The following is a 72,089-nucleotide window of genomic DNA, read 5'->3' as shown; positions in this document are numbered from 1 at the left end:
AGAAAACGTTTGACAAGCGTAATGGTGACAAGACTAACGTTAAAGTAAGAAGGGTGCTTAGGAAAAAATCTTTGAAATCAAAGGGATACAGAAGGAAAATAAAGATTGCGCTGAACTAAAGTGGCCGGAACAAATAAGGAAACGGCACAGCGAAAGAATGGAGTATTGAAAAGTTAAAAAACTAGCCAGAAGTTAATTATTATATGTGTCCCTGCAGTGACTGGTGTCGAAAAAGCATTATTAATAACAAAGCAGTGTATTTACCTAAATATAATAAAATAATTACAGTTTTTATTTTTAATTTAATGTGTATATTAAAACACATTTAGTGTTGAAGCACATACTTTAATGAATTGAATTAATGAAATGTGAACTGTGAGTCTCTTGAGCTGGGTTTGAACTGAATGATTCGAATCAATGTTATAATATATCTACAAACAATAGTTCATATTTCAAAATTCAAATGCGGTATTTGTTAGTAGGTTGAAGGCTAATTTTTGCATCTAACAGATCACGGTTATTCGGAAATGTATATGTATGTAAGTGTATATGTATCACTTTCAAATTTACAGGATACATTTGTGTTATACCAGGGAAGGTTTTAAGCCATCGACCGAGGCCCTAGCTCCTTAAAGGTTAATATATTACAAATATTCACTATTACTTACCCCCCTAGGAGGATGAAGTTATGAATTAAAGAAATTCATTAAGGAAATAATAGATTAATCCTTTTACTTCATTATTATATTTCTGCCACCATGACAAAGAAATAAGTTTTGAATTTTTCGTGGTCGATGAGTGTGTACTTTAGTTACCATAGTTTCTATTATTCTATGTACTGCAATTTTTTTTCTGGTTTCTATAAAACCTGAATACTATAATAATTATTTACCAGTGTTATTCTCACAACCATGAACAATATACAGTGCGGTCCCCTTAGCTCCGGTAAGCCCCTGAGTTTGCTGTGGGATTCGCTTAGGCTGACCTGAGCCCCGAGGGTCCAGGTTCTGGCTAGACAGGCCGGCTAGCCAGATATTTATATAATATTTATATATTAATATTTATATACAGGTGTATATATATATATATATATATATATATATATATATATATATATAAAGTTCTGTATAATTTATTTAAAAATGTTTTATCTGCCTTTATTAAATATAGTTAGCAGTCCAATTGAATTTCATGTTTATAAAAAGTTTTTTTAAATAAAAAATAGAATTTTATTCTTAAAATATAATTAAGTAGAGTAAAGAATAAATTGAATAAAATTAATCAATATAGACAGAAGGCAGATTCCAGCTATGCTTAAAAAAAGATTAGGTTGTGAAAAATAATATTAAATTCCGAGCATCCTGAATAGATTAGCGGATGATTTCAGTTCAAAGTTATATATATTTTTTCACTTCCCTCTACTTCGTTTGTTTTAACATTTTGAAAATAAATTTTTAAAAAACGGAAACAACTAAATTAATTACATTTTGTATTAATAGCTTTATAATTAAATTATTACCTATTATGAAATCTGTAAATACACGCTAAAATATTTACCTGTTCATTCTCAGTGGAATATACAGGCTCGAACATTCATCATCAAAATCCCTAAAATATTATAATACGTTAAAATAATATATAATTATTTAACAATTTACGAAAATTGGAAGTTTTATGCTGGAAAATGGTTATGTTCTAATAACCGTTTATGAAAACTTTTACTTAAAATCTAAATCTAGATTCCTTCTAGGTTAACGATTTGTTTAACTAACCGTCATATTTAATTTAAATATTTCAGTATTTTTTCGAAATACTGAATAAAGGATTTCGCTGAATACAATATTCTTTTATCTATTAGTCTTTATGGAAGTTTTGAAACATTACTAAAAAAAAGTTGTTTCAATACGTATTTCCATTTATGTTTTTGATCCGGGAATTGTTTCTTTATTTTAGAAAAAAAAGAAGAAACATTTGCCATATTATAAATACAGGAGACCAGAGAAATCGGTGGTACCCTAACTTTGCCTGGAAACTGCTGGCAAAATTAGTTTTTTTAGAAGAATCATTGGTTTTGAAAATTCATGGAAACAAAAATTACATAACTGGAAAACTTAGTTTATGAAGCAATTACTTCATTATTGAACAACCGTAGGAGACAATTATTTAATGAGTGTTTGAACAGTGTAATAATTAAAAATCCTTTTGTAAAGGTTTTTAATAAAAAGAACATTAGATTGTTATTATATAGTGCGGAATATTCACTAAAATATACTCTTTCACTGATCTGTCTTAATATCTATTACCTATCTATTTAATATCTATATTAATTTTCTTGAGATACAAAGTGGCACAGGGAAACGGGAAATTTTGAAAATAGTATTGGCAGCCTTGAGGAGCGGATAGAAATGTGGGAGTGGAATCCTTACGTGCACAACTACCTGCCATTTAATAATCGTGAACCAAGGTTCGGTACACTACGTGTATTTGTCTGTAAGGCATTTTATAAGAATGATGACAATGTGATTGCTGCTCAACAAGAATTCCGATGTCATGGTCGCGTTCTATCTTGCCACACCATCAAGACATGGTTTAAAAATTTCGAGGAGACGGGTTCGGCTCTAAAAAATGAACCACCAGGAGGTCAACGAACCCCAGAAAACATTGAAGCAGTTCGGGCCTCAATTGGAAGTAGTCCACGACGATCGGCAAAGAAACACGAACCAGTATTGAATGTAAACCGAACAACCTTTCTTTCTTTCTTTTTCCTGTTTAGCCTCCGGTAACTACCGTTTAGATAATACTTCAGAGGATGATATGTATGAGTGTGAATGAAGTGTAGTCTTGTACATTCTCAGTTCGATCATACATGAGATGTGTGGTTAATTGAAACCCAACCACCAAAGAACACCGGTATCCACGATTTAGTATTCAAGTCCGTGTAAAAATAGCAGGCTTTACTAGGACTTGAACGCAAACCGAACAACCTGTTCGCCAAATACGCCACAGTGATTTGAAGTTTCACCCTTACAATTTTAAGTTGTGTAGGAACTGAAACCACCAGACTACATGGTGAGGCAACAATTCTGAGATAAAACGATTGAAAAGATTAATAATGACCCCAATTTTGTTGAAAAGCTTTTCATATTGGATGTGGCTCATTTCCATATGAGCGGGAAACAAGCAGAATTGCAAATATTGGGCAGGTGAAAACCCTTATCGATTGCACGAACAGCCATAGAAAAAGATTACAATTTTGAATGCCGTATCAACGCGAGATATGATTGAGCCTTACTTCTTTGAGGATGAGTGAAGGTATATAACGGCAGTAACGTCTGAACGATGTGCTGATATGCTCGAAACTTTTGTAGCAGAACAAATCCAAAACCTTCCTGATCTTCATAATTTTTGGTTTCAGCAAGATAGAACTATGGCCCGTAATGCCATAGGGTTAATGACAGCCGTTCGACAGGTAACCACATAATTTCACCGTTTGGCGACATTTATTGGCTCCCAAGATCAGATTTGTCGGTATGCGATTATTTCTTGCGGACCACTTCAAAATTAAACTGTACACCAACTCGCCCAATCAGTTGAAAACCAGGAATCGAGAAGAAATCGCTGCAATTCCCACGGAAGTGATTTAATTGTAATGCCAATATATCTTCTAGGAATCCATACGTTCAAATGACCATCATGTTATGAACATTGTTTTTAGAAATTGAAATTTTTTGTGTTGGCACACTTAATGGCATGTAATTTACGTTGTTTTCAACAGTAAAAATTGTAAATTCATTTTTTTTATTTTTGTGCGAGTTTAATATTTCCCGTTTCCTTGTGCCATACTGTAGATTTTATTTAGCCAACTTATAAAAGGCGTGCACTAAATCTGAGTGGGCAGACTGAATTGGAGGTTTAAATGGTTTAGATGTTATTAAACTAAATTTAAAATTTCTATTGGGTTACATGAAATGACCACAGTTATTTATATATTTTTTTAAAAATTTATTTTATTCAAAACTTCTAGTTAAATAATGGTTTTATAGCTTTCCGTGAGTATTGTTTGATTATCAATTAATATTGCTTATTATCATTTTTTTTTCTGATTTTTAAAATCTTAATTAGAAAAAATTAAAATATAACTATGTTCATGTAATGATAGCGAGAAAAATACAGAAGATTACCTAATTCGGGTGATGAAAGGTAATCGACTGAAGAGGTCTATCAAAATAAGATAGATGAGTGGGAATACAAAAATTCAATTACAACGGTAGTTGACGCGACATGCACAGAAAATTGATGCAGATGTACTGTATGTAGATGTGAAAAACGTGGTTGAAATATGTGTTAATAAAGGTTTATTCAAACTTGTAAAATTAAATTGATTTAAATGACATAAATTAAACCCTAGATTTTAAAAAAATGTAGGGTTCAAGCATAGAGATAAAAAAACAATTTACAAGAACCGAAATGCAACAGTAATAATCAAAGAGCATAAGAAAGAAGATGTAAAAAAGAGAGTCCGACATGGATGTTACCTATCCCCGTTACTTTTTAATCTTTACATACAACTAGGAGTTAATGATGTTAAGGAACAGTTTAGGTCCGTAGTAACAGTGCAAGGTTAAAAGATAAAGATGCTAGGATTGGTTGAGGATATAGCAATTTTAGCTGGGAGTAAAAAAAGATTTAGAAGAATCAATGAATGGCATGGATCAAGTTCTACGCAAGAACTACAGCATGAAAATAAACAAGTACGAAACGAAAGTAATGAAATGTAGTAGAAATAATGTAGATAGACCACGGAATATAAAGAGAAAAGATTAAGGATGGAGAAGAATTCTGTTATTTGGGAAGTAGAATTATTAAAGAGGCATGGCATCACACGATACAAATCATTCATTTCATCCTCTGAAGCATGTCTAACGGTGGACCCGACGGTTAAACAAGGAAAAAAGGTATCTATGTTGTAAGGTTAATGTGGCTTAGGTTCTGGTTATGAACCCACCGAGTTGGTCTAGTGGTGAACGTGTCTTCCCAAATCAACAGATTTGGAAATCAAGAGTTCCAGCGTTCAAGCCCTAGTAAAGGCAGTTACTTTTATACGGATTTGAATACTAGATCGTGGATACAGGTGTTCTTTGGTGGTTGGGTTTCAAATAAACCACACATCTCAGGGATGGTCAAACTGAGACTGTAATGGGAAAAATCTATTCTTTTCCATACAGAGAAGTCAGATGGTTATTGTAGGGAAAGTGTTAGCTCAGATATTGGAATTGCGAGATGAATTAATAATATTTTTTTGGGTTAAACAAACGCCATTCTCAATGTTTTTACAGTGTATTTACAATGTATTTACACTCACTCATACATATCATCCTCATTCATCATCTGAAGTAATAACTGACGGTGATTCCCGGAGGCTAAACAGAAAAAGAAAGGTCCTGACCCTATATCTCGCAGTTTTACAAAAGGCCAAGCTATATTAATTAATTACCTGTGGGGTAAAGCTCAAACGGCTAATACTTATGACATGTTTATAATTCATATAGAAATTAATTATATATAAATAAAATAAACAGGGGTTTGACATTTTGTTTGTAAACGAAGACTTTTTGCAAGTTGATTATAAATAAGCTTTAAAGCATGCTTGCTATTTTAAATTCGCTGAAATCTGTAAATTGTAATTATAAATTCTGTAAAGAGTAATTGTGATTTTATTCGTCAGTTATAAATTGAACTAATTTTAAGAATGTTGTTTATGAATCTGTATAAATTTAACTCATCAAAATCATATTAGGTATTATATATATATATAGTTACTTATATTGATTAGTTGAGAGTGAAATATGTTTATATTCTTCGTATTACTACTTTAAACCACATAACAAATCCATAATTCATTGCTTGTTACAATATTCTTGCTTTAAGCAATAAAATGATATTTCTGGAATATCGTTTTAAGTGTTTCTTCTGTAGCTTTAACATCTAACGAACATAAAATGGTGAGTAAGCACACATATATATGCCCGATGTATATTTACGCATTACGTTTTCTAATCGTTACGGTGGTTGTCAAAGCGCAAGAAACGCAATGTTAGAGTAACGTTAGTTCCACAATGCTTGTGCTATATCTGGATTCAATTTCATTCTACAACTGGGAAGTAGAATAACGAGTGGAAGTGATAAAAGACAGCCGGTGCCCGTTGGAATCTTTGTAGTTTCCATGTTAAAATACAGTGCGGGTAATTTTTTGTTTCTTGATGGTATCGCCACATAAGCTTGATCCTTTTGCTAGATAGGGGAATGGGATTTTGTAGCGTTTGAAAAATGCCATCCTGACCTATATTCGAACCCGGTACCTCCGGATGAAAGAGCGAGACGCTACCACTCTGCCACGGAGATCGGCAAATTGATTGTGTTGTAATCAGTCATCCTCAACTTGAGTAAGGGTCCAAGTTGAATGTTTTGGTACCATACATCGTAGTAAATTATATCTGAGCGTATTTCATTTTGCTTTATTTGAGTTGCCATTTTTAAATTAACTATAATTGAATTTTACTATTTTAAAAATGCGTTAACTGATCTTATTATGCAATATGTATGCAAAATTTATTTTATTATTTATAGTAAAGGAAAGTTTGTGACTTCCTGTTCTCATTTCAATTCATTTATTCTTCATATAAATTATAGATGTAAAATTTATTACGTGAGAAATATTAACTAAATTATTTTTTTGGACGGAAACACTAAGTCATTTAACATGATAAACACATACTACTTAAAAAAACATACTAAACAATATATACATCGTATATATAATTTTTTTTATCTATGTTTTCTTACCGATATAGGTAATCTGTTTAAAATAAGTAATACTAAATCCAAGATAAAAAAAAAAATTCTAGGAAATCATTTCATTGCTACCGATTTTATTCATTAGAGAGCGAACGCGTACGCGCACGCGCGCGAACACACACACATTGCTACATTCGATATCAGCTTCGGTATCGCCAGAATTATTAGGTACACTTTGTTAAATGCGATTTCTAAAATTGTTTTAAATTTATCTAAAATCGATTTTCAAAATCTAATACCTGTTTGAATTTCGTAATTTATGCGATGGATTTTAAGTAAAAATAACTAAGTTAAAATTTAAAAACTCAATAAGCTATTGACGATAAGACGATGCCGGGAATGCAATGGAACACTTTATCGGCTTTTTCTTAATTACTAATGGAAACTTCTCAGATATTTAAATATCCGAAATTATTATTTTGCTATTGAATTTGTTTTCACGTGACTGAGTTTAGATAAAAATATTCTTTGTACAAATATGGTGGCTAACCGTAACATGTTACAGATTCTCTCGTCACCAGTTCTCAGTACTACAGATAATAAAAAAAAGTCTCAAACTTTTATTTCTTTTTGCCAATTATTTTATACACAGCTCTATTTGTCTTCGTCGTTTTTTTTTTAATAATACAATCCACGCGCTCGTTCGTCCATGTTGATCTTCATCATAAAGTTCTGATGACCAAGTGAACTGCCCGCCTCAGTCTCGCTCAGACCTAGAGACGTTTTGATGGTGGGAACACTAATTGCTCAGACTCGGATCTAGACACAAATTTAGGATAGTCGTTTTAGCCTAAAAATTGCATTTCCTTGTGGAAACCCTATTTCAATACATGGATGTAAAATATTTTAGTATCTCAAAATAATAAATACTAAATACACGTAGTCTTCTCACTTTATTTATGTATTATATCCTAGCCGGTCAGGGCTTGCTTCGCTCTCCCGACAGTCTAGCCAGGGCTTCGCCCCCTGAACCCCCAATGCGTTCGTTATCCACATGGTTGTGATAATGTTGAATATTTTACAGATATTTATTAAAAAATAATTAATCGTGTTACGTCATTACATTTCTGTTGCCATGGTGACAGAAATATAATGAAGTAAAAGTATTAATTTTTGTTTCTTTAATGAATATCTTACCCCCCCCCCTAATATGGCTAGGGCTTCAATCTATAGCTTAAAATTTTCCCTGGGATAACACGAATGTATCCTGAAAAGTTGAAAGCAATCGGTTGGTTGGTTCTCGCGTGATGCTCTTGCAAACAAACAGATCCACAAACTTTCGATTTTATATTTAAGATACACACATTATCACAATATAACCTGATATTACTGTTCTTTCTTACTAAAAGTACTTTACATACTTCGTAGATTTACGCTAATATACAAAATTATTACTACATTCAGCAACTTCAGAGAAGTTTACTGGTCCTCCTATTGGTTGACAAATATATTTTTGTTTCATTTTTTAATTTTGAATTTGGATAAAGCACTTGATTTAATTATGATTGGGGTCTCCATTTCTGCTAATAGTAAACAAATAATTTAGAAAAATGCCGAATAATTCAATATTTTTGGAATCAATCTGTTCTGTGCAATTCTCTCCCACAGTAGATTGGCTACAATTGTTAGACTGCAACTCTTGATTTTATAGTAGTTTGTAAATTATTTAACGTTTTGATTATGTAAAAAGAAAATTCTCACTTTTATTAAATTGTAAGCAGATATTGACCATATATATATATATATTTATTAATTAGTAATATTTTTCTAAGGTAGTATATTTTTTATAATTGAAATTTAATTGGTCTGGCGGTTTTTAAATCTTTTTAGAGGAACCTGTAATTTAAATGATATTCCACGATTTTTTGCACCTGTTTTTTCTTGTATATCTCTGTCGTTGAGTGTAATGAAAATTTATTTTCTTTTTCTTTTTTAAAGATTTATGTTAGGTCAAGATGCAGGATGCAGTTATAATAAGGTTATTATGGGTTACATTAATTTTTGTTTCTTGATTTTTTAATTTGATTAAATTTGAATTTTGGATTTAATAGTAATTTTTTTAAATTAATTTTTTGAATTTTGCTCTTAATTATGTACATATCGCCCGTCACTCTCATAAATTGAGATAAGTCCCAACAAAGTAGATGTACTGGAAAGTGTATCTAGAATCAGATTTTGGGTTATTCTTATTTACAATTAGCTTGTTTACTGTTCAATTCAGTTGAGTCTGATTGGGTTTTTTTTAATTTTTATTTTTATTAATATATATATATATATATATATATTTATTGTGGGTGTATAGTGGAAGGATCCACTTTTGTTGCGTAATCAATTATTACTTCCATTACCGGTTGATATTCTTTTGTTGGATCACAACATTTTTGTAGTACTTGAAAAATGTCTTCCCACTACTTTTTTTATTCTTTAGATTACCTCTTACCAGGTCTTTTCATATCGATTTTGACTTCCTTAGACAACATAAAATAACTTTTCATGATCCCTCCTATTCCCTTTATTTTTCCAGTACGCTTTCATTCTATTACTCTGCAATTCCTTTTGTTCCTCAATCCATACTCTAGATGTTTTCTTACTCTCTGGAAGCCCTTAAAAATTTTAACATAATTTTAAAATTTATTTTTTATCTTTTATTAGAGCATTTGTAACTTTCATCTCATCTTCCTGACATTTTTAAGCCAGTTTTTATTGCATTGTCTTTACGTTATTATTGAAATATATCAAATATTTTCCTTGTTAGTCTCTTTTGATATTTTTGTTTATGCGGACCAGGTGTCCACAGAACATCATTTGTTTCTTTAAAATATCATCGGTTAGATTTTTTACGTGTAGATAGAATTCTCGTGCCGGCCTCCGTGGTGCGAGTGGTGCATCTCGGCCTTCCATCCGGAGGTCCTGTATTCGAGTCCCGGTCAAGTGTTGCGTTTGTGAAAATGCCATACTTCCAGGTAAAAAATGATATAATTCTCGGTTATGTTTTTTCTATATTCATTTTCTTCCTTCTTAGGACCCAATATTTTCCTTAAAAATATCCGTTCTTTTTTCCGTTTCTCCTAATTCCCCATTCTTGTTCAGTGTTAATCAGACGCTTACAGAACAGCATTCCGATGTCTTCTGATTTTAATGTTAATTGATATATTTTTATATTTTTTGTTATATATGTTATTTGTCATTTGTCTCTCCATTTTTTCACTCTTGTTCTGTTTCTTCTTTGTCCAAACAATTAGGCTGTAAACTTTCCTATAAATATTTAAATTTCTCACTTTTATTTATCCTACCAAAGTTTTGTTAAATCTTTTTGACGATATCTGCAAACGAGTTCTTTCCGAAATTTCCTTTAGTAAATTTTTTGCTCGTAATTAATTAGTATTTTTTAACTAACTTTACAAAAAGAAATAGAATCTCGATTCACCTCTCTATTTCTTTTTTATCTATAAGTTTAACTGGTTGAAGCAGACTTATTTCACTGTTTCTTTGCTTGTATTTTAGAGGAAGTTCGTTTTATGATCGTGTTGCAGGTTTTTCCAGGTAACGTAAGTGAAAGATTTGTTTTTATTAAAAAAATGACATTGTATACGTCGATCAAATTGAAATTTTCATCTTTTTCATCATTATTGCTTAATATTGAATTTATTTATGGTATACAATCAGATAAAGAGAAAATTATGTTTAAAAAACAATATTTAACTCCTGTTTACTGCAATCCATAGAACTTCAGCACACTTAATAATAATATGTTTTTGGACTTCTTCTGCATCATACTTATTTAAGATCCTTGGGAATGACATTTTTATCATACGACCTGCGTTTTTCAAGGCCGACTATTATTATTTTCTCGTGTGTATAGCAGCTATAGCTATATAGAAGAGAAAGTATGGTGATCGGTCAAAATTGGGCATATCTGGTTTTCACCGAATCTTGACGAATTGACCCTAAGGACCCCAGAAAACCGGAAAAGGCATGGAGAAAACCAAGAAGAAGATAGACGAAGTTCCCTGGCCGGCTCAACGTAGGACCTCCCGGCGGATGTCAACATCCCCACCGGAGCAGCAGACCTGGCCGGCCCGCCGAGGGAGTCGGTGGACGCTACCTTCCCGCTCTAGCTCCAGCTCGCCGGGCTTCAATCATTCTGGCCGGCGGACACTACATTAGGAGACGGCCCAGCGTGGGATGGTTCGGGGAGAACCGCCTCGGCCGCGCCGGCACTGCGGGGCTCTGGGAGCCACCACGGCCACGCTGTAGTGGGGACCCAACTGCCGCTGAGGGAAAGCCTGATTGTACTTCAATGGACGAGCCGCAACTCTCCAACTTCGCCGGAGACCAGCTTCGGGACCAGACAGCACTTCTTACAGCTAACGCAAGAAACGGTCCTTTTCAGGGCCACCATAAAGTAAGTAAGTGCCACGTGCCGTCGAAGCCATTCGATGACAGTATGTTGGCGTGTAAATCGCCTTATATCTCCAGAACTACTTGACCGAGTTTCACCAAACTTGGCTATAATATTTTGTATAGTAGGGGCGTTGAAGTTATTAAACTTTCAGTTCAAAAGGCCAGTAAGTGTGGGTACAGGGAGGAAAACGAAATCGTCTGCTGATTTTGCATAATTAAGGCTATATTTTAACCATATAATAGGAATTATAACCATACATTATAATTTTGTGAATATATAAAAACTTTTGTAAAAAAAAATTTGTTGCTAAATTTTACCCTCACCCCTAAAAATAGTTTTCGGTGTTGGCCTGTGAAACTACTCGACCGATTTTGACCAAACTTGTTTAGATTACTTCTATATATGGGGCATTGATGCTATTAAATTTTCAACTTAAAAGGTCAAGAGGGTGAGGCTGTAGAGCAAGATCACCCTCAGTATCTCGAGATTTCGCCTAATTAAGGTCATATTTTTCTTAGGCATATTTGTTAACAATTAAAAAATAAAAGTATTTGAAACACAGGAATTTTGCAAAATCGCATCCCCTCCACCCAAAAAAATGCTGTTGTAGTTGCCTGCTATGTTTTGACGTTACAGATGGTAGAATTATGTAATTGATTAATATTTAAGGTGTAAAAAAGTAACTCGGTCTGTCTGGGTATCTAACTCGATCGCCCCGGTCGACTCGGTACCTGGTGTGTTAAGCCTCGCGGCTACACCGGTCTGCCAATCGATAAGCGAAATTTGTTTTTTGTAAGTTGTGAAATTACATTAGTTTAGTTGGTGCCGACCGTCGTCGCTAGTAACGCCACACCCACGCGATTAAATACGGTATGCCCGCGCACTTTTAGTTAGAATCATTGAGTTAAATAAACGAAAAAATATTATATTTAAATAAAATGATATTTTAAAATAAGTTGTATGTAAGCCATGCATCAGAATAAACCAACTGTTTAGGACTTCCTCGGCACGGCTAATACCTCGTTCCGAGAAAGTCCTACAACTGTGTTGTCAGTTTTTTTTTTAATAAGACTAAAAATTCCGGCAATGAGTTCCGTAATTTTCCTTAATTTCAATAATCCTAATGAATTTTTTTAATACACAAACCTTAATGAATATTTACAATAAAAATTCGAAAAAATTAAAATGTCAAGAAAATATTTGAGTCAGATTTAATCCTGTTGACCAAATGACGTTTTTACCTTAAAAATTATGCAATATTAAAAGTATCATTAAAAAAAAAAATACAATTCTTTGTAAAAGATTTTGGGTCCCAATTGATCCCCTTGAGAAATGACCTTTTAATTATTAAAATTTTACTGTATAAGAGTGGATTGCTAAAATAACTTTTATTTTGCTGTAGACCAAAAATTTGCAATGGTTTCTCCAGAAGACACCGTAATTAAATAACATGTTAAAAATATTACATGAGAAAGGGTCACTCAATGATAACCCTCCAAGTAAATAAACAATAAAAAATTATAACAACAGAATCGTTCATGTTAATAAACTGCATATACAACATAAAAGTAAGACCCAATAAACGCTCCTTATGTCAAAAGTACTATCATTACTGGGTTCTATAATTTTTCCAATCTATGAACCAACATGTGCATAACACATTTAGTTGTAATGGCTTTTATCAAATAGAAGATAAACAGCAGTAACTTAAAAAAAGCAGATAAAGAATCAGAAATTAAATAAAATTCAAAAAACCGTCTTAAATCGGGTCTTCCTTTTTTTAAGAAAGTTTCTATATCATCTACACTAGTCTTAGATACAATTGGATTTTCAGTCTTGAACATTAAAGTTAAAAAAAAAAATTAATAGTTAAATCTATTTTTGGAACATAAATTTTATTTATTGAAAAAATATATAATACTTCAACAAATTTTATTTAGTTCATCAATACAATGGTCTAGTTTGGTGTACTGTTTTTTTAATAATGCTAAAAAAATGATAGTTTAATTAATAAAATAATGGATACGGTGCTGTCCCCTGATTCAATCGAGCCGAAAATCAGGCCAAACTTGCGGGATATATGTTTAGCCAAATATTTTTGCTATTCCAGTTTTCAAAATATAAAGCAAAGACTGTTCAGAAATAATGCTGAATATCCTCCACCGTTAAATCCGATCGACTTGAGAGTTCGGAATTTTTAATAATTTAATAAGTATTTTCATCGTACCGAATTTCAGTTTTATACTACGACCAATAAACATGTACGACCAACAAACAATAAACACATACGACCAATAAAAATTAAAAGCGGTGAAAACAATCTTTTACCCTTTTTTAATTGTATCAAAATTTATTGGTATCAATTCCCCCATATATTGAAATTCTTTTGAGCCACCTTTGAAGAATTTATGGTGAGTCAGTCGGGAAATATTAATCAAAATACAGGCTAACACAGGTGTGTACAAATATCGTTGGGAAATTTCTATAAATCTGTTTTTTGAGTAAGGGCTGGTAAAACGTTCAAGAATTGTAAAAATTCCAATACGCAAAAGTGATGCTCATCCGTATCGTTTCCATTTATAGCTTTACTCCTACGGCAGCAATAGAGGTGAAAGTTAAAATTAAAAAAAAAATGTTTAATAAAAATATCGTAGACATCAATAGATTTAACTGTTTACTAAAAAATTATACATCTTCAATTCTTCGTTAGATTTTGAGTTTTTGTCTCTCTGTTATCATCAGTTGGTAGATTGGTTTACAGCGAGCGTGCAATGTTTTTTGTCCTGTGCCTTCCTGGTGAGTCGTTAGCTTTGGCAGTTCATATGATACATACATAATCTGTCTGATATATTCGTATATTCCAGCCTTCCTTTTCCTCGGTGGATCTTTCCTCAATAATGGTCTTCAAAATCTACTCGTGTCTTAAGTAATTATACTCGTGTCTTGTCCAACTAATAAATCTCTTCTTCTTGTAACATTCTTTCATAGGGATATTAATTTTCGTATATTCATTTGAGCCCCTTGACATTAGTTACTTTGTCTGTCCATCTTATTTTTAACAATCGCGTGAAGCATCGCATTTCAGACATTTGTTGGTTCTTTCTTTCGGGGGTTCCAACCCAACCCCCGTAGGGGAAGACACGTTCCTTGTGACGATTTCGGTCGCCACACCACCCCCACTGTTCCTAGCCTTGATGGGTTTTAACGGAGGTCGTCTTTTGACTCTCTAACTGTACATCTCATTGTTATAAGCCAAGTCTCGTCGGGGTGCCACCGATGTAAGTGCCTCAGTACATATTTACATCAGTGAATTTACGACTCAGCCTTCGCCTTCGCTGTTGGCTTCTTTCGGACATCTTGACTGTCCTCCTACTTCGTTCCCCTCTGAACTAGATGACCGAATTCGTGGAAGCACGAACCCCGCGCCTAGTTCTACATTTAATTGTGAGTAGATGTCTTATAACATACGAGGCAAATTCATAAATAACACACTACTAGAAATGTTATTCCCAACAACGGAATTTATTCATAGTTCCGTTAGTGAACCCAATTTATAGTTCAAACCCCTAGTCCCTAGTTAATTACAACTACGGAATGCGGTCTGGTCTACCAGAAAGAGGAGGACAGACCTTCTGCTCCCACTCAGCTCAATTGCAGAGTCCTCCCGCGTGTATTTACTTTATCACATAAACTACCATCATCGAGGTGGTGCTACGGGGGTTCCAACCGTTCAAACTTTCACTCGAGATATCGTATGTTTTGCGTAACCGCTTCCGTACTTCCATACTGATTTGGAACACAGCATATCCTTTTTTTTTTATTAAATACTCTATTTGCCAAATTTATTCGTATTTTTTATGTCTGTTTTGCTTTTCTTTCTTTTTCCTGTTTAGCCTCCGGTAACTACGATTTAGATAATACTTCAGAGGATGATATGTATGAGTGTGAATGAAGTGTAGTCTTGTACATTCTCGGTTCAACCATACTTGAGATGTGTGGTTCTATCTGAGATGTCCTGTTTTGCTTCTATCATCTAATATTATTACGCTGCCTAGGTATTTAAATTCCCTGGCCTTTTCTAAGGTTTTATTCTCCAGCTGCACTTGCGTCCTTGTATCCTATCTTCCACAAACCATAGGTTGTATTTGTTGCTGAAAATCTCGTCCATTTTAGTTCATATCTTCTTCGGCTCGAGTTTTAATAATTTGGAATTAAGTCTTTTTTGTAAGTTGCTGATATTTTTTTACAGAGATTTATTTTAAGTTATTTTCATAATATGATAAATAATATTTTCAATTACATTTCTTTTTACTGATTGTTCAAACTTTAAAAAATAACCCCAATAAACATTTTCTCTTACTGTAGTGTGAAGTTTTAAAGAAATTTGTAGATAAATTATAATCTTTTATGTTCCTTTATTAACTTAAATATTTTTTAATGTAAAAGTTTACTAATTAAAAAGTTGTATTCCTTTGATAATATTCATAAACTTCAATGGATAAAATATATACCGACACTTTAGTAACTATTTAACATCGTAAGGTTTATTAACCAGCATTCAGAGGAACAAAGTAAAGATTGCTTTGGTACGGTATAATTAATTAGACTCAGCTGTAGCTTATGAACTTGTCGAGTTTCGAGTGGAACTGCTTAATAATATATATTGTTCCTTCGCAAGCGTTCAATAATACAATAAACTTTTATTCAGCAAGATAATTTTATATTGTAAATTTCTTTTTTCATTTTGTTGTAATTGTTGTATTGTTCTTTTATCATTTGCTAATGAAACATGTTAATCATAATTAATAAAGTGACTACGCAGGTTAAAAACGAAAATAAAATTAACTATGTTAAACAAATCCCTTATTTTTGTAATTATACTTAAAAAACCGATGAGGACCCGATATTTTTACTTCTTAAAGTAAAAATAGTAAAGGAAGTATTGTGATCGCGAAAATTTCAGGTTTTTAGATTTCTACGGAATTACCATTTTGACCATCTCGGAATCCACTTTGACTAGTTTGGGTGTGACGTCTGTACATACGTACGTATCTCGCATAATTAAAAAACGATTAGCCGTAGGATGTTGAAATTTTTGATTTAGGACTGTTGTAACGTTTAATTGTGCACCTCCCCTTTTGATTTAATTTTTCTCAAATTTGTGAGAAATTCTTTACTTATTCTCAAATTTGGGAGAAATTCTTTACTTTTTCTCTAATTTGTGAGAAAATCATTAAAGGTATTCAAATTTGCGAGAAATTATTTATTTTTTTCTCAAATTAGCGAGAAATTCATTACTTTTTCTCAAACTAGCGAGAAATTCATTATTTTTCTCAAATTTGGGAGAAATTCTTTACTTTTTCTCTAATTTGCGAAAAATTCTTTACTTTTTCTCTAATTTGCGAGAAAATCTTTACTTTTTCGGAAATTTGCGAGAAATTCATTATTTTTCTCAAAAAATTTGTGAGAAATTCATTAAAGTTATTCAAATTTGCGAGAAATTCTTTATTTTTTTCTCAAATTTTCGAGAAATTCTTTAATATTTCTCAAATTTGTGAGAAATTCATTAATTTTTCTAAAATTTGTGCGAAATTCATTACTTTTTCTCAAATTTGCGAGAAATTCATTATTTTTCTCAAAAAATTTGTGAGAAATTCATTAAAGTTATTCAAATTTGCGAGAAATTCTTTATTTTTTTCTCAAATTTTCGAGAAATTCTTTACTTTTTCACAATTTAGGGAGAAATTCTCTAATTTTTTCTCAAATTTGCGAGAAGTTCGTTACTTTTTCTAAAATTAGGGAGAAATTCATTACTTATTCTCAAATTTGCGAGAAATTCATTATTTTTCTCAAATTTGGGAGAAATTCTCCTTATCACAGGCTCCTTTTTAATAAATAAAGATTTTCCAATATATATATAAATATGTTTTTATAAATATAATCTATTTATGAAGTTTCAGGGATGTTAATACAAATGTGAAATAATAAATTAAACTGGGAGCTCTTAAAAAAGCGAAGATATAAGGATTATAAAGTATTTCTATTGCTTATAAGAATAAAAATATATTTTCTATACAGAAAAGAGTCAATATTTTCTTTCCTTGTGCATGTTGTAGAATGTTGAACATTTCTGCCGTTCCATTCTTATTATTCTCGACATGGTTGAGGTCATACAATACTCTTTCTACTCAGTTTAATGGTTTCTTTAAGAAGAAAAACACTTGTTTCCTTTATAACTGTTGTTTGGCTCTCCAACAAATATTAAATGAGTTCGGCAAATAACGGCCATTAAAACAAAATGAATTTATAAGCTGATGAGATTTTGATTTTTTCCCAATGTTGTTATTTTACACTTTAATAAATGCCATTTGTATTATAAATTTTTGGTACTAATTTTTCATTTTTTTCTATTGTTATTTTTTTAAATTAATACTTAATCGTAACTGCTTATTGTAAATGGTAAACATAGTTTTATTGAACCTTTTGTTTGTACGAGAACAGAAATTAATTACATACTATTATAAATTGTTAGGCTATAGAAATATAACAAGAAAGATTGTTTCTAGAACAGGAAATCAGGCTCTTTTTTGAAAAGGATGTATTTGTAGTGTATTTAAAATCTAAAGGCGGGTCCTCCTTGCAAGCTGATTCTATCTGTCTCCTCTACCTGTTTCCTATAACCCGGCATGCGGAACATTAACTACTGGTTGCTATAAACTAATACGTACGTGCTATTTAAAAATAATTTTTGTAAATAACTACGCCACGTCAAAGAAAATCATAACATTATAGCCTATAATAATTAAACGACTCATTTCATATATTTTTGTATTATCTCATTGTTTCTGTTTATTTATAGCAAAACCGTAGTTTAACATACTTGGAAAAAACATATACTTTCAAGAAATAATAAGTAAACTATTTCATATACATCTTGAACAAAATATTAGGCATAAATAGTTGTATTTGTAATAACAATTTACGAGAACATATTTCGTTACTATAATAGTAACGTCATAATTGGATACGGTGCAAGTCATTGCAAATTAATGGATGTGACTTTTTGAATACACTACTTTGCCTGCTGGTCTGAGTAATGTTAAGAACAGTGGAGGGGATACCACAGCATACTATTTACCCGCCTTCACATATTACATACACAATAATTCGAGATTTAGTTTCAACAGTATTTAGTTAAGAGGTTGCTTGGTTTTATGTTCTCCTGAATATCTGTTGACTACTGTTTTCCAACGTTAGCCTAGTAATATTTTTACCGGCAAAATAATAAAGAGTACACTCACGATTCATGTAGCTTTCCTTTTTCCTGTTTAGCCTCCGAGAATTACCGTTTAGGTATTATTTCAGAGGAAGAATGAGGATGATATGTATGAATGTAAATGAAGTGTAGTCTTATACAGTCTCAGTTCGACCATTCCTGAGATGTGTGGTTGATTGAAACCCAACCACCAAAGAACACCCTGGTATCCACGATCTAGTATTCAAATCCGCATAAAAGTAATTACCTTTACTAGGACTTGAACGCTGGAACTCTCGACTTCCAAATCAGCTGATATGGGAAGACGCGTTCACCACTAGACCAACCGCCGGTACGATTCATCCAGCTGGATGATTAAATTTTATGATTATTATTTATAATCGATTGGCGCATAAATAAAACATTTATGCGTAAATAAAATTATAGTGTTTTGAACAGTTTCATTTGAAGTAATGTAAATGCTTAATTTTTTTTCAAATAATTTCATTCTTTAATCGACTTCCAAAAAGGGAGAAAGGTTTCTCTCAATTCCATCTAGGTGTATATATTTTAATATTGTTATTATATTAAAATATTATTATACTCTAAATGGATGTATGTTGATGATGCTAATTTTTTATCATTTTCTTTAAATTATTACTCCTTTTTCTCCCCGGGTAGGCCTTCAAGGACCACGTAAATATCATTTCATGTAGTTCTTTCGTTTTCTTCCAGAAGTTCTTCATTCTTTCGGAGGTCTTCTTACTTCAGTCCATTTTCCTCTGCTGAGGTTTATTTTTTCACCTGCAGGAACCTTTAATTCAAAAAGTTTTTCTGTATTCTTTTTGAGCTAGATAAAGTTGACCTTTTTGAGCTCTTCTTTCATCTGTTTAACATAGCTACCTTAAACCCTTATAATTCCTTGAATACTAGATCGTGGATACCAGTGTTCTTTGGTGGTGGGTTTTAATTAACCACACATCTCAGGAATGGTTGAACTGAGACCGAACAAGACTACACTTCATTTACACTCATACATATCATCCTCTGAAGTAATATCTGAACGTTAATTACCGGAGGCTAAACAGGAAAAAGAAAGAAAGAAAAGACCCTTATAATTCCAGAGTTTATTGAAAATCTATTTGTTTAGCCTTTATTAATTCATTCGGGCTATTTAACTATAGTACTTTAGTCTTCGTTTTCTTATTGTTACTTCCACGCCTTCAATTTTATTATATATTTCTTTATTTGTTCTCAGTCTGTGGCCTTCTTATATTTTTCTTGAACCGTAAATCCTTCTTAAAATTCTTCTTTCTACTCGTATCTTTAGTAGATTTTCTATTCCGGTTATGTTTGTAGTTTTCATTCCGTATAAGATGATTGGTCTTAACGCCTGTATTTTAATACCTTAATTTTGCATTTATGGAAAGGTTCGTTTTTTTGTAAATACTTTTGTAAAAGTTTAATTGCTCTGATTTGTGTTTTTTGGTCTCGGTCATTAGTTTAGTTTTCCGTTTCTAGTAATTATTTCTCAAAGATATTTTAAATGGTTCGTAGTGTTAATTTTGCCGTACTTTGTTTTTATTGTCTTTTTGGAGCATTTACTTGCACTTGTCATCATGTCTGTTTTTTGTAAAAAAATCTGCAAGCCTTTTTTGCAACTCCTTTTTTCAGTCTGTTAATTTGGTTGATTGCTTCCTTGGTTAAAATTATTACTTTATCTTTACAACTTTTCTTATAAAATAATTTTAGACTTAAATTGTTTAATGTTTAATAAATTATATAATGTATTCAAAGTCATGGAATATTCTTCCTAGTTTCGTCTTTGAAGTATTTTAATTTTAGAAACATAATATTGCTCATTATAAATCAGCTGACTACTAAATTTAATTTACTTTATTGTAAACTAACTTATAACTATATACTAACTACAATAACTAAGTTATTGTAAGCTAATTTTCTTAATTTCCAATTTTAATTCAATATTAAAAATAACTTATTAAACTATTTTGACATAGTCATTTGGAAAGGTAGGTAACACTTTTTTTATTTGATTACAAATTCAGTCATGATTATTGAAGAAAAAACTATTGAAATATATTTTAATTGTCCTAAATTTTCAAAGAAATTTGGATGAGCACAATGTTAGTTTTATTAAAATTTTATCTATTTATTTTTTTTACCTTTCTTTGTGCCTTATTTTAAAAGTAAATAATTTTTACTTATCCTTAACCATTACGCTCTTTCAAAGCCGTAAATTTTATCATAACTTTATACAGGTAGAGCAAGAGTAAGAATTGGAACAGGATCTAGCAAGGGTCTTGCGCCTTCGCTTGTGTTCTTTTTAGAAACTCAATTAATTTTTATTTACATCAATTTTCTAATCAAATTTACTCTCGCATTTAGCTTTTCTTCATTGCTTTTTAATTTTCAAACTCGATCAGAAATAATCACTTAATCCTTTCTCGGTTAAAATCGCTTGATTGAAACTAATTTTATTCTTTTTTTCCTGCTACTATCGTCACATATTCAGATTTACTTAACAATTTGTTAGTTTTTTGTGTTACTAAATAATATAATTTTTCTGTTGTTTTTCGTTTTACATTATTTAAAACCATGAATATATTTTAAACTGTGAAACTGTTTCCTATTTCTGCTGAAATAGGAAACGCTTTACTCTGTTATTTACAATAACATCAAAATAATCTTTTTCTTTTTATCTGTATTTTGTAAATCAAACGTTTTTGTTCGAATCTCGACGTATAATTTGATCTTTTACATGTTTTATACATTATACTTAATCTTCAAATATAATAATACTCAAATACAATTTTAAAATCACCAATTAGAGAGTCAAGAAAGAAAAAAAATGACTACCACTCAGTAATTTGATTATAGCTCTGTATGATTACGCAAAAATTGTTCCTTTTACCAGGTGTGATTTGAAAATTTTAACAGAGGGCTTGTAATTTCAAAATAGTAGAACTTACAGGGTATTGTGATGATCCCGTTCTGAAAAGAACACACCGACTCCGAATAGTATTCCGCTTTTGGAAGAATTGCCGGAAATTTCCTTTCTTAAGGCTGATAAGAAAGCCTGGATGTTTTTAGTTGAGTCAAATCGGTTACTTTCAACGAAAAGTTCAATTGAGAGAATAGGTAGAAATCGGTTGGGGCTAAATCAGGGGAATAAAGGAGTTTCAGAAGCACAGGAATTGACCAAAATTCCACTATCAAAATCATCCGATGAGCCGGTGTGTTGTCGTGGTAAAGGACCCAATTTTTGTCTCGCCGGTGTGCAGGCCTTTTCCTCTGCACATTTTAACACAAAAGAACACTTTTACAGTATTCATGGTTGATTTTTTGTCCCATAGGAACAAATTAATGATGCACAATACCCGTAGAATTGAAGAAAACCACCAAAATTACCTTCACATTGAACCAACATTGTGTCGGTTTTTACGGCGTGGCGAACTTGGATCCTCCCATTACGATGATTGTGCCTTGGTTTTTTGGGTCTCAACCCATGATTCGTCGTCTGTAATTTCCCTATTTAACAAACTGGGTCAGTTTCGGCTCCATTAATAATCTCTTGGGACACTTCAAGACGGTATTACTTTTGCGGTTTGACGACGATTTAGGAATGAATTTCGTGGGCACTCAACGCAAGTTCAGATTTAAAAATTGACTGAACTGCGTAGAAACGTAGATTCAATTCCTCAGCACACTTTTTGATTGTATGTTCACGGTCAGAGAGCGCTATATCGCGAACTTTCACAATGTTTTTGTTGGTTTTTGATGTGGAAGGCTGGTCGGAGCGTGGATCATTTTTGACTGATTCGAAGATTTGAATCTGTTGAACCAGATAGAAACATTTGACCGGCTCAAGAATTTATCCCCGAAAGCTGTTTTTAAGAGTTCATAAGTCTCCGAATCTATTTTTTTCGGATTTCAAGAAGAATTTGACACGAAACGTTGTTCCGTTTTTTCTTCTATTTTGCGAAATCAGTAATCCGCCAATAACAGTAATCCGCACGTCTTCACACTTTACTGAACGAAGATATCGTGATGATGATCTTTTCCGGACGTTTCAAGGACAAAAAAAACTTCCCCTTTCCCACCAACGGGCAAACCTCTACCTTCTTCTATTGAGCGGCACCTGTCATAAAACTTTCTAACCACACCTCGTATGTCAAACAATAGGAGCTTATAATTATTGATTTACTGTTCTTTCTGAATAACTAATTAAGGTTGAAACAGTACCCATTTAAATCAGTACTTTTATTTTAAAATAGGATATAAAACAATCTATTTATAAATAGAAGTTTGTTAAAATACAGGTAATTATGTTTATCAATTATCAAATATTTTATGTTTTTTTTAGTGACCAATTCGTGCCTTAAGAGTTGTAAGTCAGTGAATAGTTTAAGGTAATATGGTTCTTACTTGAATGATAAATTGAATTTAAATACTTAAAATCTATTTGTTTAATTTTTAAAGATTTAATTGTACCTATTAAATGAAAATTATAAAAAGTCACTTAAGGAAGATTTTAATTTTTGTTATAAGAGTGAGGAAGATAATTTAGCCTAAATTTTATAGAAACGAGTAGATAGCCATACAGTAGTAATTTAACTTATTTATCAGAATTTATTTTCTTTGTCATAATAATCTCTTTGTGTTAAAAAATATTTCTATGCATTATATGAAATATTTTTATCAATCCGTTTCACATCAAATAAAATTATCATAATTTTTATGCTACGCTGTTATGTACGTTTATTACTTTTTTTATTATATTTGCTTTTACCGCTACTTTTTGTTTTGACAAAATTTTAGACGTTGTTTTCTCTCAAAAAGTTTTTTTTTTATCCCTAAAGGGTTTCTCAATCAGCTTTCCTTCACCAACTTGCATTTATAAAGATTGCCGACTTTTTTTGACTGTCTTTTAACTCCATCCACTCATCCTTTTAGAACTTTATTCTCCAAGAAATTCACCTCTGAAACGGTTTTACTTTTCTTTTTTTTTTGTATGTAGTGGAGAAGAACTTATTCCATTTTTATTTATAAAAGAACTTTCTCTTTGTAAATGTAAGTAATTTATGCTGTAGAAATAAATTCTATTTTGGTTTACTCGTTATAAACACTTATATCATCGATATTAAACAAAAATAATAAAAGTAGTAGTAATAGTAGTAGTAGTAGTAGTAGATGTATATTTGTCGTTTTAGAATACGCTTTTACCTGGAAATAATAAACCTTTATAAATAATAAGAAACAGGCGGGAAAATGTTACTTGTTTTATACTTCATTATACATGATTTTGTTAAATGTTTTTGCCAGTTGCAACTAAATAACGTCCATGAATTTAGTTTACTAACAACAAAAACTTTTTAAAAAAACTTCAAAATTCTGAACATTTTTAGCTGTTTCTTGAGTTCTGATTTTTTAACACAATTCTATCCCTAGTATTTTCCTTTTTTATTCTCATAATACAAATATAACTTTAGATAAATCGTTCGTACTAAGAAATATAGTCGTTCGAACGAATGAATCGTTAAAAAAGTAAAAATCGATCAAACGAATGAATCGTTCATGCGCTGCGCGCAGCCACTCGGTGCACCAACATTAGTCCGTTCTGCGCCAATAGCAACTAAAATAGAAATGTGAGCACATACAACAAACCACCCACCATCCTTTTTATTTCCTTGTAAGATGTAAATCAAGTAATGTGATAGCGAAAATTTTCGGTTTTCAGATTTCAACGGAAATATTCATAATATTATTCTCGTATAACTTAAATCAATTAGCCGTAGGATGTTGAAATTTTGGACTGTTGTAACATCTAATTTTGCACCTTCCCTTTCAATTGCAATCGACTAAACCAAAAGTGTCCGAAAAAGCCCAGAATTAAAAAAAAATTAGATTTAGGACTTTTTCTTAATTGCAGTAATAAGACTTTATTGAGAGCTTTTCAAGCAAATATCATAAATATTACTTATTTTCATTGGTTCTATAGACAAATAAAATTTTAATTAATGAAATATTTGGATCTTACGAGAGGAAGGCACAACAGTTCAAATCCGACTTCTCTCCTTTTTTCAACTTTTTTTTAAATTTAAATATATTTTATTAATTATTATTAATCTCTGATTGCAAAAAAAGTTTTGCGATGAATAATAATTCAATAATAACAATAAATAATAAAAAATATAAAAAAATATCAGAAGTTAGTAATGAAGTAAAATTTTATGTACTTTTCATTTTAAAAAAATCTGTATATGTAATTTAATATGTGTACGAGGAAGTCATGTGATGTCCACATCAGATTTTTTATGCTGAGTAAAACTGAACGGTACATTACACGCGTTTTCGTTGGAATATTTTTCTGCAATTTTCTGGGTGTTAGTTTTAAAACGCAACCCAATTTAAAGAAAAATAATGCACTATATTTAATGCAATTAGTTATAAATATAACAATTATTTATGCAAAACAATGTTAAAATCCAATTGTTTAAAACAAATGTTGAAAATGTCCTCCATTTTCATGGTGGCAAGCCCTTTACCCTCTTTTTCCATAATCCATTCTATTTCTGAATACAAACCGATTTATAGATATCCCCAGAGAAAAGAATTTACAGGAGAAAGATCAGGTAACCTAGCTGGCCATCAGCCAGTCGGTATTACTCTTTCGCCAAAGAAATTTCTCTGGTCCAGTGTTGCTCTTGCGGTGTGACATGTGGCCCCCCATCTTGTTGAAACCACGAACCTTTCTCATTTAATTCTAAATTTGTAATAAATTGTGTTATAATTTTTTGGTAGAGCTCTGCATTAAGAATTCATTTATTATTGTTGATTTTATGTTTTTAGTTTTTCTTTCATTTATTATGAATTATTTATTGGAATTTATTTCTTGTATTCTTATTTATTAGTCTTATAAATATCTCTCTATTGATGATTTTCATCACTCAGTCAACAACCGTAAAAAGAAACAATACAATAATGGTTTTATTTAATTACTACCTTCTCCCGGCGTGCCTACGGCACGCCCTCCGGGCGTGTTGCCTTGGCCGCCGGTATAACGGAATCGGATTATTAGTATTCCAAAATTGATTACCTCTTCATCCCAAGAACTAAAATACACTTTACTGGTTCATATTGTCCAGTGTGGACAATTTGTATCATCGATTTTCAGTTATTGGTCATTTTCCGAACTACTACTTCTTCTGGTTTATTTCGTAGATAATTAGTATTTCTGATTTCATACACTTCGTAAAAAAAATGTTTTGTAACCAAAGAAAAAAACATTATTATTTCTTAAACAATAAAATTTCCTTAAAATAAAAACTACACATAATTCAGTCAGAGTACTCTGTAATGGGCTGTAAATAGAATTATAAAAATGTATTTAAAATGAATAAAAATCAATATTAAATAATAATATAAAACATGAATTTATCAGGTGAATTAAAACATCAGTATCAATAATAAAAAAAGTGTCAGTAGTTTTTCCTGTTTTTAAATTGAATTTAATATTCGATGAATAATGAATATGAAAATTAAATTAAATTAGAAAAGGATGGTCAGAAGGAACAGTATTCCAGATGAATTATGGTTAATTTGAGTAATTAATTTTTTGTTATAGTTGATTATTTTATGAATAAAAACAGTCGCATAAATAAAAAAGTATATTATTAATAATATATATTTCGTATATATATCGATTAAAGAAATAAAACATATATATAAATATATATATATATTACATAAATAATAATAAGTACAAGTAATAAATATATAATTATATAACAAGTATACACCTGACCACCACGAGACCATGTACTAACGATTCGGGATTTTCCGCTAGTGATCGGTATTGTACGGAATGACATCACTCGGACTATTGGTGTTTTATGTGCTAAGCTAAGGGAGACGGACATACATAGAGACAGACAGACACATTTGCAAATTACCTTTAGTAGAATAGGATATTTTTCTATTCATTTATTAAATTTATGTTAAATTAAATTTTTCAATAAAAAGCTAACAAGAAATGTTAAAAAGGGTATCCTTTTCTGATACTCCTAATTTTGCTTTTATCCGGTTTGAAATGTACGAAAATGATTTCAAAAATGTGTTTCCTATGAATTCCTAAATCTTCTCGTATTATCTATAATCTTCAGTTTTCCTGTTATCAATCACTTTTCTTCTTTTTCTTATCATTGTTTTTTTTTGTTTTCCAGTAATTTTAAAACCTATTTGGCATTGAGGTGGCGTATCACGCCTTCATTCGAAAGAACCCTGGTTCGAATTCCGGTCAGGCGTGGTAGATTTCTTATGCTACAAAATTTCCAGTCCGTACTCCGACACACACGCTTTGATCTTATGCATTGAATTAATGATACCAGGTATTTAAGTATGAAAACACCTTTTAATGCGTATCTGGGAGGTGTTTGGAGGTAGAAAGAAATACGGTTCTACATAATTTTAAAAAATTCTGCATTATGGTGGGTGGGTTTTTAATTTTTGTCCGTCATATTGAATCAAACTTAATTTTTTTAAATATGGAGGTAGGTTGACATATGATACGTGATACCAATTTAAAATTTTACAAGAAAAACATTGGCGAAACCCGTTTTTCTGTTAATGCTTTTGTTATCTAGTTATATGCTTTCAAATCTGCAATGACATAAAAATCGTGTTGACAATAAAACGAGGTAAGACGCCCTGTATGATCAAATTTATTGCATTTTACATTTATAATGCACACAATAATATTAATAAGCAATGCTGTAATATTGATAATAATAAACAATGACGAATAACTAACAAAACAACAATTAATTAAACGGCAACAATTAATTAATTAAATAATATCAGTTGATATTATGTAATTAATTAATAAATTAATTAAATAATATCAACTGATATTATTTTCTAAATAAAAATTAACTTCAGTTAATGCAGTTGTATTACGTTGAAACAATAACTTATTAACTTTTTATTTCACCGTTTTACTTCGACATACTTGTAATGGTAAAATTTGATAATGCTAGTAAAAGTTAAGTTGTAGGCCCATTGATTCAAATTTGTTTTTTTGTAAAAGTTCTGTTACATATTAAATCTTCATATAAAGATGCCTTCTTTAAGTGAATCGAAAGAATAATTCTGTTGATGATGTACGGGTGTGGTGATAGAATTCGGCCTTTACAATAGATATGTTATTTATTTAATAATAGATTTCCAAGCAGAGTAACAATAAGTAAATCGATTGTGATCAAGACAGTATAGTGATTTGCAGAAACCGGTCTGTAAAGAATCGTCCTCTCACCTGTAGAGAAAGAACTGTCACAACTGATGCAAAGTCATTTGATGTATTGCAAGCCTTTGTTGAAGACAATTCATAGAGTAGGAAAGCTGTTGTTCAACAGGACATCAGCTAGTTTTCCGTTCAAAAAATTCTTATAACAAATTTCACCCTTATAACCTACCGTGCAAACATTTTCAGAAGATGATTTTGACAACCGAGTCGGCTATTGTAATATTATAATACTAAAATTATAACTAGACGCAAATTTTTCTAATTCAATAAAATTTACTGATGAAGCAACTTTTACGTTAAACGGTCATGTGAATAAGCAAAACTGACTGTCGTTGTTAGAGCGATAATAATTCGATATGGATGTTGGGAAGATCATACGCAGCATCCTCAGAAAGTGAACGTTTGGGTAGTCGTTGGTCATTGTATGTAGGGCCTTTCATTTTAGATGACAATCTTACAGGAGATGCTTACTGCAGCTTGTTAGCCGAAAGGATTTTACCAAATATCCGGGAAAGTGTTGGACAAGGATTAAATAATAACGTATGGTTTCAGCGAGATGGAGCACTACCTCATGTCTCCTCTAGATTATTTTTTTAGGGGTATCTGAAACAATAATGTTTATAAAACAAACCTGTAGACATTGACGAATTGAAAAGAAAAATAACTGACGAAACTGCTCCTCTTCCACCAGACGTACTACAACTAGTTATAAACGGATGTTACTTGAGTTTAGCATACTGCCAAGCTGTAGAGAGGAAGTATTTTGAACATTTATTGCAGAATGGTATGCTTTCAAAATTTATTACATTAGTAATTCGATCGAAAACATTTATTTAAAATTAAAATTTTATTTAAATGTTTTTTTTTAATTATTTAAAATTTTAACGCGTTTTACCCCATTTTAAAATAAATATTGTAACATTTAATGCAAATATATCAGTTGATTTAGCTTTTAACTTTTTGTTGTTGTGTTGTAAATTATTAGTTACTGTTCATTATTTTCAATATTATAGTGCTGTTTAAAGTTCGTTATTGTATCCATTATGAATGTAAAATCCAATAAAATTGTTCATGCAGCGCGTTTTACCCAGTTTTATTGTTAACACGATTTTACAGTCATTGCAAATTTATATGCTTATAACTCGATAACGTAGACATTAACAGAAAAACGGGTTTCGCCATTATTTTTTCTTTAAAAAATTTTAAATGAAATCATGTGTTATATGTCCACCTACCTTTTTTCCCTGTTTAGCCCCCGGGAATCACCGTCAGTTATTACTTCAGATGATGAATGAGGATGATATGTATGAGTGTAAATGAAGTGTAGTCATGTACAGTCTCAGGTGGGCCATTCCTGAGATGTGTGGTTAATTGAAACCCAAACACCAAAGAACACCGGTATCCACCATCTAGTATTCAAATCCGTATAAAAATAATTGCCTTTACTAGGATTTGAACGTTGGAACTCTCGACTTCAAAATCAGCTGATGTCCACCTACCTACCTCTTTAAAAACATTAAGTTTGATTCAATATGGCGGATCCAAGATGGTGGACAAAAATTAATGCAGATTTTTTTTTTAACTACGTAGAACCCCATTTCTTTCTGCTCCCAAATATCTCTCAGATATGTAGTGTAAAGCTGTTTTATCCTTAAATGTTATCAAGGATAAGAAAAAATTATTAAATAAAGTTACCGTGGCGAATTGGTGGCGTCACGGCCTTACATCCGGAGGTACCGAGTTCGAATCCCGGTTAGGCATTTTATTTTTCATACGCTTCAAAATTTCCATTTCATATCTCCATGCACAAGTTTCAAGCTAATATGGTAAATTAATTATCCAAAAAAAAGAAATCGATTATTAAATAATTTAACTATCCTTCTTTAATATTTCCAATTATTATGAAATAATTAAGCTCAAATATAAAAAACAACTAATATAATCTCTGTTTTGCTATGTAGTTCTGAATGTATATAAATGGTTATGTTACTTCAATATCCTTGATGAAAAATTATTTACATGCTTTCATTTTTTCTTCAATATATATGACTGCAAAATTGTTAAAACATGGGTTATTAAGTAAGTTTTCTGATATAAATTACATTTATATAACATAAGTTAATAACAGTTAAATACATAACCACGTAAGGAAATATCTAATGTATTATAATTGACTTAAAATATTGTTGTTATATAAGATTTTAAAGCAGTACGGCAGTATTTTTATATTTATTGATACTGTTTTTAATTTCCGATGATGGCTTTGTATAGTAATAAATTTGCATTTATTACAAACTGTTACAAACATCTTTTCCTATTAAGAATTTGCGATTTTTTTTTAATCTATCTACATAATTTTTTATGTTATTATTTTATGAACGGTATGTACGTATTGTTTTCGTGATTAAAGTCAATTATTCAGTCACGAATTTAAAATTATCAGCCAGAATTTGGATCTGGATATTCCACGTATTTGCTATTTAGAAGTAATATATTTTTAATTCATTGTTTTGACCTTAGATTACTTAATAAAATATTTCCGTGAAACGTTTAAGTAGCCTATGTGAATTGGTTTTATAGTAGTAGAAAAAGTATACCAGTCGATTTTTTTATAATAATTATAATACTATTATTATTATTATTACTATATCTTTAAATTTAAAATAATTATAAATAATACAGACGGAACCAGTAGATTAAATATTGTTCTAAGATAACGGAAATTCCAATCTATGGCCTTCACATATAATAATTTATATATATTGTACTAAACCAGCTTATCAACCATTCTCTTTCTTATGTGTAAAATAATATAAACGTTATAATAAATATAAACGCCGATAAAATAAATAATTATTTCTTTTGTTATACCCATACAACTATGACATCTTCTGATGAGACCGTAGCTTAATAACTCGTTTCAAAATAATAGTAAAAAATTTAGGAGTATATTATTTTATTTATAAACTACAGAGAGATCTTAAAGTCGTGAGAATCTAAATTAAAGTGTCTATAAATAGTGGTATAGTAGAAAAAGTTCTATCGGCTACGGCAAGATAGCAGCACAGGTATTAACAACAAACCTAGACGGCGCCATTGTGATGTGTATTCACACGACGCTTGCAGTAGTGCTTTTTTTATTGCTTGATAAATTTGTTGTTTTCCCAAGAAAAACGGATTTTCATTATTTTTCCAGTCGTTTCTATGCACGTGTTGTAGACGAATTTCGTGAGAAATATTAGGATATGGCAGTGCCTAACAATTCGACCATAACAATATTAATCGCCTGTTTTGGAGAAAGCGGATTAGTTGCAGACAAGAAGAGAACCGAGAGACCGGTCACTTTGATTGATGCTGAACCGGCTAAAGTTAAGAATGTGATACAGCGTTCACCTTTAAAAAGCCTGAGGAGACTATCAGCGCAATCTCAGGTTTCATGAAGCGGTTATACTTTCGTGTATATGCGAACATATACACGAAAGTATAACCGCTTCATATATTGGAACATATATTATGTTCGCAGTGCTCAGCCGGTTAAACAAAAGCTCGTAGTGTACTGTACATAGTTTCGATCATTTGTTGACAACCATGGAATTTCAGAACTTAACGGTGTTTTCTTCACTGATGAGGCGTGGTTTCATCTTTTACGTGAACAGTCGAAACACTAGAATTTGGTCCACTGAAAATCCACATGTCTTACATGAAAATCCCTTACGCTCATAGAAAATGGGAATGTGGTGTGCCGTAACACGTCGTCGAATAGTGGGCCCCATTTTCTTTGAAACTACAGTAAACAGTGTTGTGTACCAAGACATCATTATACAGTTTTTAATGTTTCTTGAAGGAACGTGACTGTTGATTCCAGCAAGGATAATGCCATGTGTCACACATCTAATGAAACCAAACATTTTTGGGCGAGCGTATCATTTCTAAAGGATTATGGCCCCCAGGTTCACCCGATTTGACGTTCCCAGATTTCTTCCTGTGGGGTTATCTTAAAGGAAAGGTCTATAAAAACAGGCCACACACACTGGAGGTACTAAAGATAAACAACGGAAATTAACAACATCCGATTTTACGTTCTCCACAAAGTGGCCTTAAACATGCTGAGAAGGGTTCGTAACATGCATTACCAAACAGAGCACCCATTTTGAGCATATCTTGTAAAAATAAATAAATCATAAAATATTATTACTTAACGTCTTATTACTTTCTTGTACGAAGTAAAGTATTGTGATCGCGAAAAATCTCGGTTTTCAGATTTCGACGGAAATATCCATTTTGACTAGTTACGTCTGTACACGTACGTATTTATTTCGCATAACTTAAAACCGATTAGCCGTAGGATGTTGAAATTTTGGATTTAGGACTGTTGTAACATCTAGTTGTCCATCTTTCCTTTTGATTGCAATCGACTGGACCAAATGTATCCAAAAAAGCCCGAAATCCAAATTTTTTTTATTTTGGACTTGTTCTTATCTGCAGTAATAAGCTCTCATTGAAAGCTTTTCAACGATATATCTGACATAAGTGGTACTTAGTCTCATCGGTTCCAGAGTTATAGCCAAATAAAATTTTAATTAATGAAATATTTGGATCTTACAAGGGGAAGACACATCGGTTCGAATCAGACTTCATATTCTTTCTTTTTAATTTAAATGTATTTATTTATTAATAATTATTAACCTGATTGTAAAAAAAAATTACGATAAATAATAATTCAATAATAACAAAAAAATGTACTAGTTATTAATGAAATAAAATTTTAGGTACTTTTAAAACTGTGTATATGTACTTTAATAGGCGTACAAGGTATTTATGTGGTGCCCACATCATTAATTTTTTTAGTGCGCGACTTTGGGATTTTTCTGTACTCTTGCATAATTAAATTTTAAACATTTTTGAATACTTTTTAATTTAACATATTTTTATGTTTCACCCAAGCGAAGCACGCAAAAATTAATTCAAAAGAATTATTTAAAGAATATATTACTCATAACCTACCTTATAATCATTTTTTATTATCCTCAATCGGCTTGTACTTTTCTAAATCAACATTTTTCAGTTGTTAGTAACGTTTTCAGTTAATCAAGATTTTCAAAATCTCAATTTAATACCCTTAAAAATTAAATACTTATATATTCACTTCGGTAATTTGAGAAATAAAAGTTTTTTTAATAATTAAAAACAACCGTTAATGTGTCTTTGATAAATTAATAATTTATTTATAAAATCATTATTAAATATTTTACGCCAGGTAGATTAATGCACTATAATATTAATATACTCTCAAGAAAATGATTACCCGGCGTATAGTCTTAAAAGCAGCTATCATCAATTGCAGCTGTGAAGCCTAATTATTACTATTTGTTAGATTATTTTCCACTCTGCCGCATAAGCACTTAATGGAGTAGTAATTTAAAAGAAGATTTCTTTCTTCTTTACCCCCCTCTCGTTATGTAATAACTTTTATGTTTGTCTTATATATAAAATATTGAAACATAAATATTTTACGTCCTAAAATTTCAACAATTTTCGTGATATTTAATTTCCACTATACTGTTCCTTTACATAGCAATGAGTTTCTAAATAAAATTTTTTTGTGAGCTGTAAAAGTAAGTGTTCACGACATTTTGTTTGCTTTCTTAAAAATATTACTTTTCCTTTTTATTTCTGAAACGTTTCATTTTTCCTTCGTTCCCTATCAAATTCTCACGCATTGGACTCTTTCTTTAATCGATAGAATTTGTTTTTTTCTGATACATTGGTTATTCTTAATGTGTGTGATTATGTATTTACCTTTTAGTTTGTATTATGTATGTATTAAAGATAAATAGACAAAATAAAAAGCGTCATTTTATTTTATTTTCTTTTTTTTCTTTTTTACTTCCTTGTTCGAAGTCAAGGAAGTGTTGTGATCGTGAAAAATTCAGATTTCAACGGAAATATCCATTTTGACCATCCCTGAATTTATTTTGACTAGTTGTACGTACGTACAAACGAACCCCGAACATTATGCGAGATACGTATGTATCAAAAACGAGTAGTCGTAGAGTGTTGAAATTTTGGATTTAGGGCTGTTGTAACATCTATTTGTGCACCTTTCATTTTGATTCCAATCGACTAGGTCAAAAGTGTCCAAAAAAGCCTAAAATCCAAAAAAATTTGGACTTTTGACTTTTTATTATCTGCAGTAATAAGCCCTCATTGAGAGCTTTTCAACGATATATCATAAGTGGTATTTATTTTCATTGGTTCCAGAGTTATAGCCAAATAAAATTTTAATTAATGAAATATTTGGACCTTACAAGGGGAAGGCATATCAGACTCTTCTCCCTTTTTTTAACTCTTTTTTTTAAATTTAAATATATTGATTTATTTATAATTATAAACTTCCGATTGTAAAAAAAAAAATACGATAAATAATAATTCAATAATAACAATAAAATTTTAAAAAAATATCAAAAGTTATTAATGAAATAAAATTTTGTTAATGTCAATAAAATTTTATAAAATAAAGTCATGCGGTGTCCACATCAGATTTTTTAATATAAAAGAATAAAATGAAATTCCATTAATCATAGAAGAATGATTAGGGAATATCGCAGCAACAACTTGATTTTTCACTATTATTGTAGTTTTATCACTTGTCGTAAATGGCTTCATCTAGGAAGTTCTGGCTGAAATCTTGGTAAGGCTTTATTTTTCATGCACTGAAACTTTCATCAAATATCAATAAATATAACTGGGCGTCAGTTTTTCTGAAGAAAATAAATTGATTATAAAGGAAGTTATTAATATTCAAACTAATCGGCAAAGGTACAACGTGACCAGTATAAAATCAGAAAAAAAACAATATAAAAAATTGTGTTTGTTATTAAAATATACAGTAATATTTATGTCGGTTAACTGCGGAATCATATTTTATTAGTTAAATTTGATATTTTGTCTTCAGGCATTTGTCAAACGTATTGATTTAATGACTTGGATAAAATAACTTATTAAAATTTATATCATTTTACTTTGATTTATAAGGAAACTTTTAATGATTTCTACAGTTAGTTATATTTTATTCTTATCTTTTGTTTTTAGTAGATACATTCATTTAAATTAAAAGGTCCGCTAACAGCTTTCTTATGCTATAAATAATATGGATAAGCATACAAATAATTGCACGACCAATTATAAATTTTTCACAACCGTTTAGTTATAAGTTAAAAATGTTTCCGTGCTTAAATTCGTGAATGTAACTAATTTATGATGACATTTTGTGCCTTGGACATAGAAAATGATTGCGGTCCAAAATTGTGAGAGAAGTGACCAGTCGTAGGTTCTTAAACAGTATAACCACACCCGTTGCCCTGAATGAAAACAAACTTTGTTTCAGTAATTAGTATAAAAAAAGTTATTGTCATTTCCTACCTGTCTATTACGAATGTAAATCGTTCTCATTATAAAACTGCCAGAAAAAAATTATTTTTTGTTTCATTTTAATATATTTGTTTGACTTAAACTGAGATTATTTAAACAAATGTTTTTCGTTTTTTTTTCTATATCTTAATTAAAATCATAAAAATTATTGTAGCTATGTATTATTAATAATAGTATTGTAGCTATCTGAATTATTGTCATCAGTGCTCAAATTTTCGTAATCCGTAGAATTATTATCTTCATAATTACTTAACCATAAATATTTGTCCTCATTTCGATCAAAAGCGTTCGAAATAACATTTCTTGAACGATTTTTTTAATGAAATCATCCTGTATTTCTGCCAATTCGCAATAAACCAATCAAAAATATATATGAAAAATTTATTTTATTCTTTGGAAGTAGGGATGCGTATACAAGTAGTTCGTACGGAAGTAGTTTGTATTACAATTCGGTGTGTATATATATTCGTTCTCTGTCGTAAAATTCCGTCGTTTTATGTATTTTATTTTAAGTTGTGCCCTGCAATAATAGATAATGCTGCTAGTTGTTAGTTTTAATTCAGTGTAAAGTGACGGATTTTCATGTGTATATGATCGTAATCACCTGACCCTGGTATATAGTTGTTTAATTTTCCAACGATAGTTATTTTTTGTAAATACTTTTACTTTAGTTAATAAAGTTTCTTAATTTTACTTGATGATGTGGCCTAGTGTTGACCATCCTTTCTTTCTTTTTCCTGTTTAGCCTCCGGTAATTACCGTTCAGATAATACTTCAGAGGATGAATGAGGATGATATGTATGAGTGTAAATGAAGTGTACTATTGTACAGTCTTAGTTCAACCATTCCTGAGCTGTGTGGTTACTTGAAAACCAACCACCAAAGAACACCGGTATACACGTTCTAGTATTCAAATCCGTGTAAAAATAACTGACTTTATTAGGACTTGAACGCTGGAACTCTCGACTTCCAAATCAGCTGATTTGGGAAGACCCGTTCACCATTTGACCAACCCGGTGGGTTTCGTGTTGACCATCCAGTTTGTTTAATGTTTACGGGGTTTGGTTTTAAATGGTCGTGAGTGGTTGAAGAATAGACGTTATTTCATTAGCAATCACCTGATCACATTTTCCAGTAATCAGTCTTCGCCTTACATCAACTTCGCTTTGCTGTTCATTACAAATATAGAAGGCTTTTCTTCCGTTTTCTTGTGCTCGTACGACAATACCGGGTTGAAATTTTTCACCTTTCGGAGATGTGAAAAATCCGAAAGGTGATCAAATTACATACGGGATTAATTTTTTCCCGTTTAAAGTACTGTTATCATCACAAAGCAACGTTTTTTTCGTAACCGGCTCTTCATATTCGAATACTCTTTGCACTTATACTTTTAATTATTGTTGTCCATGGTATTTCGAAAATGTGTCCGGCTCGCATCTCTAATTTTATCTAGGAAATTATTGGTCCTTTTTCGTAAAATTGACATAGCTTTGAAACTTTGTCAGTTTATCTTCGTACGCTTCTGGCAGCCGTTATACTATTGTCCTCTTTCTTTAAATAGAAAAACAATGTCTGCAATGAAATTGACATACCCAGTTAAGAATAGCTTTAAATTCAACCCTACCGGTATTTAATTCATTTCTGATTTCCAGGGCTTTCATCTGACAAATTTCGATAGAAATCGCTTATCCAAATTGACGTATATTCCATATTTTCGCTACATGTTTTTCATCGACTTTCGAATATTTTGTGTTTTTGTCATCAGAATGCTCTCTTGTTTATATAGACTACGAGAGATTTGTTTCCTTTTTTTCAGCTACCACAAATGAAGGATTCTGCTATATAAAATTCCAGCCTCTGGCACGATTTCCATGCTTCTTTGTATAAGTAATTACATTGGTTTGCTTGGCATTTCTCCCGCCACCACTCCATTCGGTCGCCCTAAAGCATACGACCGAATGTCTGTGCCACAAACAGCTACTGAGCCACGAAACAGTTTAGCGACCGGTACCTTAAATAGCTCCTAGAGCTTTCCTAACAGCGTGAGCGGACTGTGCGTGGTGCCATACACCACTGGCTTAAGTGTACCAACAGCCCACTTGTCGTATGTTTGCCAAAATGAGTACGCGTACCTGGTCAACTACTAAAAATATATATGTCATCCATAAATTAAAATTCATTTCGTGCAGACAGCAATTTGCTCTCACGTCTAGGTCGCTGAATGCCAGGAAGTACCTGTCCACCATATTAAAACGCTTGGTAATAAGTAATTACATGTAACCTTTCTGCATATTACGCAGTCTCTTTTTTCATTCACTTTGTTGTACTATAAACAACAATTTTACGTACTAAATGATCGTTGCCACTATAAAAACTGATACATAAATGGTTACAAAATGATCGGTAAAAATGTTTTCGTACTAAGAATTCCTGTGTGAGAAATGCCAGGCTTCGATAAGTCTGGTGCCACATCGTAGATAAGTTTTTCCGGTAATTATTCACGGCCAACTTTTTGTTTTATCTAAATCCTTTTATTCTTTGGAAGTAGGGCTGCGTATACAAGTAGTTCATACGGAAGTAGTTTGTATTACAGTTCGGTGTATATATATTTATTCGTTCTCTGTCGTAATATTCCGTTGTTTTACATATTTTATTTTTAGTAGTGCTCTGCAATGATAAATAATGCTAGTTGTTAATTTTAATTCAGTGTAAAGTGACGGGCTTTCATATGTATTTGATCGTAATCAGCTGACCCGTGTATATAGTTTAATTTTGCAACAATAGTTATTTTTTGTAAATACTTTTACTTTAGTTAATAAATAAAAATATAATTATTTGTAACTTTTTAGTACTATTATTTGTTGAAGATAGTTTTTATTTTTATTTTTTATAAAAATTGTTTTATAAAATCTCCTTCTTTTGTTCTGTACGAATGGTCAGCGTCTAGGTTGTCGAGCCGTTCGGGTTGTTTTGGTATATCTCCTAAGATTATCATCATCGAAATTAGTTAAAATTAATAGGGGACCATTCCGAAAGTATACTCTTTCAATTAAAAAAAAAAAAAAAATGATCAAAATTTATTTTACTAACGTAGGGAATATTGCGTAACATTAAAAAAAAAATTTCAAATTCATAACCTTCTTTTTTGAAGTTAGTTAAAAGGAGAGAATGAAGAAGGTCAAAATCAAAACAAAACCAGACGAGATTTAATTCAAAGTAAAATTGATCAATTATCCAGTTTTCCAGTGCTGACTTTTTTTCATTAAGTTAAACGAATAAATTCAACACATTGGGGACCGCGTAAATTAGCTGTTTCCATATCACTGTTAAATCTGAGCGATGAACTCGAAATCTAGTTTCTAACTCTTACACTGAAGTTCTGTTAATCTGCCGTTATCAACAGTCCTAAACTCAACCTTATGCTTAAAATAGTATTTAACTGGTCGTTTAGTGTACAACTGTCTTAACGTTAGCTATATTAATAACAAAATATTTTTAAAAAAATCTAATCTGCGGAGTTCATTTAATAACCAAAAATCCCTACCCCATTTCATAATTTTCCAGCTGTGAGACATTGTTTGATCGATTAAAATTTATTAAATATTTCATTATACCTCCACTGTATTAAATTATAATTTTATAGTTAATAATTACAACAATTTATACGTCATTTAATACAGTAATAATAGAATAACTGAGCTATAACTACAACTTAACGAAACTAAGTGTTATGTGCTTATTGCGGTAACAGAATCTCCACATATCGCTCAACAATTGGTCGAATTGGTATTGCGAAAGACAATTTCGTAACTTTCATCCACATCAAAAATTGTACAGTTGTCGCATGAATTGTCTTGTTTCAATGTAAGACGCCTACAATTCCATTGTTTGTGAATGCGTAGCGGTCTCCTCGTCTTTGTAGTTATGGCTGCGATTCATTTGACGTGTGTGCGATACTTTCCATTTATCAGATAATATCATGATTCCAGCTTTAAATTTTCCAGTGTTAGAACCTATCTGTCTTTTATGACAAAGGAAATATTGATCGGTTGCAAATTCTCTCGAACAACAACCGTTGCTCGGGGTAAACACGATGAATTTATTACTTTCATCGAGAAAAACAGAACTCTTCATAATTGAGTTTTATTTTATATTATAATTTATTTTTCATTTTTTTGTCAGATTAGAAAGAATAGATATTTTATTGAAAATTGACGTCTATAAGAGTAATAAAATTATTTGTTTATATTTTAAAACATTACAGAAAACACATAAAAAAAAGCTGACAACACAGTTAGTTGTAGCACTTTCCCACCCCGTGGTTTTTTTATGATGCACGGGTTACACACGCAACCTAATTTAAAATATTTATCGATTTATTTAAATATAAATTTTTTGTTTATTTAATTCAATGATTCTAACTAAAGCGCGCGCGTATACTGTATTTCACCCGCGTGGGTGTGGCTATACTAGTGGCCACTTTAAATAATTTTTAACACTTTAAATATTATTCATTTATTTAATTCTATCGCTCACCTCTCACCACAGACAAAGAAAGAAAGAGTACTACAGAGCGTTACGTCAGTGCTACACTAGCGCTCCTTGTGGTGAGAGGAGTGCTAATGAAACACTGTACCTACTTAGCCACTAGTTTATTTAGAGCATTTTTATGGGTGGGGGTGCGATTTTGCAAAAATATTTTTTGGAAATATTATTATTTTTTAATTGTTAACGAACGTGCCTAAGAATAAGACCATAATTAGACGAAATCTCGAGATACTGATTGTTACGTTGCCCTACAGCCTCACCCCCCTTGGTTTTTTAAGTTGAAAATTTAATGGCATAAATGCCTCATATGTAGAAGTAATCTTGGTCATAGGTCGAGTGGTTCTGGAGATATAAGTTGATTTAAAGGCCAGCACTCTGAACACACAGATGTACATACAAAGAACCGGAAAATTTCCATCCTGTTTTTTGGGTCCATTAGGTGTCAAAACGTAAAGATCCGGTGAAAACCACATATGCTCAAAATGGACCGATTACCATACTTCCTATAGCTATTGCTTTATTTCTGCACTGCTTTCGTACTCTAAATTCGATGTTTACGTTAAGATGAAAACTAGAAAAAAAGTATTGACTCCGGTTGAGGAGATAGCAAATATCTCTAAATTAAAAACATTTGGTAATCGTTTTACTTCTGTTTTAGATAAATTACGATTGCATGATATAAACAGAATATACTAAAATGTTTTTATAGCTGATGTTTTGTTTTTTTTTTTCAGGTGAGTTGTATGATCTGTCAAAAAATGAAGGAGTTGCAGTACATGTAAGTTACTATAATATGCTTTACATTATTCTTATTAATTCAGTTACGCATACATTTTTGAAACGAATAATTTCGAATCAAAAAACTTTTTATTAAAGTATAGATTATGCGCATAATTTTATTTATGATATAAACAATTATTATGATACAACAATAATAACAATATGATAGGTAGAAAGTTACAATATCAGGTGTCTGTATGTAAAAAGACCGTGCTGTTTTTATTGTTTTACTGTTTTCATTACCCACACAATTTTTTTCTTGTCATTTGAATGGGGCTACTGTACAGCAATATGTATCTTATTATTGAATACGTAACTCCAAAAGAAACAAACGATAGACGTTTCCTGGTATTCCTCACTCAAGTGGAAATTTTTAAATCTTAATGTTCAAAACTCATCTCTGTGAACCGACCGATTAAACTTTCCTATCAAAATGAACGTTTTTTAATATATTTCATTTTAATAGTAGCTTATATCTAGAAATTAAAAATTCCTTTGGGTTACTCGTTCGGAATATTAAGAAAGAAATTTACCTTATTTATTACCTGTTAAAATGTCCACTGAAAAATCCATATTTATTAATTTAATTGTAATTTAATCCTTCGTGTAATATCAATAGTGTAAATACGAAATTTTACAGTTTTCTAATGGTTTGTAGAGAAATTTTAGATTGTTTTTGACAATTTTTGATTTTTCATAAATCTATATAAATTAATATTCATAATAAATAAATAAACACTAATAATAATATAGAAAAAAATAAATAATAAATAAAAAAATAATTTAAATTTATAAAATAATATAAAATATAAATATAATTATATATTATATCTTTATATATATATATTTCTTGTGTGCGTGCGTATGAAAGTGAACTCCACCTAAACGGCTGGACTGATTTTGATGAAATCTTGTGTGTGTGTTCAAGGGAATTCGAGAATGATTTAGATTAACAATTTGGTCCACTAGAAAATGTTTTTTAATTAATTTTTTATTTATAAGTAGTTGTTGATTTTGAAATGTTTTACATTGGATCCGGCAGACTGCACTACCATCGTAGTATCGAATATTCAATAATATTCTATTTTAATTTTAGTTTGTCCCGACAGTTGGTGCTGCGATCAAATTGAGAAAAATATTTCGTAATTTTGTGTTATTATTGTGTTACAAAAAATCGCGAGAAACAGTTTTTTAATAAATAAGAGGCTAATAAATCAGATGGAAATGTAAACAAAGGAAAACCAATCAGATCAATGCAAGATGGCCGCTGTCAAACTCAACGACCAATCACAAAGAGCCCGTATGGCCATTGCCAATGTAAACAAAATCACAACTGATTAAGTAACAAGTAGGCAGTACTGCGATCGCGTTTAGAATTGTGCGCGTATTGAGAAATATTATATTATTATTTATTGAAATAACGTTTTAAAGTGTAATTAAATAATATATATTGTGCAAATTTGTAAGGTACAGTATTGAAGTGAAAATGTTTTTTTAATTTATTTATGTGTTGTTGATCTTGGGATGGTTAGGTTCAAAATTGGGTCCGGTAGGCAGCGTGTGGGTCCGGTAGGCAGAGCTGCGATCGCGTTTTAGAAGTTTTTTTTTAATTTTTGGTTTATCAGTGAAACCCGGTAGTCATGCTGCGATCGGAATCTAGGAATTTTTTTTATTTTGTTGCTTTTTCACATATCAGTTACTTGAGTCGTAGCTTAGTGTTGTTTTTACATTAAAATTCGTATTTAGAGAATAATTTGAATTAAATCCGATAGGTAGCGCTGTTCTGACGATTGGATTTATTTACATTCTGAATTTTATAAAGTTAAAGGTGAAATTTTATAAGGTTCCGTAATGTTTTGTAAGTTTCTTAATGTTCAGTATTAATTGTAATGATTTTGCAGCCACAACTTTTCGTTAAAAAATTATTTTCCTCCGAATACTGTGATTAGAAGAGAGTGGTGTGAATTAAATCCGATAGGTAGTGCTGTTGTTTTGCCATTTGGATTTATTTACATTCTGACTTTTATAAAGTGAAAGGTTAAATTTTCTTAAGTTGCTAATGTTCAGTTTTTTAAGGTTTTATGAAACTTTCAATTGTTGTCATTTAACATGTATGTATACGCAGATCTAGCAATAGCGAAGCATTGCCGAGTCTGCTAGAATTGCGCGCTTATTGAGAATATTATATTATATTATTATGCATTGAAATTACGTTTAAAGTTTAATTAAAAAATGTACATTGTGCAAATTTGTAAGGTGCAGTATTGAAGTGAGTATTTTACATAATTTTTCATGAATTTTAATGATGTATACACGTGCATTAAATATCAACCAACTTAACTTACAAATTTAAATTATCAGTTCTCATTCGATTCTATGCAACTTATGAAGTATTGAACGGCTCTTTGAAAATAAAAATTTAAGTTTGTAAAATAAATTATAACATTTATAAAATTAAAATATAAGTTACTTATAATACAGTTTAAAGTATATTTAAAAAATTGAATTTATAATGTTTTAGCTGATTAATTTTATAAAAAGTTTTCTAAAATTATTTTTAATTTACAATTATTTAAAATTTGGTAAAATAGATGTCAAAATAAAGAATGAGAAAAATGATTAAAATTTCTACTAAAATTTTAACTACGTTGCTTTTTTACAGTGCTTTAATTTTTTTATTAATTGATTAATTAAGCTGTTACATGGTTATGAAACATCAAAATTATTAAATAAAAAAAAAAATATTTAGGAGGTACTTTTTTAGAATGATGTTAAGTGAAAATTAGTAGTAATGTGGATGAAAATTTATTAATTGCATTAATTATTAATTTTACGACGTTTCGATTTTTTAATTCAATTTTCATCGGACATCTCAATAATTAGTGAAAGTAAATATTAACCATACTACACATAATTAATCAATAAACCCATTACAATAATACAACAATCACAAACTGATAATATCCTACTAATAGTCATTTTAATGAAATTTAGAACACATTCCTGCTAATTTTAACTTAATTAAGTTACTTATATTTATGTTTGTGCATTTATTACAGAATAATGCCGCGTCAGGACAACGTCTGTCGGGTCCGTAGTTAATTTATATAATTTATTATATAATAATAAATAAATAATATAAATAAAGTTCGTTTGTTCAAAATGTCCGAAAGTTCTTCACAGGTTGCTTTGAAATTTCGACACAACGTGCATTCGAATATGCACGTGTTTTTATATACCTACTATTTTTATATACCTAAGATGTCACTCCAGTGACAGGTAAAAACATGTTTTTTTTTCTTTGAAAAGTATCTGTTGGACGTAAAAGCAACACACGCTATACTAAATATTTTACGATTCCATTTCAGTGTTTCCGATATGTGTGTCCGTTATAGACTAAAAAACTACTGGACCGGTTTAAGCGCGCGGAAAAAGAAGAAGGGAAAAATTGAAAAAGGTAAACATGGAAGAAGAGGTAAAAAGAAAAAGGGGAAAAGGGGAAATGGAGATGGAAAGGAGACAAAAGAAAAGGGGAAAGGAAAAAATATGGGAGGGGTAAGAGATGTTTGAGAAGGAAGTGAAAGGGAAAGGAAACGGTAAATAGTGAGAGGGAAGGGGTAATTGTGGAAAGGAAATGTGGTAAAATTAAAATGGGAAAAAGGAAAATGGGGAAAAGGAAAAGGTTAAATTTTGTGAAGTTCCGTAATTTTAATTTCGTTAATGTTTTCAAATTTTCAGTTGTGTTCATTTAATCTATATATATATATATATATATATATATATATATATATAGTATATATATATATATATATATATATATATATATACTCAAATCTAACAATAGCGAAGCATTGCCGTGTCTGCTAGTTTACAAATAATTTTTAAATGATTTAACTTAAAAATTTATTTTACTAAAATAAGTAAAACAATATTTTATAAAAGATTTGTATATTTATTAGATTATTTTGAGATACAAAGACAATCAGCTAAAACTGATAAATTATGAATATTTGCGAGGGTTTCAACTAAGACGTTAATATTCAAATTAATAAAGAGAGGTTTAATTTACGAATTAATTAGGATGTATTTTTATTTTTCAAAATTATTCGAATAAAACGTTTTATCATAAAACTTGAATAAAATGGAGATCGGTTCATGAACTCTTTGGTAAATGTTTTAGTTAATAAAAAAAAAAAATGCGAGGTGTTTTATACATATTTACTCGTTTTTCGCATCTCGTTTTTTCACATCTTAGAAGTGTAAGTTTATGGAATTAGAAATTTTAAAAATTAGTTGAAATAATATTCAAAATTAATTATTTTCAAAAATTATCATAAATGACATTACATTTCTGTCAGATTAATTTAATTTGATATATTATTCTTATTACGGCGTAATAGTTATTGTAATGTCTGAAGACATATGCTATCAATAATTTCTATTACTACGATAAATCATCACTGCCTTTCTGAATTAGGCACAGGCATGAAGTTCTAACTTCGTTTAAACATTTTTACGATTTACCCAGCATGGGACCATACTACACTATAAATCATATTCACTAGTTTCTATTAAATAACTTCTTTCCGTTCGACACCACTAAGTATCTGATTGCAACTCGATACGAGAATATAGTGAATATGATAACATACACACTATTTCTCACGTTCTCTCTCTCTGTTTCTCTCTCTCTCTCTCTCTCTCTCTATATATATATATATATATATATATATATAAAGAGAGAAAGAGAGAGAGAGAGTGAGAGAGATACTCTCGTACATTCATGCATAAGAAATTATTTAAATTCACTTTCTTATTAACATAGCTCTTTGTAGAGGTTGCTACAAAGGTGGTTAGAATGATCACTTACTGATGTAAGTTACTCAACTTATGAATCTAATAAAGAACGTAAAATTCGCCGATTTCCCCAGGGACTTTCAAACCATATGTGATCTTATCATCCCTCTATTAGCCCCCATCCCTTATTCTTGAACTACGAGTTCATAGAGCATTGACTACGAAAATTGAATCGGTCACCGAACTGGCTCCATTTTCACTGCTGGGAAATCATCAAGACTTGCTCGGTAAACCTTAGTGAAGCGGTAACACTGTTTGTCGGTTCTTTCTGTGAATTCTATTTCCTAATTAGAGATTACAGAAAAAACGTATCTGTGGTTGAAGTTCTCGATTAATAAATCGTAATCTTCTGTTATTTTCATTTAATTTTATTTTTTTCTTTAAATTGTACTACATCTTACTAGGTTCCTAATCACAGTTCGACCATTGGTTTTGTTCCATCTTAGTCCAACCGTTATTGAAGTAATGCTGTTTATTTTAGCCTTTCACAGCAAGATAACTAAAAAAAATATGGAAACTCTAATCAATATATAATAATTATATATATATTCAAAGCTAGGTTTACACTACTGATAAAAACAATTTTCTTTTAATTCTACTTATTATTTCCTAAAAACAAAGAATGCGGTAAAATCGCTTGATTAAATACGGTTGAAGGTTTTCACACTTTGTAATTCTAATCTGAAATTAAAGACTCGAAGCAACAGGGTAAAGGGTTGTTTAGTGGCGTTGCTATATATCTTTCTCAATATAAAAAAGTAAGTTGAGGATTTGTATTTTCTTTAACGTTTAGTAGCGTATTATGCATTCTTAATTTCAATAAAACTTTAATTTTTGTCATTTTTTTTCGTTGCAAACATGTAAAAAGTTTTTTTAGATTCATTAAAACTTTTAATCATATTTTCCCGTCAGTTTCCAATGAATTTACATTGCCACGTTCGATAATACAGAATAATTCACGAAAAATGTAACAAATTTTCATGTCATTTTACAAAAAAATACCTGAAAATAAAGATGAAAATTCATAAACATAAATTTGAAAACGCTTCGTTAGCGATTGCCGGGTGGCAAATGATTTCGCCCTGATTTCTGTGCTTTCGGTAAAACTAAGTCAGATGTAATTCATGGGATTCAAAGAAACGGGTAAATGTAATTGTTTTTTTATATGAAGTTTGACCTAAAAATTTGAAAACAATAGATCTAATATCTGTATTTTTAATAGTTTTCGAGAAATCTAAAATTTTGTTTTGTTTAATAGCTAGTTAAAAACTGCGACAAATCGAAGAATAAAACTTAAGCGATTAGAAACACCTTTTATGTAAATAAATTTGTTTCATGCAATTTTAAACATCTTTCATGCAAACATTTTTTATTTCTTTAATATTTACTTTACCATCCCACCATTAGCAAAAATGTATGTTAAAATTTCACACACTCGTAATGACTTAAGCTCTAAGGAACAGAAGAATTTTCCAAAAGATTCCTATTACAAGTTGAACGGTTAACTTAAATCAGCAGCCGAATTCCTGAACTTCCATAATGCAGTTGAATTAAAATTAATATGAAATATTGCATTTAATTCATTTATATTTTGGTTAAACTGTATGGCATATTGATATTATATTATAAAGGACTTAAATAATTCTTGTATTAGACTTATATTTCTTAGTACATGTTTATAGGTAATCCTAGTGTATTATCCGAAAACACATGCAGTGAATTTTCGTTGGGTAAGAGCATCCAACGACCAAAAGACCTAGAAAGTAATCCTTATTATGAGCTTTTCAAATATATAAATTATTTTTTTCTATATATATATATATATATATATATATATATATATATATATATATATTTCTATAAGAAAACATAAAACATTTACGCCTTTCCCTGACAGTTTTGAAAATACATCTTACCTTGAATACTAGAAAAATGAAAGAAATATTTCATGTCATTAGGTTAAAGCATTAACACTTTAATTAAACTCCAGTTTTACTGTACATAACATTTTATTTCTTCATATCACATTTATTAAAAAAATCTGATGTGGACACCACATAACTTCCTTGAACGCCTATTAAATGACAAATATCTTTTATATATTTTCTATTACATTTTTTAATATTTTTTCTTTTTTGTTATTATTAAATTATTATTTATTGTAAAAAATCTTTTGCCATCAGAGAGGTTAATAATTATTACTAAATCAATATATTTAAGTTAAAAAAAAGGAAATTAAGTCGGATTCGAACCGATGTGCCTTTCCCTTGTAAGATCTAAATATTTTATTAATTAAACTTTTATTTGGCTATAACTCTGGAACCAATGAAAATAAGTAAGTACCACTTATGATATATCGTTAAAATCTCTCAATGAGAGATTATTACTTAACTGCAGATAAGAAAAAGTCCTAAATCCATATGTTTCGGATTTCGGACTTTCGAACCTTTTTGAACACTTTTGGTTCAGTCGATTGCAATCAAAAGGGGAGGTGGTGCACAACGAGATGTTACAATAGTACTAAATTCAAAATTTCAACATACTACGGCTAATTGTTTTTGGGTTATGCGAGATGCATACGTACGTACAGACGTCACGTAGAAACTAGTAAAAATGGAATCAGTGATGATCAAAATGGATATTTCCGTTGAAATCTGAAAACCGAAATTTTTCGCGATTACAATACTTCCTTGTACTTCTTATAAGGAAGTAAAAATATCATCAGCTGAATTTTATGATGTTTTGTTTTTAATAAACTTCAAAATTCTTTCCTTTGTATTTGTCTGTGGGCTTTATTTATACAATTTTAGTCACATTCAAATTCTGTGTAAGTTTTCTTTATAACGTTAAAAAAACACTTAACTAAGCTATTTTACTGCAAATATAAAATAAAATGTTTTCCAACCTCAATCCTTCTTTCACCTCAGATTTCCCGAAAACTACTTTAAAATACAGTTCTGGAATATATTTTTAAAAATTTTTTAGGTCAGATAACCAGATTTTTTAGGTTCATATAAAATAACTAAATTTATCCCTTAATTTGAATCACAAGAATTACAGTCTGGCTTAATTTTACCGAAGGAAATCAAAAAGCAGAAATCAGGGGGGGGTATGTTTCGCCAACCGACAATCACTAACGAAACGTTTCCGAACCTATGTTTTTATGAATCTAATTCTTTATCTTCACTAGTAGAACCACAGTCTGAAAGTTTGTTACATTTTTCGTGAATCACCCGTGTATACAGTTGAAGACAGTCATTGAATAAAAATACAGAAAAATTTTCACTTTTTAGCAAAATTCATTAAAATTCGATCATATCGCTTTTCCTACCATCAGCCTGAGTGATTTGAAATTTATTTGGTTATCTCGTTACCTTAAGGATATTATTTAGTGTAATTTTTTTTATTATCTTTCTTACAGTTAATTACGGAGATTTAAAAACGTTTAAATCCTTAAAAGTTTTATTGATGGCTTGGTTACTTATTCAAGTTCAGTTTATACTGGGTTGTTGTTAATCTATCAGTTAAAATATGTTGCCTGATAGTGATCCTGGGCTAATCAGTATGTAAAAAAACCCTTGTCGCACGTTATCTACTAATAGACATATAATTAAATATGATGTGAGCATATCCATCAATATAAATAATGCAGATATCTTCATACAGTATATTAATTCTTTTTTCTTTCCATAAAACTTATTCTAATTTTGTACGGTGACTATACGTAAAAACGGAATTCAATTTTTCTCATCTCCTGAATATTGTTTTAATTTTTCTTCCTTTTAAGTCTTTGAGTGCATGTTTATTCTGATTATTAAGAATCTTCTGGATCTCTCAACATTTTCTCACAATTGAATTCGTTTGAAGTTTATTGTAAAAAAAACCCGTCATATACCGTATGGTGTCTTGAACAAAGCTTGAATTAATTGAGTCGGGTGTTGATAATATTAATAGTATTATTCGTAGGTAGCAGTTAATAGCTGTGCCAGGTCACATTTTATCTGCTAATTAGGATACTGAAAACTAAAAAAAGCCGTGCGCTGATCGTAAAAATGACATCAGTTGGCGCATAAAATAGATAGTGGATGAGTACTACTAAATTCACAACGTTAATATTACACCGTGACTAGATATTTTAATCTTGAAGTCTAAATTTCCTTACGGTTCGTATGTTCTTGTAATATACGAAAGATGTCTAAAGTACTTAATATACGGTTTTTTTTATAAAGTTTTTTATTGTTACTGTTGTTTGCAATTCAAACTTCTTTTCCAGAAGTAAAAGAAATTAGGCATTTCAGATAAGATATTTTCAATAAAGAGATCGAATATTAATTCTTCAAACTTTCAAATAATAAAATTAAACATTAAATGTCTATTCAAAAATTTGAAATAAATGTTCAAACATTTAAATAATTGCCGACTGTTTTAATTTAGCGTCTTCTTTATACAACTTAAGTTGATAGATCATCCAATTAATGATGTAAAAATGCTACAAGGTGAAGAAGGATAGGAGAACGGAAAATGAATAAGATTTGCAGATGATATAACATAATAGGAAATTAAGCACAGGTTATTTCACAGATGATTTCAAAACATCATTGATTGACACTATGACAGGATATGGCATGGAAATTGATTTCATGAAAATTAAATTATTGTCGTTAAGAAACACACTAAAAAAGAATTTCTGTGCAATAAAAGGACTTAACGAGTAAAACAGTACAGATATTTAAATATTTTGTTTACAGAAAATTATAGAAGTGAAAATGAAATAAAAACAAGAATACCAATTAAGAAAAGTTTAAACACAATTAAAGTGTTTCAGGGAGTAAGGTTTGACTTAAAGAAATGTCTTATGTGGCGTTTCGTGTGTAGTATACTACTGTACGGATTTGAAACATGGGGTACGAGAAATGGAAAAAGAAACGCTGGAGGTATTTAAAATGCGAAAGAAATTGGAGAAAATTAAATGGATAAATAAAGTGAAAAATGAAGATGTAGTAACAAGAATAAGCAAGAAAGAAACTTTTTCAAAATAAAAATACTAACTGGCTGTGATATATCATAAAAGGAGAAGGATTAATTAAAACCGTGTTAAAACAATCATTGGAAGTACCGGAAAAATAAAAATAAATATAGCTGATTTAAAAATAAATGATGATGAATGTAATGGTAGACAGTTTTATCAGAAGTCAGACGTTTAGCCGGTAGTAGAGGAGAATAACGAAGAACATGATGCAAGGGAAATGCCCATATAACATGATGAAGAATTACTATACATTATTTCAAAATTATATTTTACGAAATAAAATCCGAAGCAATTTATTTTGGACAAAATAACATTTTTCCTACTAAAATTCGATTTGAAATAACCAAGTTACTGTGGCAATCGTAGGGTGTTTATTTATGGAACTGGAAAAAAGTTAGATTTAAATAACATTTAAATGCAACTGATTTTTTTCTGTAAGGAAAATAGTTATTCATAACAATTGTTCCTAATCGCTATAATCGTCTTGACGTCATAACAGAGAATTTGAAATCTTTGAAAATACCTGCATTAGTTTAAATATTTGTACTTATTTGTCTTCGCAATGACAAGTCCCCAACGCCTGGTTTACTGTCTCATACACTAATCTCATTAATTTTTACATTTTGCCTTATAATAAAAATCCTAATTTTATAAGAATAAGACGCATTTATAATTAGTTTATTTATAAAATGTATTTCATTTTCATAGTGAATTTAACAAAATCTGACTTCAAATTACGTCTGAATTTTCTTCGTTTTGGAATTATAAACACGATAATGATTTCCACTGTAACTTAGTTATTTGAAATCGTATTTAAGGAGTGAAATGTCATTTCGTACTTCAGATTTAGCTTAATGAAACATAATTTTGAACTCACAATTGCTGAGACCTTACAATTTCTGGAAATGAAATAGCCACTATTTTAGAGTATTGAAAGTTCAAAAAGACAAAATTTATTTAATTCATAGAAAACCTTTTGATTAAAATTATATGTCGAATCTCAGTTTTTGCTTGAGCTAAGAACTACTGTTCTTTCAAACAAAAGCAGATATATATATCTTTTCTTTTGTTTATACATACACATTGGCACCCCCCCCCCTGTCATAGTTTAGCCCGCGCTTATGCGTACAGAAGTTCAAAAATTGGAAATATTTTTTTATTAATTATGTGTGGGCTGTAGCTCTCAGAAATTTTTAAAATTAAACAAATTGGAGGAATAAACTAAACTAAAAATTGGAGGAATAGCACAAGGTTTTGGTTTTTAAATAAGTAAAATATATATTACATTCACTTTTATTATCAAACTATACTGTATGTAATATCTGAAGGAGGGTCAGTAGTGCGCCGTGGCACCCCTTCCACTGCTTTTAACATCACTCAGCAACTTCTCCTCACACCAGCAGCCGAAGTAATGTATTCCATAAGTCACATCCATTAATTTGCAATGACGTGCACCGTATCCAATTAAGACGTTACTATTATAGTAACGAAATATATTCTGGTAAATTGTTATTACAAAAAGAATTATTTATGTCTAATATTTTGTTCAATAGTTATATGAGGTAATTTATTTATTTATTGAAAGTATATGTTTTTTTTTTCAAGTATGTTAAACTAAGGTTTTCTGTAAATAAGTAGAAACAATGACGTAATACAAAAATATATGAAATGAGTCGTTTAATTATTATAGGCTATAATGTTATGATTTTCTTTGACGTGGCGTAGTTATTTACGAAAATTATTTTAAATAGCACGTACGCATTATTTTGTAGCAAACAGTAGCGAATTTTCCTCATTCCGGGTTATAGGAGGAAGTAGAGAGCTTGCAGGGAGGACCTGCCTTAGATTTTACGTTCACTATAATTTGTTTTTACTTACGAGGTGTGTGAGAAAAGTAATGAGACTGACTTTTTACTTACCAAAGTTTTTAGTTTTTCAAAGAATAATATTATCCCCTTTAAAGTAGTTCCCTTGGGCAGCTATACACCGGCAGAGTCATTGTTTCCACTCCTGGTAGCAGCGCTGGAAGGCTTCAACTGGTAGGGTTTTTCTGGTCGGTCACAGTCTTTTGAATGTTCTCCAGAGTTCCAAAATGACGTCCTTTTAAGACATTTTACAATTTCGAGAAAAGGAAAAATCACAAGGACTCAAATCAGGTGAACAGAGGGGACGAGGAACTGTAGGAATGCGTTTTGAGGTCAAAAATTTCCTGATGGAAATGACCGTATGACAGGGGGCATTGTCATGATGAAGCATCCACTTGTCTGCAATGTCTGGTCTCACGCGAATCAATCTTTTCCTGAGCCTTTCAAGGACACCTTTGTAAAACACTTGGTCGACAGTTAGGAACAAATTCTTTATGCACGATACCTCTACTATCAAAAAAGTAAATCAGCATGGTTTTGATCTTTGATTTGCTCATTCGACATTTTTTCGGTCAAGGAGATGACGGAGTGTGCCACTCTTCGCTTTGCCGCTTTGTTTCAGGATCGTACTCAAGTATCCAGGATTCATCATCTTTATCACACGATTAAAGAATTCTTGGTCATTGTCAATCCTCTCATGAAGATCAACGCACACTTTTCTTCGATTGTCTTGTTCCGTTGTGAGGTTTTTCGGCACCAATTTTGCACAAACTTTTCGCATGTCCAAATCGTCTGTCAAAATTTGATGTACGGTGAAAGTGTTTAAATTTAACTCTTCACTCATCATCCTTATTGTTAAACGACGGTCTGGTCTCACAAGAACCCTCACACGCTCAAGGTTTTCGTCAGATTTTGAAGTCGAAGGTCTCCCTGAGCGAGGTTGATCTTCTACGTGTTCTCGGCTTTCCAAAGATGATTTGCGCCAGCGGAAAACTTGTGCTCTTGATAAGCAATGTTCCCCTCTCTCTTTTCCTGTTTAGCCTCCGGTAACTACCGTTAATTCTTCAGAGGATGAATGAGGGTGAGTTATATGAGTGTAAATGAAGTGTAGTCTTGTACATTCTCAGTTCGACCATTCCTGAGATGTGTGGTTAATTGAAACCCAACCACCAAAGAACACCGGTATCCACGATCTAGTATTCAAATCCGTGTAAAAATAACTGGCTTTACTAGGACTTGAAAGCTGTAACTCTCGACTTTCCAAATCAGCTGATTTGGGAAGACGCGTTAACCACTAGACCAACCCGATGGTTTAAGCAATGTTCCCCTAGGCCTGTTTCAACTTTTCAAAGGTCACATTCGCGGATTCCCCAAGTTTAACACAAAAGTTGATTGCACAACGTTGCTCTAAATTCCGATGATCAATTTTCGTAACACAACAAAAACACAGCTTCACTGATGGCGCTGTCATAAATATGTGTTGACTGAACGGAGTTGAAACTCGTACTGAGCATGTGGAAGGGATAAACAAACTGGTCTAGCACTTACCGGTAGACACAGCGTTGCCAGATCGTTCCCAGTGTTACCAATCTCATTACTTTTCTCACACACCTCGTATGTTATGATAATAATACTATTTTTATCTATTGTAGATAATGACATTAAATTTAGTAAATCACATAATAACTATCTGCAGAAGTTGATATGGACATAGACAATGATCGATATGGATATTATCTAACGATATAGACAATGACATTCAATTTATTAAAAGAAGTTATTGGTTATTTTTATAACCCACCGGGTTGATGTAGTGGTGAGCTGATTTCGAAGAAGTTGAGAGTTCTAAGGTTCAAATCCAAGTAAAGTCATTTACTTTTATACGGATTTGAATACTAGATCGTGGATACCGGAGTCGTTTGGTGGTTAGGTTTCAATTAACCATACATCTCAGGAATGGTCGATCTGAGACTGTACAGGACTATACACTTCATTTGCATTTATATATATCATCCTCATTCATCCTCGGAAGCAAAACTTTAACGGTGGTTCGGGAGGCTAAACAGAAAAAGAAATACAAGGTTATTTTTATATTTATTTTTTATTTATGTTTTTTATATAGTAATGAGATTGATGAAGTTTGAACCGTGGTAAATATTCTAGGGTTCATAAGAAAGCTGCAGTTAAAATTTCGTAATTATTGATTCAGCAGTTTTCGTGGTTATCTGCAACGGAAAAATACATTGTCTCTTTATATAGTAATAATATAACTTCAATTTTATGCCGGTTATTATACAGCTGGTACAAAACATAATAGTGAGAGGGAGAGAGAGTAAGAGAGAGTGTGTGTGTGTGTGTATGTGTGCGCGCGTTTGTGTAAAGCACTACAGTATTTAATTCATATATCATTTTGCCGAAAGACAAGAATACACGTTTATTGATGTTGTATGGATTGTGTAAGAGTAAACGCTGTTTATAGTTCTAATTAAATGTATTTTTATTATTGAGTATTGTTTCCCATTAATTATTATATGATTATTATTATTATTATTGATATTATTATTTTTATTAATCTTATTAAGATTTATCGAATCGGTGCGGTACCTTAAGTTAATTCTATGAATTAGTGTTCATGCTAGACTGTACTCAGTAGATTCCCGGTATACCGCATGTATTCTGTGCAAGTTGTTTAAATAAATATAGGCCTATACACGCAAAATCAATGTAAATTATATATCTTTAACGTATGACGATAACATGTACTTATCTATTAATTTATGTTGTATCCAATTATTTATTATTATTTTTATAACATACGATTTTTATTATTTTATTATTGTAATTAACGTTTACGATCGTGCAATAATTATATGAATAGATAATAAATAATAATAGTCTAATTATTAAGTACACGTAGGCTATGTGTAGAATTTATTAGTAGCTTATTTTAATAAATTATAATTTTAAGTACAAGTACTACAATGTAGATATTAATCTACAACAAGGATAAAACAAATAACCGAGGATGTAGTAAATATTATAAGATTGATTGATGGCTATGAACAGGAAGGAATGAGAATAAGATAAAACAAACTGAACGAATACGGTAAAAGAAAGAAAGAAAGTGATGAAAGAACTTGCTTATTTTTTAAATATTCTTTATGCATATCAGATACTTTTTGTAACAAAAAAAAAATTGTACTGAACTATTCCTTGTTGAATTTCTTGAATTTTCGAGGCTACCGAGAGTGAGTTCATTTAAAATCACTGCATATTGTGCTTTGTTATATGTTTTCAGATATTCTGTTTATGCTTACTAGTAGTGTTACCGTATACACCCGTGTAGCAAGCGCACCCAGGTTTGGGTAATTGAAGAAAATTACTTTTTAGCATTTTATTAACAGAATCACCATAGAAGATTGAACTAGAGGGTGAAAAATAGAAGACTTTCCACCAGGAATAATAACTTGATCACATTTTTCAGGAATCGGTCTTCGCATTACATCATCAGTTGTACGACCTGTAAAATTTCAATTTCAAGTACGGCAGGTTTTCGTGATCACGAAAACCTGCCATACTTTTATGTCTACCAGGCATAAAAGTGCCTGCCTGGTAGTCTCTCCCACTTGCTTTTAATCTGAGTCCAGTATGAACTCATTCATCCCGTTTCTCGTGCTCGTACGACAATATAGGGTGGGAATTTTTCATCTTTCGGTAGATGTTTTGTCTTAAAAATTGTATACGAGGGTAATTTTTTCCCGTCGTTATAGTCTTGTCAGCATTTACCTAGCAGCTTTCTTTCTCGTAACTTGCAGTTCGTATCCGAACACTCTCTACAATATACTTTCAGTGTTGTGTATGATATTTCAAAAGTTACCGTTGTTCGGTCCGCATTCGCAATTTGATCTAGGAAATTACTGTTCCTTTTTTGTAAAATATGGCATATTTTTGCAACTGTGTATCTTCGGATGTTCCTTTTAACCGCAGTGCTAATGTCCTTCTTCGAATAGAAAAACAATGTCGGCAAAGAATTCGGCGTAGCTGTTAAGGTAAAGGTCAAATAGAAAGGTTTAATTTTGCTAAACACATTATCAATAATAATCATAATTATTATCCGGAAAATTTTATTGAAATTCTTGATTTTTCCAATAATTCGCAAGGTACCAATAACTTAGAAAAATACCAAATATTTCTTAATAATAATAAATTAATAAATGAACAAACAAGATTTGACAATGATATATTATATAGGCAAGTTCTAAACTATAACTATGGAGTGGGTTGACCACGCCGTTTGCTTTCAATTTTACCAGAACGGTGGAAACTTTTATTGTGACTGGACGCAAGTAGACATAACTTTTTAAAACATGACGACCACTGTTGAACATTTTACATTTTACATAACGACTTAGATACGATAAGTTTACATACGAAAAGTTATAGTTTTTTTATTTTAAGAATAATATAAAAGTTTTTTGAGTTCCTGAAAATGGATTTGGTATCCGAAAGTACTTGAACATATATAAAAAGTTATTGGTAAGTGGTTTTTATAAATTATTTTTATTATATAATCATACCAGTGGGCCATTTTTGATTAAAAACCTGTTAACGCTAGCTTTAAAACCATCCTTACCGATATCCAATTCATCGTTGATTTCCAGGCTTTCATCTGACGTATTTCTATAGAAATCGCGTATCCAAACTGATCTATATTCTATCAATGTAGTACAGGTTTTTCATCTGTTTCCGGATATTTCGTGGTAATGGTTTCTTGGTTTTATTGGCTACAAGAAATTCGTTTTCTTTCTTCCACTACTTACGAATGCAGGATTCTGTTACATCAAACGTTCAGCTTCTATCAAAATTTTCATGCTCCTTTCCATTAATAATATGTAATTTTTCGGCAACAATGAATTAATTGAATCTCTTTTTTCACTCATTCTGTAGTTCTGCTGTACATAAACGTTTTACCTACTGAACGGTCGTTTTCACTATGAAAACTGAACATAAAATGACCAATAAAAATGTTTTCGTACAAACTGAGAATAGTCCATGTGAAAAATATGTAAATGACAGTTTCCGATAAGTCTGGCGCTTCGTCGTAAGTAAAGAGTTTAATTTTGCAATACCGGTAATTACTCATAGCCATTTTTTTTTTTTTTTTTTTCACTGGATGTACGTTCGCAGACAAAACAAAGAAGTTGTATTACAGTTCTTTAGGGATTTATATATATATATATATATATATATATATATAAATTTAATGAATATATCATGAATATGAAAATATGAAACCATTATCAATATGTATGAAGCGTTTTTTCAACCGTCATTCCGGACAGATTGGGCGCAGCGTGCAATAGAGTACATAAGGTACAATTATTATCCTTCCCCACCATCCAGCTCATGGTTGTATGTTTAGAAGTCATAATGTACTGCATTTATATTTAAATTAGCTTTTCTGTTCACTAGAAAGGATGAGAGATAAATCGCAGTTGATCCAACTATTTAGACAAGTTTGACACTTTTTCGTACCACCCTCTGAATGAGTCATGTTAGTAGTGTAACAGTAACATTGATATTCAGGTTCAGTCTTCTGTAATTCTGTATCAGCTATCAGTTGTGGATAATGCCATCGGTAGAAGTTTATTAATTGAATTATTTTGTGGTAGCCTAAAAACTTGAATGCCTTCTCTCGACAATTGACACTCAAGTACAAGTAAAGTGAAATTTCGTATAAAGAAAAATGAAACGTGAACGAAACCGAAAGAATGGACACAATAATTGATTGTGTTTATTAACTGAAGCGGGATGATGGCGAAATGAAGGGTTCTTATAGCAGTGTAGATTAGAACAATGTTGTTTGTTTTACGTAGAAGTTTAACTCGTTATGATGGAACCGAGTGGTTGATCTTGGTGGTACTAAAATGAGATGTCGTAGTTTGAATTTCAAACGGGCTTTATGTATGATTTTTTTTATATGAATGACATCTCATTGTACCACATTTTCGGTTTATATACGATTTCCTCAAATGCACAAGATTAAATGGAGTCCAACTTCCTTGATTCTCTACAAAAACTCTATTTCAATCTTTTCAAGAAATTTATATCTGCATTTGAAATTTTTTGCGAGTCAAAAGTAAAAGAAAGTTTAATACCTTGTAATAATAACAACTTTTAACTATCCACAGACGTGGGGTTTTCCGATAGATAGGCTTTGATAAAATCTGTTAGGAAAGATAAATTCAGGAAAATTTCGTTACCCACCGGTTTGGTCTAGTGGTGAACACGTCTTTCCAAATCAGCTGATTTGAAAGTTGAAAGTTCCAGCGTTCAAGTTCTAGTAAAGGCAGTTATTTTTATACGGATTTGAATACTAGATCGTGGATACCGCTGTTCTTTGGTGGTTGGGTTTCAATTAACCACACATCTCAAAAATGGTCGAACTGAGAATGTACAAGACTACACTTAATTTTCATTCATACATATCATCCTCATTCATCCTCTGAAGAATTATCTAAACGGTAGTTACCGGAGGCTAAACAGGAAAAAAAGAGACAGAGTGACTGACTCGTGAAGAACTATGGTCAATTTCCTTTATTAACAGGGCGAACGCGATTCATACACAAAAATTATTGGCAAACCTAACAAAAATTCTTCCAAATCGATTGGAGATCAAGTTCGTTCACGAAATCTGATCACTATCATCCATACGAAGGAACAAAAGAGAAGTTTGTTCGAACAAACGAATTTCGAAAAACCAGATTCCCATGTGTGTAGCCCGCTTTACAGTACAGTAGACCTGTAGAAGCGTTTCTACATTTTACAAAAATTTGTATTAATATGTTACTCTTCTACAAACACAGACTCCGAATAGGTTCACCTCTATCTTTTTCTGTTTAGCTTCTGGAACCACCGTAAGGTATTACTTCAGATGAATGATATGTATAGATGCAATCATAATAAGGTTTGTATGTCCACCCACAAACCATTTTATAATTACAATTCCGTGGGAAGGTTATCCTTTTTTACTTTTTCTTTACCTATTTGTATGGATGTGATTCAGGTACCCGAATAATGAAGATAAAGCAAGCGTTTCCTTAACGCTGTGGGAATAGTGATCTGGGTAGGAATAGTGTATCTATAAACTTATCTTAGAATTAATTCTGTTTGTTTTACGATAAACCTATTAGTGCTGTGCTCACCAGATAATTTCTAATACGCCCTAAAATCTAATAATAAAAAAATATGTAATTAGTTTAATGATGTAACGTAGTTTTTTTATTGTATATGTAATAAAAACTTTTTGTAATAAAAAGTTTTATAACTTACATCAACAACTTATTAAAAATAAAACAAAAATAAATCTTTGTATTCTCTTAGATATATCTTTTAAGTGTAGAAAAAATATCTAGCACATTTTTTTATTAAATAAAAAACCTATTCGTTGTTTTATAACAAAAAAAAAAATTGTTATAAAATTTTAAAAAGTATTTAATTAAGAACAATGATCAAAAATGATTCACGAGTCAGTCACTGCTGTGCTGTTATTTCACGATGTCAGACTACGAAATTTTCCTGAATCTATCTTTCCTTACAGATTTTATCAAAGCCTAATTATCGGCAAAATTATAAATAATGATTTATTGAATTAAAAATATTGATGTTTTGATTAAAAATAATGATTCCGTAATTTCCTTATATTACTTACTGGCTAATAAATCTCAGCTTTAATTAAAATGATGAAAATTAATTTCCTACAATACCATTATATTTACGTATTTCAACGAGTGATTAAAATTAAGTATTTTTAGTGATGGCACTAAAAAACGAGTGATTAATGTAATTGTACATTAGTTTAAATTGAAGTAGACTATCGAGTCGGATCATTCGTTTATTGTGATTCTTCAATTAGAGTTATTCTTCCTTGTTTCCGCGGCATTGGTCATTGAATATAGATGTTTATTCATCATGCCTCTTTTGATGTAAAATTACTATTCTACCCGATCACTTCTACTTTTTTTTTTTTTCTCCCCTTCTCACCCCGACCGGATATCCAATTAAGTATACTCAGTCGGGGAGAGTGTCCTTTTACTCTGAAAGGAGGCGTCCCCCACCCGCCGGCTATACGTCCGGCACGGCAGGTTGGCCTCCCCGGTCTCGGATCTTTTGTTTTGCATTGCCTGCCTCTAATCCCCGGCTTTAGAGACAAGGTCCGGCTATGCCGTCCCCCAGCGCCTCAGCAGGGAACCGGGACTCGGTCTTTACGCCTTTGGCCTCTAATCGACAGCGCCGACCCCACAAAGAGCCTAGGCTCCCGCAGGGACGACCCCGCCGACCGGGACTTGGTCTTTTATTTTAACCCAAACTCAAACTCCCCTGGAGTTCACCCCCTTCTCAGGTACCCGCACACCAAGGCGTACGGGCCCTCCATGGAGTGACTGTCGGCCCTACCCTACTGTTTATACTCCCATTCTTCTGTCTTCATCCTCTTTGGCCCGCAGGACCTCCCCGGCGCCGAGGTATTTGGGATGCGATTTCGGGCGGGGCTAGTACGGGAACGTAACGGGGATTACAATGCACCAGATCTAAATTTCGTTCAGTTGCCCATCTCCCGCCTGCGGAAGAGACTACAGAGCCTCGCGATGGAAGCATGGCAGCTGTAATGGGACACCATGACTAAGGGATAATACACGTTCATACGGGATCTGGGGGGATGATATGCCTCGAGTTCATTTGTAAGGGCAACGGGTACCCAGGTGCTCACCAACCATGTTAATTTGAACCAATATCTGTTTCGGTTCCGCCTGGCAGCTGATGAGCTGTGCGTCTGCGGGGAGGTCCAGTATAAACAAACAAACTGATGTTTGAGTGCCATGCTCTTTGGGGGAGCCAGAGATCGGGCCACCCTGGAACTTAGAGATCAAGGAGAAAATTAGCCACTTACAAGCGGAGAGTCAATTGTCGGACTGTGTGGGAGTTCCTTAATGCGGTTGCTATGTTCAACCGACATCAGTAGTTTATATAAGGGGAAAGACTCCTACCACGCTGCTGTAGGGAGCTAACCGAGAGATATGACTGGCTACCAGCCAGATTAAGGCTCCAAGCGTTTTAATGTTGTACAGGTACTTGCTGTTATTCCGCGACCTAGACGAATTGCTGTCTAGCCGAAATGAATTTTTATTTTTGGATAACATATATATTTTTAGAAGTTGACGGTGTACGCCTACCCATTTTAGTAAATGTATGACAAGTGAGAGGTTGGAACACGTAAGCCGGTGGTGTATGGCACCACACTTAGTCCGCTCACGCTGTTAGGTAAGCTGTAGGAGCTATTTAAGATACTGGTCGCTAAACTGTTTCGACTCTCAGTAGCCGTTTATGGCACATTCGGTTTTATGCTTTAGGGCGACCGAATGGGATGGTGGCGGGAGAGATGACAAGCAAACTAATAGTCATTATTTCGTAGTGTTATAAAGTATTTATATGTATCATTTGATGGTATTCTGATATTAAACAATCATTATTAGCTAAATTTAAGGAAAATTATCTGAAAAAAATAATTTGTATTTCCTTTTAGGCAAGGTTATCGTAACCATGTTTGGTATCAGTCAGGTCATTTTCTCTATTTCTAGATGCAGCTATTTCTATATCAAGATGCAGCTTTTTCCGGTTTTGTGTTTTTCTAACAATTTTCTTTATACGATCAGGGTTAGCGCTATAGCTTTACGAGGGCAAGTATTGCAATCGATCCAATTTGGGCTTATGCAGTTTTCACCCGATCTTTACGTTTTGACATCTAAGGAACCCAAAAAACCGGATAGAAATTTTCCGGAAGTTCTGCACCGATTTTGTCAAACATGGGCAGATTAGTTCTATATATGAAACATTGGTGCCGTTAAATTTTCAACTTTGTAGGTCAAAGCGATGAATCTGTAGATCATGATTTAGCTTAATTAAGGTCTTATTTTTCTTACGCACATTTGTGAACAATTATAAAATAATATTATTTCTAAAAAAAAAATTTGCAAAATCGCAACCCCACCCTAAAAAATTATCTAAATAAACTAGTGGCTAAGTGGGTACAGTGTATCATTAGTACACCCTCTCACCAAAAAGGGCGCTAGTGTTACACTGATCTACAGCTGCTGTAGTCTTTTTCTTTCTTTTTCCGTTTAGCCTCCGGCACCAGCTGTGTTTTAACGTCACAGGTGAACTGTAGAATTAAATAAATGAGTAATATAAAGTGTAAAAAAGTATATAAAAAGTGACCGCTAGTACCGCCACACCCGCGCGAATTAAATACGGTATGCGCACTCGCTTTAGTTAGAATCATTGAATTAAATAAACAAAAAATATTATTTTTAAATAAAATGAAAAATATTTTTAATTATTACGCACACAAACACACTCACAAAGACGTGCATCAGAAAAAACCCGCGTAACCGGAAAGTCCTACAAATGTAATAGTCGCCTTTTTTTACTAAACTATCCATATTTTAAATTCAAATTAAATTCAAAAAAATAAAATAAATTACTTTTAAAAAATAGCTTTAAACGGTACTGTTAATTTTGGGTGGAAGTTCTTTTTAATGTTTAATAACAAAGGCTGCCTACAACTATTATTATTACAGAAATTAATATTCACAGGATGTGTTTGCTCGTTTTTTCCTCTGACAACAACTTTAAAACAGTTGAAATTTAAAGATTACTTGAGTAGTATTTTTTAACACTTTTTTTCTTTTAAATTCATTGTTTTATGTTTTGTGGTGAATGTTGGAAAGAAATATTTACTTTTTCTTTCCGCGAATATAGAAGTGATTATAGAGTTAGCCGTCCTTGACGTGATCGATGTATTTTATGTCTATTTATTATATATGTATATTTTTTCCAACGTTCTCCGATAATTATTGGAATATGTCAGTGGTTACTACTATTATATTGTACTTAAAATCTTCAGTTATATTTTTCTCGATTATCGATTATTTATACACCAATATTTTTAAAATATTTATCGTATTTTTTTTTTCTTTTAAATCTACTTTAATAAAGTAACTCGTAGACTTTATTAGTGATCGGGTATGAAGCGTGTTATTGAATTGTTATGTAAGCAATATTAAACGAGCTGATCTTAACTATCGGGGTTAAACAGTAATCCTTATTAGAGGAGAACGTTATTAGCGAAGCCAGTGGATTCAGTCACGGCGGTTATAGTGGCCGCCTCGATGATGTCCATGTAGTGTAATCAGCCAGAAAGTGGTTTCGAGCCGCTCCCAGCATTCTCATTGCAACTCCCAAGGCATTTCACACTTCAGTACTTTAGTTAAAAAACAAAAAAGTATCCGAGTCTGAATAAGTTGACCCTCAAACGAATAACTTGAAAGCATACTATCATTCAGTTTGCATTCTAAAACGTTTTCCTAAATCCGTTAATTTGTAACTTATTTTTTATCTAGGTTTAATATCGTTAGAAACTTAACCTTCAAAGTTAATACGTGGTCGTTTAAGTAATAGTTTTCCAAAATTATTTTATTTCTATTTGCCTTTTTAGTTTTAATTATATTTTAATTTACTGCTTATTAGCAATGTTTTAAAACCACGGGGAGTAACATCTTTGTCCTGGCAAACGCACACACTGTACGACTAAAATTAAATTAAAATTAGCTAATTAAATTTTTAAATTCTTAGTCATCCGCTGTTTCAAAAAAGCTCCTATTACATGTTTATTTAGTATTTAATAAATTAAATTAATGACCTTTTTATTAATTTTTTTAATTAATCAATTTTATTACAATTTTTTCCTTCGTTAAATAAATGACGTAAAGGTTTATGACTAGAAATATCGTAACAAAATAATTAATCGCCATAAAATCTTTATTTGAAGAAGTCGTCAGGAGGGTAATACAGGATGCAATAAAATTTATAACTTAGTTTCCAATACGATTTTTCCAAGTTGATCAATTTCTCCAAGAAACTATTAATTTTAAGCGTTCTTCATATATTTTTACGTAATAGGAACAGCATAAGCTTTTTTTGGGATGGGCTAAAGAAATATCGTGAGTGATATTTATTCTTTGAATTTCACACTCTAAAAATCTTTGGCCCCCTTTGTTTCCAACTGTTTGTATCATTTTAATTTTCTTACATTTATATTCGTTTTTCTCCTATATTTACAGAGTTTTCCGGGGCGTATTCCCCAAACTTCAGGTACTGATTCAGGACACCAAAATGAGCAAAAAGTTTATATCGACGTAAGTCCTATTTTCTTCTGCTTTCCTTCTGTATTTTGTGATTTTCAACAAAAAAAATTATTTCTCAGGAACGGGTTTACCTACTCTAATTAAATTTGGCAAATCTAAGACTAGTCTCCTATTGTAAAAAATAAACATTTTGAAAACGTCACCTTCAAAAATTACAAAATGGCGGCCATCTAAATTTTTTAATCTTCATTATCTTTGTAATTTATTTGATACATTTTTTACCTATTACAAAATTTATTAAGCATTTTATTTTGAACACAGTGACACCTAATTTGTAAAAATCCTTTGACAAAAAATCGAGTTATTTCATACAGTTAACCCGGCAGTACGCTTGCGCACCGTATTGCAATATGATAATGTTTAATTCTAATTGTTATTTAATATTAATAATTTTCATTACATTTAGTGGAGGAAGTAAAAACAGGCAAAATATTATCAACTTGCATTACGGTGCTCAACCGTACTGGCGGGTCTGCAATAACTCGATTTTTTGTCATCGGATTTTTTTGAAGTGCCATTTTGTTCAAAATAAAATGTTTAATAAATTCTGTTATAAATAAATTTTTATCAAAGAAATAATTACAAAGATATTGAAGATTAAAAAATTAAGATGACTGCCATTTTGACATTTTTGAAGGTGATATTTTAATTTTTTTTATTTTGTAGAACAAGACACGTAGTCTTAAGATTTGCCAAATTTAATTAAAGTAAGTTTATCCGTTCCTGAGCGATAATCTTTTTGCTGAAAATCACAAAATGGGTTCAGAAGGAACAAAAAGCAAAATAGGACTTATGTCTATGTGAACATTTTTGCTCATTTTGATGTCCTGAATCAGTATCTGAAGTTAGGGGAATACGTCCAGGAACAGTCGGTATATATTTTAGTAGAAAGTTAATTGATAAAAAAATAACGGTAAAGTTGAACTCGTTTATATATTCCAAGATTATTTTATTTTTTATTTTTATTGCTTTTATTTTTTTCCAATAAACTTACTACGAATATTTTGAGGCTGAAAAAAAACAAATTTAAAAGAATACGATGAAACTTTACGTTTTGCCATGCCGAATAAGCATTCAGACTTGAAATAGCCAGATTTATATCTCTCATAAAAATCAAAATTTAAGTAGCACACAAAAAATCCCTTTCAGTACGCTAGAAGGTAGAGAAAGATTTCGCCGGTGCCAAGTAAGAAATAAAAAAGATTTCCACCTTAAAGCTAAGAAAAACTTCAAATTTACTCAATGCGATAATGGTTGGTTGCATGTGAAAAAAGTTTCACATTTTTACCATACAAGCCCCATCTTCTTACAATTCCAGCAACATTTTGGTCATCCTTGCCGTAAGGATTGGTCATATCAAAAATTGTTTCAGACAGAAGATTTAGGTAATGTTTAGAGGACTAAACGATCACTAACTGATTCGATACTGTGCCTGTTAAGGGAGGTATGATTTTTTTGTTTTCGAAAATCCACTTTTTCCACCCCGGGGCCAATGGTTGGTGATATCAAAAAGCTTTACTTAGATAAGTTTTAGGCTCTTACCCAAAGAATCGTAGTAACTTTAAATGAATTCGATATTTTACTTAATAAGAAAGTTGTAGCGATATTTTTATTTTTTTCTCGAAATAGCCCGCCATTCCACCCCCTGGTCCGATTTTTTCCATTAACGAACTCGACTGAGATTTTGGATCGTTATATTTTATGTATCAATTTGAAAGTGATTGGCGCAAAATTACAGCAATTATCGTGTCCACAAGAAAGTGAAATATATATATATTTATGTAGATGTGTATATAAACCTTTGAACTGACGGTGGTTTTGGGTCTGGTGGATATGAAACGCGAAGGTATGTCGAAATTTTCCGGAAATCGAATCATGATACCTATTACAACAGGTAGCTTTCTTATGAAATCTACCTAAAAGAGTTAACGTGTATAACGTTTAACGTATTTTTATAAGTATGGCACGGGTAGAAACTTGTAAATTTTACTCTGATAATTTCTATATTTCTTATTACTATAACACAATGCCAGTATAGCCTTCTTTATTTGACATGAAAATCATCATTACCTGTATTGTAAAAAAATATATCGTGTACCGTATCGTGTTACAAACTAATTTTGCTCCTGTCATCATAGAAGCATTGTTTGTGAATTACATTTTCAACTGAAATAGAATAGTAATGGACACGCAAACATATATATACTGATATATTTATAATTACTTTTTATAATTTTTGTTTTATTTATTTATATAATATATAATGAAAGAAACAGTTTTTGTGATGGATTAGTTTTTTCATGAAATCATTTTTACATTTTTTCAGGTATATTTAAAGTATTATTCTTAAGCTGCTATTTTCATTTTCCAGTTACATTTTTTTTTTACATCAATTTTCCAGGAAATCCTCGATGCTTGTCTTTACATTAAAATTTTCATTAAGTATTCTGAATGTTCAATTTAGGTAACTGCTTTTGTCCTGACGGTGTTTTCATATATAAAAAAAAAATTGAAACTTAGGGGGCGAAAGATTAAATGAGTAGGCTTGTATGTTTAGTAGCAATGCCTGTTTTATTTAATTAAAGTAGACCTGAAGGCTTTAAATCGTGGTTTAATTACAGTAGGCTTTCTACTTTAATTACGTTAATATTATAATTTTTTTTTTGAAAAAGTTTTTTAAACGTTTATAAACTTCTTTGTTAAGGTAAAACGTGTTTGTTGTATTAATATTGTAATACATTATAAATTAGTACATTGTATTACATTTAATATTTATTACTTTACTTCATTATGATGCTGAATTATATTACTTTTTATTCATTAATTTTTTTAATTAATGTTTTAATAGTTTTTACGTGAAACATACAAAAGAACCCACATAAAAGACGGACATTTTTAAATACCTTTTTCTTTCTGTATTTAAAAATTCAATGTCAAGTGTAAATATTTCTTTTCATACAATGTCGTTTCATGTAATTCAAACTTAGCATTTAATTCTAATAATATACACCTATATTTAATTAAATTCATTAGATATTAAAAGTGTTTCGAGATTTTATTTTTCTAAATGATTTATCACGATTTAATAATGATTTTGCTTGTAGTAAAATATAATACATTTCAATAAGTTACAATTTAGATTAGATTTTAGGTTTACTTTATCCAGTAGTCACTTCTGCAGCCGCTCTTTTGGCGTTTTGTGTAATCTTCAAATAGGAAAAAGAATATTCGGATATTCCACTGAGATTTTTATAAATGTTAAGAGGAAAGGGACGATGAACCTAAAGCAATAGGCTACCTCTGGTCGGGTTGGTTCACCGTCATACCCAGATCACTTAAACTTACAATGTTAATCTACCTTAAATACTAGGCAGTATTTATTTTAAAATTTCTACTGGAACTGTCTAACGCTCGAATGAAAAACTTCAGTTTTAAAAGCGTTATACGTATGAGTGAGGCCAAAGTTGTTTTATTTAATACAAAAAAAAATCTTAAATCTTCTTGCAAATGAACATCCATATACTATGTTATCCTTACGCTCTACTATCTAATATCTAGTTATCTGTCATTGTTTCAGTTTCCATATCTACTTTTATGAATTCATCCTCATATATTTTATAAAATAGTTAATTTATAACTGAATGTTCATAAAAATAAATGATCAATACGTATATATAGTGAGTCAATTGTGACTCATGAAAATAGCATACTTATTTCAATGTTCCAATATGAGCTTCGTTGACCGGTATGCAAATATCCAGTCGATCATCGACTTCTGTCCAGGTCCGCTGGATTATCTCAGGCTTAAGTGTGCCAATAGCAGCGGCAATTAATAGGCGCACCATCTTCTTGATGAAACAATACAGCAGCGTTAATTTCTTGTTCAATTTGGTCAACTCGCGTGAAGACGCTCCCACACTTTAGTCTCGGCGTTCGACGCAATATCAATGAAAGATTCCCTATTCGTTGAATTGGATGGGCCATTTCTATGTTCTGGCCTCCGAAAAGCCCAGATTTTACACCCCTAGGCTTTTTTGTATGGAGATACGTTTAAAAGATTGTCTACAGTGAAAAAAATCAGAGATGTACAACAATTAAGACAACGGATCACCGCTGCTATTGCCACAGTTACGCGTGTGATGATCCAGCGGATCTGGGTAGAAGTCGATTATTAGTTGCATGTTTGCAGAACGACCAACGGAGCTCATATTGAAACATTCTAAAGAATGTAAAAATCTTTGGTAAATTAAAAAAAATATATATTCTCGTTTGATTATCTCTAGTAGTTTCTGAGATACGATTTTTAAATTGGTGCAACCTTTTTCGAGGACCTTTATATATATATATAAATATACATTTTCATAATTTTACCGCCATAATAATTTGGGAAATACAGTAACATTTTGAACTAATAAGAGATTTATAATGGGGCGCATCATATTCACTTGTAGGATAGCGGTTCTAAAAACTATGCAAGTACCATTGATGGTACGCAAAGCTTCTAAAGACGATAAACAAAGAACACTACAAAAAAGAAAAGAATTATTACAATACAAATATTCTGTATTTGTTATCAAACGTAATTATTTGTATAACAGATATTTATTTATTTTTATTGATGTAGTACATCAGCGTTCTCAAACTTTTTTGATATATTCTAATAAAAAGTATTTTATCACGCATTTCCTTTTCCCTTAATTTAAGGAAATTATTTGTGTATAGCAACAACATCAGTTATTCGACTAGCAAGAACGAACACCGTACACGCACGAGTTGTTAGAGGCCACAGTGCATATGTAATGATGACTATGTCCCATGCATGCACTGCGTCCCAAGTGTAAGATGTTTTTAAAGGTAACTGCAAAAGCATTGTCGTACTTTCCTCCAGAATTCCTGGATCATTCTTGGAACCCCTGATTAACAACGAAACAGAATCATTGATATAACTATCTTGTGATGGAGGTTTGAAAATGAAATTTACTAAATTAATTATGTGAATTTTAGCTAAAGGTTAAAAATGAATAGCCATCGCTGTTTCCATTTTTTATCCAATTCCATTTTCTCTACCACATATATTTGAGAAACTGAATCTTATGGTGATTGTAAAGAATAAATTTCGTAATGAACTGAATGTTGATCCAAATTTTCCTTAAAATTAAGTTGAATTGAACGAGGTATCTCTTGAATTTTTTCAAGCGTGTAACACCATCCTTCTCAGCGAATATGTAGTCTTTGAGAATATTGTAATTAGTAATGTATATCAACGAATAATATAACATTTCTTTGTAAAATAAATAAGTATTTTTGTAAAAAATAAAAAAATGCAATACGTGATTTATTTATGACAGACGCTTTCAAAAAGATTGTAATTTTTTATTACTTTATCAGTAGGAAATATAACTCCGTCGCTCTCCTAATGATATGTCTAGTTCAGTGGCTACTAACCTAAAATTTACATGAGTAGTGCATATACAAAAACGTTTGAGAACCGCTGTTCTAGGAAGTACAAGAGTACGGGGATGTATTTAGACTACATACACCTACAGTACCTCTAACAGTGTATAATAACGTGAAACAGTAGAAAGAAAAATTATACGGGTTTCCTTCACTTAATTTATTACATCTATCTAAAGCCAATATGTGAATTAATTTATTTAGCCTCTCTTATTAATTACTCGGCATTTCATACTCTTTATATCAGCTACAGATAAATGTGAAGAATACAGAACAATTAGCTTTTAACTAGCCATGCATCAAAAATCTTAACTAGAATTCTGTACAGAAGAATGGAGAGGAGAGTGGAAGAAGTGTTAGAAAAAGACCAATTTGGTTTCAGGAAAAGTATAGGGATAAGAGAAGCAATTTTAGCGCTCAGATTATTAGTAGAAGGAAGATTAAAGAAAAACAAACCAACATACTTGGCATTATAAACCTGGAAAAGGCGTTCGAAAATGTAGACTAGAATAAAATGTTCAGCATTTAAAAAAAAACTAAGGTTCAAATATAGAGATTGAAGAACAATTGCTAACATTTACAGGAACCAAACAGCAACAGTAATAATTGAGGAGCATAAAAAGAAGCCGTAATAAAAAAGGGAGTCGGACAAGGATGTACCCTATCCCCGTTACTTTTTAATCTTTAAATAAAACTAGCAGTTAATGATGTTAAAGAACAGTTTAGATCCAGAGTAACAGTACAAGGTGAAAAGATAAAGATGCTACGATTTGCTGATGGTATAGTAATTCTAGCCGAGAGTAAAAAGGATTTAGAAGAAACAATGAATGGCATGGATGAAGTCCTACGCAAGAACTACCGCATGAAAATAAACAAGAACAAAACGAAAGTAATGAAATGTAGTAGAATAACGAAGATGGACCACTGAATATAAAAATAGAAATATTATGGAGGTAGAAGAATTTTGTTATTTGGGAAGTAGAATTACTAAAGATGGACGAAGCAGGAGCGATATAAAATGCCGAATAGCACAGGCGAAACGAGCCTTCATTCAGAAATATAATTTGTTTACATCAAAAATTAATTTAAACGTCAGGAAAGGATTTTTGAAAGTGTATGTTTGGAGCTTAACTTTATATGGAAGTGAAACTTGGACGGTCGGAGTATCTGAGAAGAAAAGATTAGAAGCTTTTGAAGTGTGGGTCTATAGGAAAATGTTGAAAATCAGATTGGTGGATAAAGTGACATAGGAAGAGGTGCTGGGGCAAATAGAAGAAGAAATAAGGATTTGGAAAAATATAGGTAAAAGAAGAGACAGATTTATAGGCCACATATCAAGGCATCCTGGAATAGTCGCTTCAATAGTGGAGAAACAGATAGAAGGAAAAAATTGTGCAGGCAGGCTACGTTTGGAATATGTTAAACAAATGGTTAGGCATGTAGGATGTAGAGGGTATACCGAAATGAAACGATTGGCACTACGTAAAGAGTCTTGGATAGCTGCATAAGACCAGTCAAATGACTGAATACAAAAAAAAAACAGACACGTTCCCTCTGAATTGGAAATCTTTACTTGTTGTGACAGATCTCGTAGACTAGGAAGTAAAAATTCAAACGGAATTTGTCAGTACATAATAATGATAACTGTTGATAAGTAGATAAAGAGGTCGAAAGGAGATCGTAATCCTATCGATCAATAGTAGAAATGAATCATTCTGTTTGTATGAAATACTCCCATTATAAATATTACGTTAGCTAGTAATACCTATCCTTAATCTCTAGTGGTTTGTGGTTTTCTTTCCATATATCATCCGGTGAATCAGATAAACAGCTTCAGCAGAAGTAGGTAGTTTGAACTTTATTTCACCGGGTGGCTTACTCTAAAGCCGGTTAAAATTTGATCAACGGCTTTACACATATTAAGCTGACAGTTTATTTTGATCATCTACCAAATGATAATCGGTTTAAGCTCGTCATTACTTTACAAAATTTGCGTCCTGTTAGAATCGTACTATTACAATGAATTAA

The sequence above is a fragment of the Lycorma delicatula genome, chromosome 2, assembly GCF_047948215.1.
Source record: "Lycorma delicatula isolate Av1 chromosome 2, ASM4794821v1, whole genome shotgun sequence".
In the NCBI taxonomy this organism is placed as follows: domain Eukaryota; kingdom Metazoa; phylum Arthropoda; class Insecta; order Hemiptera; family Fulgoridae; genus Lycorma; species Lycorma delicatula.
This window is presented reverse-complemented; position numbering follows the sequence as displayed.